We start from the raw sequence: 51,318 nt of genomic DNA, 5'->3' as shown, positions 1-51,318 counted from the left end.
CAACATTCTGCATACATGTTATGTATATTGATTGTGCATGCATTGTAAGCCTCCTTGAACAGTCTTATTTAGAATGGAACAACAGGGGCTCACATATAGCACAGTTAGCCACAATCCAAGAGTGAAGGATGTTTGCTGGCTGCTTCTAGAAAACACAGAAGCAGCTTCATGGTGACATTGCACTCCACCAGAGTTAGGCTCCATGCAATGTCACACAGCATCCTTTGCAAGGAGCCACTATCTCGTGTTTTTCAAAAGCCCAGACACAGTGATGATTCTAACACAGCCAGTGAGCATGCATCCCTCTGCACTGGATGCGAGTCAGAACATTTTAAAAGAATTTTAAACTGGGTGTTCACTTTTTACCTACAATGTGGTGCAGCCATATTTGCTCTTCTCCAAAAACACATTAAGCGTTAGAGTAATCCTTATGAATATTTAAAAAAAACAAAGATACAAGGAACATGTATCTTTATTTATTTATTTATCTCCCCCGCCCCCCCAGCCCCACCTTTGTAAAGCGCTTTGGGAAATTTTGTTGAAATGCAGTATATAAATATTGGTTTTAGTAGTGATCTCAGTATTATAGAAAAAGAGATTTTGTTTGGAACAGTGGCAGAGTGAGGTTTAAAGGGACTCAGAAGTGAATATTGGTTCTCCCGCCCTTTTATTTTTTTATTTGCAGTGCCATAATCACAGCCTAATCTTTCCTTTGGGGGAACTTGGAGGACTAAGGACTTCCTTTTGGGGGAGCACTACCTGTCACTGCCCACTAGCCATCAACCCACCATGCCTGCCTGCTAGCTCACCCCACACCCAGCACCAGTAAGGGGCTGCCATGTATGGGGTAAGAGCAGGGAAGAGGGGGAGCTGCTGCCCACAGGGCTGTGAGGGACATGAATCATGGAACTTAACTTCCGAGTCAATGTGTCCAGAACTGGGATGTAGGTCTTCTCCCTCCCTGCCCCTGCGCAGGTGTGCTCCCATCAGATTCTCTCCTCTAGCAATATTAGTCTGATCTGTTTCAGCCAGATCCACAGCAAAATCTCATCGATTTCCTTGGAACAGCCTTCCGTCCTGAGGAGATCTGTAGCTGCGGAGCCTGAACTTTGGGAAAGCAGAGCTTTCCTTCGTGCGGTGCCTCACCACCTGCAGCCTACCTCCTTCAATCCCCAGGCAAAATATCTCCCTTCTCTCTAGCCAGGCGGCTGCCCGCGCCTCCTCACACTGCTCCACTCTCGTCGTTGGCGGCAGCGGTAGCGAGGTTCAGGATCTCTGGGAACCACGGCCTGCGGGGCCAATGAGGGGCCACCAGAATCACCCTGGCCCCCAGGAGCCGAATGCGCCTGAGAAGTCTGGCCAGAAGCGGAACTGGTGGGAAGGCGTAGAGGAGGGTCCCTGGCCATGGAGCCGTCATGGCATCTGTCAGTTCCGCCTGTGGGCTCTGGAACCGGCTGAAGAACCGCGGAAGCTGGGTGTTGCAGGGAGTGGCAAACAAGTCGACTTGAGGGGCTCCCAGTCTTCTGGACAGGAATGAGAAGGCTCTGCGGCTCAGGGCCCATTCGGCTGGGTGGATGTCCTGTCGGCTCAGCCAGTCCGCTTGTATGTTCAGTTCTCCCTTCAGGTGGTTGACCTGGAAGGGGAGGAGAAACCACTGGAGGCAACGGAGATGTAACCCTGCCCAGGGGACAGAGTCGATGGAGGAAACCAGTAGACCCAATAACCGAGCCAGCTGAAGGACACGAGGCCTGCTGGTCGCCAGGGTCTTCGATGTCATGGACCAAATCTCGAGTCCACGTTCCTCTGGAAGAAAGAATCGGCCCCTTTGGGTGTCCAGGACTACTCCTAAGTGCTGGAGACAGAACGTAGGAGACAGGTGGCTCTTGGCGTGGTTAACCTGGAGTGGAGGGTCTTGCCTTTAGCTAACAAGCACTATGCATTGTGCCCCCAGCCAGGAGACTTGATATATTCGGCGGCACCGGGCAGGGAGTCTAGAGAGGGGTTGCGCGCGCAGCCAGGCAGCCCCTACCAGCAAACAGGCACGCACAGCCAGGAACTCATTCTCTGCCGCTCCTCTGCATGCACTCCGACCCAGAGGCGTAACTAGGGAAAACGGCACCCAGGGCAAGCACTGAAATGGCGCCCCCCTGCCCCCCAACATACTACATTATACTTGGGTTTTTCCTCACAAGCGCCCACCACCGCCGCCAAGCCAGGCCACTGACTGGCCGCCAGGCCCCAGCAAAGCAATGGGGGGGGGCGCGGGCAGCGCGGAAGGGACCGCTCGTGGGGGAGGGGGCACCGACGCGCTCCCTTGACTGCTGCAGCGCTGCTGCACTGAGCAGGAAACATATGTATTAACAAAAAAATTTAAAAAAAATTAAAAAAAAAATTTTTGTCATGGTGGCGCCCCCCACATGACCAGAAAAGATGACGCCCGGGGCACGTCCCCCCCGCCCCCCCTATAGTTACGCCTCTGCTCCGACCGGCCCCCCTCCAACTGCTGGGCCTGGTAATTTGTACCGGCTTCTCCCCCTCCTTTCGTCAGCCCTGAGGGCAGGCTGAGGCACATGCTCCCGGCACCTGCCTGACACCCACCCTCTTGTCTGCGGCTTGCTATGGCCAGGAGGGAAGGCGGGGGAATGGAGGGACCATGGGGTTGGGATTGTTCTGTCCACAGATGCAATAAGTCAGACCAGCAACTGACGGGAGAATCTTTAGTGATTTTATTTCAGCTCTTTCTGCTTCAGACTACACAACACAACAACGCTGGTCGCAGCCAGCTCTACAGTTATACTCTGCAGAGCCAGCCCCCCAACCAGTACAAAACGACGGGCTCTGCAATGATTGGTTCGTGATTTAACTTTATGCAACAAACAACATTTAAAATCTCGCGATACTTAACTGCTTGGACATAACATCCCTTCCCCCTTAGAAGGCGAAGTAATCTTTCCAATGTCCCGGGGGCCTGCGCTCTCTTTTGGACTGTCAGGGCGTGTTGACAGCCCCTTCTGTCCTAAGCTCTGTTGCTGGGACTGCCATAGGTACCCTATTGGCGGCCTCTGCAGACTCGGGTTGCTCCTCACTTATTTCCTCTTGTTGGTGTGTTTCAGCTGGCGTCATCACCTGTTCGCTTCCACCCCCCGACTCACTGTCCTGCCCGTTCTCCTGTCCCAAGTTACCCCCGGGCACCCGATGCCGCAATTGCTCGGCATGACGCCTCCAGACTTGCCCCAATTCTGTTTGCACTCTATAAGATACAGGGCCTGGTCCAGGCTGGACCAGGGGCATAGTTCCTGCAGTGGACCGGCTGGCCCACTAAAAAACTCTTAGGTGATGCCACGCCAATGTTTGTACCTCTATCCTCCCATCGTCCTGGGTCTAATTTGTCCAATAAGGTGACTGGTCGTCTCCGCATCAGCACTTCTGCAGGTGACTGACCCGATGCCAATGGCATAACCCTGTAAGTTAGGAGGAACTGGCACAGATGCAGCTCTAAGTTCCCTGCTCCCATGCGCCTGAGCTCTTCCTTTGTAGTCCTTACTAATCTTTCTACCTGCCCATTTGTCACCGGATGGAACTGGGCCGAAGTCACGTGCCTGACTGCATTCCTCCTTAAAAAATCCTGGAACTCTGCTTACATGAACGTAGAAGCATTGTCAGTGACTAACACATCTGGCAACCCAAAAGTGCTGAACAGTTGCCATAATTTTCTTATGGTGCCGGTAGAGGTCGTACCAACGACTGGAATGACTTCTAGCCATTTCGAATATGCATCAACAGCCAGCAAAAACATCGAACCTTTGAATGGACCTGCAAAATCTACATGGATCCTGGACCAAGGTCCCCTTGCAGTGTCCCACTCCCTGAGCGGCAGCTGGGGCTCTTCTGGCCTCAACACTTTGCATTCTGCACAACGCCCTATCCATTTTCCTACATCTAGATCCAACCTGGGCCACCAGAAATAGCTTCGTGCCAATGCCTTGGATTTCACAATTCCCGGATGGCTGATGTGTAAAACCCGTAAGACTTTATGCCTTAACCCTTCCGGTATCACAACTCGCTGGCCCCACAGCAAACAGCCATGCTCTAAAGAGAGCTTGTCCTTTTTTTGATGGAATACCCTGAACTCGTCTGCTGGTGGTTTAGCCGGCCAACCCTGCTGTACCCATTTTTGCACCCTGGCCAACATCGGGTCCCTGCCCGTTTCTCGGGCTATATCTACCGCCGTGACAGGAGGGCCAGGTAATGCCTCTATCATCAGAACTTGGTGGCCTGGCTCGTCCAGTACCTCAGAGGGCATGGGGGATCTGGATAATGCATCCGCATGGCTGATAGCTGCCCCAGGACGATGTATTAAATTGAAATCGTATGCTTGCAAGAACATCGCCCAACGCAACATGCGGGGTGACAGGATCTGAGGGGTCTGTTTCCCTTGAACGAAAATGCCCAGGAGGTGTTTGTGGTCTGACACAATTGTAAATTTCCGCCCATAAATAAAATCATGGAACTTCCTTGTGCCTGCAATGATGGCCAAAGCTTCCCGGTCTATCTGTGCATAATTCCTTTCAGTCTGAGTCAGTGACCTGGAATAAAATGCAATTGGCGCCTCTTTCCCATTACCCATATCGTGGCACAACACAGCCCCAACACCTACTGGGGATGCATCACATACTAACAATACGGGCTTCCTAGGGTCGAAATGAGTCAGAACAGCTTCTGATGTCAAGAGACCTTTTACCCTTTTGAATGCCTCCTCCTGGCGGGGGCCCCAATTCCACACAGTTTGTTTCTTAAGCAAGTGATGCAGCGGTTCAGCCCACTCCGCTTTCTGAGGTAAGAATGAATGATAAAAATTAAGCAAACCTAAGAACGCCTGCAGTTCTGTTTTAGATGTGGGGCGGGGGGCCTCCCGGATAGCCCTGACCTTAGACTCTGATGGTCTAATTCCCTCAGACGTGACCCTAAAACCCAGGAACTCTACCTCCGTGGTATACAAAACACATTTCTCTTTTTTAACTCGTAACCCCGCTTCCTGAAATCTTTGCAAAACCTCCCCCAGTTTTTTAGCCAGCTCCCTTTTGTTTTCTGCTGCAATGAGAACATCATCAAAATATGGCAACACCCCATCCAGTCCTTTCAACAGGCGCTCAACTAACGCTTGAAAAATCCCGGGTGCAGCATTTACCCCAAATTGCAAACGATTAACCCAAAAAGCTCCTTTATGGGTTACTATGGCCTGGCAAAACGCCGCTTCAGGAATAACTGGCAATTGCTGATAAGCCTGAGCTAGGTCTAACTTAGCAAAACATTTGCCCCCGTGCAAGGAGGCCAACAAATGACTTACGACTGGGACCGGGTATGCATTTGCACGAATCGCCTTGTTGATAGTGCATTTGTAGTCCGCACAAATTCGAACGTCCCCGTTCACCTTTAGCACCGTCACTATCGGTGTTTCCCATGGGGCGGAGTCGATTGGTTCCAAGACCCCTTGGGCGACCAATTTGTCCAGCTCCGCCTCTATCCTGTCCTTTAGAGCGAACGGAACTCGCTGAGGCTTCAGTCTGATGGGCTGCACCCCTGGGTCTAAGTCGAACGCAATGGGTTGTCCCGTGAAGGTTCCTAATCCTGGCTGGAACACCACCTTGTATTTCTCGCAGACATCTTGGATAGGGTCAAGCTCGACGGCATGGATTCCTGTAAAAGAAATTCCCAGCGGCTCAAACCACTGGACCCCAAACAAATTATTTCTGCCCTGCTTAACCACTTAACCACTAAGGCAGCTGAGCGGACAACCCCTTGAATTTTACATGAAACGTGCCGATTCCCAACACCGGAATATGGCGCCCTTGCACGTCCCGTAAGGACACCTTAAGCGCACGTAGGTGGGGACGGGCGGCAGGCGGAATCTTCTGGAAATCCTTCTGTGACACGATCGAGTAAGATGTTCCCGAATCGATCTCCATCGAGATAGACGTTCCTTGAATTGAAACAGCCACACAAATCTCTCTGTAGCCGCCTGCACTCTGGAAACCAACCGGCGAGCCAATGTTACCTTGGAAACGGACTGGTCTCTCCCCTGGCGGCGCCTATCCCCTCGGCCCCCTTCAGCTCTCTGCCTGCAAACTTTCGCTATGTACCCGTTTGCCACAGCCGTGGCACTCAGCGTTCTTAAACGGGCATTTAGCACGCACGTGGTGGTTGTGACACCCTTCACACGGGGCGATGGGACCCTTAGGGCCCCTGCTATCCTTCCGCTGCACCTTCCCTACGTCGTCCTCAGCTTCGCTGGAATCGGTGGCTGAATCTGGGCTTCCTTGTTTTTGTACAGCGGAGCCCCCAGCGCTCGCCTCGGCAGCCCTCTGCCGAAAAACCTTGACCCCCCAAATCCGCAGCTTCGGATGCAAGGGCCTCCTTCAGGACCTCCGCAAACGACAGGCTTTCCTGTTTCAAGAGCCGTCTCTGTGCCGCCTCATCCGCCAAACCCAGGAGCAGACGGTCCCGGAGGATTTTCTCCAGGGCAGACCATTTACACGGAACGGCAGAGGTGCACGGAACCGGATTGCCTGGTTCGGCTTGAATCTGGACCAGCCTGGGCCCGGGACGGTCCAGCTGTTGAGCCGGCTCAGGGGGCATACTTGTAAAGGGGAACTTTGAAAGGTGCCTCTTTGCCCAGTAAGCAGGGGACTAAGCAAAGAGATCTTCCATACAGAGTGGCTGACATGGCTCAAAAGGGACGAAAGTTTGGGGCGGTATACAAACTTAATAGATAGATAAAATCAAGCTGGCTCACACGTGCCTAGTCTGAATGTCAGCCGCTGTCTATGGAAGGCCTCTTTTGCCCAGTCCCCTGCTTACTGGGCAAAGAGGCACCTTCCTACGTTCCTGTGTGTGCCTAGGAGGGCGGGGGGAGGGGGGGCTGAGAGCATCTGCACCAGGAGCTTTGAAAACAACTGGCCCTCCTCAAACTCAGCACAGCATCTCTCTAGTGGCTGTGGCTGGTGTCTCTCTTTAGAAAACCTTTTATGAGCCCTTTGGGGACTAGGAACCATTTTTTTCTTATTCTTTCTCTCTGTAAACCGCTTCAAAAATATTTTTGTTGAAAAGCAAAACATCAGCAACTATAATAAAGGGTGTAATAAAAACTTGTTTGAGTCTAGCATTCTTGGTCCCCTCCCCCACCCCCACGAGGTACTAATTATGCCCTTTAAAGAATAAAGATGAATTTTCTCAATAAGGAGGCCGCATTTAATCTTTTCACACGCAGATAACTGCACACCAGCAGATATCAAGTCACTGACAGAAGAATAAAACGCAAGCAGCAATGGCAGCTGCATGACCCATTTAGGATCTCCATGATAATGCAAGATTAGAGGAAGTTTCTTTGCGACATGAGGTTGTTCAGGACTTAATAGAAGGAACAGATCTGCCTCCATTGCAGTACAGGAAGGGGTTGTTGTTGTTGTTGTTTTTAAATCCTTGCAGCTCCATAAACAGATCATCCCTATTTTTCTGTCTATTTCAACCACTTTTAGGAGCTGCTCACCCTAGCTCTGGAAATGTTTGTTTAGACCAGAAACACGTCACTTAATCATCAGAGACATTTACCTATTTAAACCAACACTTCGGGAGCATAGGTGAGCTCCTAAAAGGATCTGCAATCTTGCACAAAAGTGCACCAACCAACCACACTTCACAGCAGCCCTGTAGCAGCCGAGGGATATTTGGAGTGCCCGTGTTAGGCTACTCTGGATGTCAGTGACCATTAGGATTTGGGTGCAGTTTCTGTCAGACTGGCCTTGCACAACGCTGGAGGCTATCAGAGGTCACTGAGACTGTCCTGTAGGGGCAGATAATACTGGCGTGCCTCTGTTGAGAAAGTGTGCTTAGTAGTACAGCACTGATGACAGGGGGGCTTTGTAATGAGACTGGATATGGGCCCACCTGATAAGGTTATTTTAAGGACTACAGTATGGAGAGAACGACTCAACACCCAGGCACAACATGATGATGTTATATGGTGACCAAAGGATGTGGCCCTAGCTCACGGGTAGAGCATCTGCTTTGCACTCCAAAGGTCCCAAGTTCAGTCCCTGGGGCTGGGAAAGATGCCTGCTTGAAACCTCCAAGAAGCCATCAGTGCATGCGTGTCTGATTGTGACGCTCCTGCATTCTCACAAGCCTGGATCAATGCTCCCTAACCCTCTGAATGCATCCCTATGGCAGGCAGCAAGGTTTGCATGGAAATAGCAGAGGGGAAGCTATCTCAGCTGATTCCAATGGGAGTTTACACACTGAGTTGACTTGTGTGCAAATGGTGATGGAATGAGGGCTTATGGTGTGGTGGGGGAAAACTGAGTAGAATCCAAATCATCTCAGTGCATTCCAATATGTCAGTCTGGTTTGATTGTGAGGTGTGTTGCTTTGAGTGCAGAATCACAACCCATGCCAATTTCCAATATGTCAGTCTGGTTTGATTATGAGGTGTGTTGCTTTGAGTGTAGAATCACAACCCACGCCAATATCTGTTACCATTCTGAAGGGCAGTAATACCTTTTCATTTGACCATTTTGCCACAGTCCCTACACCACAGAGTCAGCATACACCCTGGAAGGAGCCAATGCATTTCAATGCCTGTTCTTCTCTAGCACTACTTTTAATACATCCTTACTCAAGTCAAGACAAGTTTATTTACAGCCAAAGACCAGAAATCAAAATGTTTGCACAAATAAGAACCAACAGTGCTTATAGTAGTTTGGTATAATGTCTCAGCATAACAAATAAACCCCAAGTTACATGAGCTGGTCTACTATCTGATGCCTAACTTTCCTAGCTACCACACAGAACTTTGTGACATTGTTCCCCTGTCCCCACCCCCCTCCAGCCCCAGTCAGAGACTGTAATAAAGTTGACACTAATAATATGAATCGTTGATACTTACCTGAAAGGACATTCTCCTCTGAAGTTTGGGTTGTATCCGCAAACCAGGATGGGTTGACTTGATCTCCTGTTCCTAGACAGGGCCAATAACACAGCTTTCATGTGACCAGGAGGGAGGAGCAATTCCCTCAACCTCAGTTTTGTGTCCTATCTCGCTCCAGCAGGTGCTAAAAGTTTTTCGTCCATGCTTCTTTGGCGCTTATTTCATGAATTTCACATATTGAGCTTGTTTTCCCCACACCTTCCCTGTTGGTGAACCAGGAAGACAGAATAGCAAGCTCCCGACCAGGTTTGCCCGACATCCTCCGCTGCGGTGCTTAGCAGTCTTTCGATTATGCCCACTCGTGCAAGAGAGGTTTCTCCCTCCCTTTCAGAGGATTCCAGGTCTGCCAGCCCAAGTGGGTAGAGGCGACCCCAACCACACCATTCGCTTGGTTGATGAAAGCTGCCAAGACGAAGCTCGCGGCGGCAAAGAAGGCCCTGTCAAGGAGCAGGAGGTCAAGTCAACCCATCTTGGTTTGTGGATACAACCCTCTTCTGAGGGAGAATTGTTTTAGAATCTGAAGAGTACTGTTTATTAAAAAGACAGATCTCAACCCACGCCAAAATCTCTATGCTCCTAAAATGGAGAAAAAAGTGTCCCAGAGCCTGAACCTGGGTAGGACACTGTATGCATGTTGCAACTGCAGAGTTTTTATGTAACTCTATCGCCACTCCTGGGCTGCCTCAGGGTGAGAGAGTCAAACGGCCTTCTCCAGACACATAAAAGAAGGGCAGGAGAGTCTCTCCAGGGAATGAGGCTTCTGAGAAGGTAGAGCAGGGTTGCCGAGTCAGCGTCAAAAAAAGACAATCGCCCCCCAGCACAGTTCAGAGACACTCGGATCTTCTTGGGCTCTTCACTCAGAGACAGAGTAAGAACATTATCTGGAATATTGGCCCTGTACTCACCACTCCACTTCCCAATATCCCAGATCCCTTCCTCAGGACTACATTCGAGACCACCTTTTCTCTTCATGGACTTTCTGGCAACTCCCAAGGACCATGCTTCCTCACTTCCCACACTGACTTCCCAGCAATGTCTTCCTGCTGTGAATCCCTCGCATCCCAGCACAAATTCCCATTCATCAAACCGCTCAGGATTGTCAGGCAGATCTTGATCTTTGTTTCCACCTCTCACACTTTTTTTATTCCCAGACAGGATGAGAGCAGGATGAGCCGTGTCTGGATCCAGAGTGATGTTTGCTGTTGGGGTTTGTGTTGTGTGCAGAGGAGGAAAGAGAGAAGAAACAGAATCAGCTGGTGGAGCTATTTCACATCCAGATATTGTTAGCTGCTTTTATATATGCTTTTGATGAGGTGGAATAATATTAAATTACTTATTTTTACAATCCCCACCATAAATATATTTCGGGCCTATAAGCACATCACAGGGAAGACTTGCCTTGCAAGGTCAACGGGACTGTCGTGTCCCTCATTCTAGGGCCCATCTGTCCTGTGGAAGGGGCCATGGGCAAGATCCACTCAGTGACCCCTCCTCATTCTTGCCACTGCTGCTGTTCCTGCCTGCCCACTCACCTCTTCTGCTCAGCCTCACTGGCAGCATCCCCTAGAGGGAGAGCACAGGGCAAGCGGAGGATTCTGCTCACTTTCTAGAAGCCAGCAGGTGAACAGGCAGCAACAGACCAGCAGGGCTGGGAGACTCCTGCGATTGGCACTGGGCCCCCTAATGGGACGTGGGCCTCAGCAGATGCTGACCCTGCTCCCTCCCCATTTGCAATGCTCTGCTGCTCCTTCCAGACTTTCCATACATTTCAGCAGACCTGAGACTTCAGGAGAAGCTGGAAGCAGGAGAGTTAAAAGAACATTCCCTCCTCATCATTACAACCCACGTTTCAGTCCTTTACGGGAAAAGATCTACATCTTGCTTCAGTTGCCCTTCAGGACAGCTCAAAAAGGCAAAGATAACCATAAAAGCATGTGTGTCTTCTTCTTCTCCATAGCAGATTCCTGTTCTCAGAAGGTGGCGTGTGGAACAAATGCATAATTAGCCAAGCACATTTTGAGGCATAGGGAGTTCATCGGATTATGTGCCAAATTTAGTAATAAACCACCAATCTCCTTCAACCTGCACACACTGACTGCCATCACTGTGGAGTGCTAACTTCCGCAGTGTCTTTTCTTGTTGAGTTGCCACCAGTCAGAGTAGGCCATACTTTGGTGGAGCAACTTATATTGAAACTGACTGGCAGCATCTAATGAGCAGGACTGGCAGTTGCCACAGTGACTGTCAGTACAAAACCTCCTTGGGAAATATTACTTGTGAATGGATTGGCAGAAAGTTATCAAAATCTTCATGGTAGCAGTCCACAGTGATAGAATTGCAGTTTCAAGTTTTCCAGATTAGTGAATCGTTTGCATTCTCAAAAACTTATCAAATTCTACTAACAAAAGACTTTAACAGTCTAACATGTTGTTTTAAGGCTTTTGTGTGTTCACTCAAGCTCCAAAATGCAAGGCGTTAGCGAATGTTACCTTAACAGTCTTTGTTATTTAGGGGAAATGGATATGACGGAATATCCTATTTTCTGGTTTGTTCCAGTTTCATCACTATCCTGTTTTTGGATGCCTGTCAAAGGCAGAAGAGTGGACCGAGGTCCCAGATTTGTCCATTTACTGGAGTAGACACATGGAGTCTATGCTACGGAAGCTACCATTGCATGTGACAAATATCCCACTGGCAATCAATACCATCCACTCAGAATGATAGTGTTGGGAGGTACACAGAAGATCATCTAGTCCAACCCACTGATGCTGATCAGTGCAGGACAGCCACAGGTAAAGCATTTTAAGGCATCTTTCATTTTAGATTATTAAGGGAGAAAATGAACAGGATGCAGATTAATGCTGCATTAGTGCCTGTGTGAGACACTGTCCATGTAGGAAGCATGACACTGCACACGTTGCACCCTCAACATTTGAAGCAGCAACACAACGGCACTGTTTTCCTATACAGTCGAATCTTCCTTCTGGTCTTGTGGGAGTGAGGTTCACAAAGAAGGTGGCAAATGTTGTAGCCTTACCTCAAGAGATCGGGTTACAGGCCATATAGAAATGTGTTAAATAAATAAATAAGAAAGGTGATCTAGCTCCCTAATCATTTTGGCTGTCCTCTTCTGCCCCTTCCCCAGTTCTATAATATCCTTTTTGAGATATGGTGACCAGAACTGCACACATTATTCAAAGTGTGGCCTCACCATAGGTTTCTATAAAAGTATTATAATATTAGCAATATTATCAATCACTTTTCCAATGATCCCTAGCATGGAACTTGCCTTTTTCACAGCTGCTGTACCCTCAGTTGATACTTTCATTGTGCTATCTACTACAACCCCAAGATTCTTCCCCTGGTTAATCACCAACAGCTCAGACCCCCTCAGTGTCTGTCTAGTTTGTACACTGATAGTGCCAGAGCCCCCAGCACAGAACCGATGAACTCTTATGACACCAAAGTAGACCATTTCCTGACAAGTCCCTGTTCTTCCTGGGGATTTTTTGCTTACCTTCCTGCAGTTGAAACGCAGATAGAGTGTCTGCGGGAAAGAAACGAAGAGACCAGTCATCACACACCATTGTTCTTTTAGCAAGTTTTGTAACTTAAAAAACAAAAAACTAGTTTATATCCTGCCACATCTATTTGTGTCTTATCTCAAATGGAAGATTAAGAGCTAATGCAGGTGTTACACTCCCCTTGTGGAGCAGCCTCCTCCCCATTCCCCCTGCTGATGGTTTTTTTAATAAGTCATTCTAGGTGTAGGTGACATGTTGAATTTCCTGCATCCTGCCCAGGGGATCTGAGGAGAAGCTTTGTGTCTGGCCTCAAATCCAGCAGGATGCCTGCAGGCAGACGCGGTGCGAAAGGGTAAGGCTGCAATCTTATGCAGGCTTACATGCAAGCAATCCCACTGAAATGTATTGGACTTACTTATGTGTATGTCAAGGACTGAAGTCTAAGGGCCCCGTTCCAGCAAAGGGTAGCCGAGATGAAGCTCCCTAAAGACTATTAATCTAAACCTAAATTAGCAACAAGAAACTTCGACTAATTTTTATGGGATTTCCTCACAACTAGCTTAAGTTGCCTTGGGGCTAGAATCAATTCAGAGCCATAAATGTCAATGGGTATCTTTCATAAGAAGGGGAAAGGGGAATATATTTGCTTGGGGCCCAACCTTACTATTTGCATTCTGGAATTAGGTAAAGAAAGGAACAAATCCATTTCTGGATTCCACACACGTATTCAACTGTATTTGTCAGTAGCCCTATTCAGAAATTAATTTAAAGACATTACACATCAGTAGAGTGTCTTGCTTCAAATTGGGCCGTAGGTTCCCCCTGGCCCCGTCACTCACGACCCGTAGCTGGCCGCTCACAGTTACAGCAGTGTTCATCTGAAGAGGCAAGAGACGCTTCCGTGATGGCAGACACATCCGTGATCAGGAGGCTATACATTAGGGTCTGAATAGGGCTAATTGAAATTCCCACCCCTCTTATAAGTCAGTTGTGACAGTCCTGATCAGATCATAATCTAGGCCCAATTTGGACACAATCAAGAAAGAGGAGCTCTTCACACTGGACGGGCCAGTTCTGATACATCAATGTGTTTCCACTAAGGGAGGATGCCTTTGAAGAATCTAGCTGAAGAATCAGTTACCCCCAACTTTTTTTTGTCCGGGGGTGGGGGATGTGCATGCATGTATGTGTTTATTCTTTGTAAATCAATGCGTCCATATTAAACAGTACAGAACCTGAAGCACCAATGGCTATAAATGACTAGTGTTCTTTGGGTGTGTGTTTTTTTAAAAGAATTGTTTCAAAAAATATAGATAATCAAATTCTGAGCTCAGAGCCCTTTTCATGGTGAACTAAAGTTATTTTCTCTTCTGGAACAAAAGGCCCCCATTTTCCTGGCCCTTCTAACAGTAGAAGTAGTTTGGAGTCATTCACATTCACATCTCCACCAATGTAATCTCCATTTAAAATCTCTTTACCTTTGAACTGTTTCATGACACCCTCCAGGAAGGGATTTATATCGCACAAGTCCCAAATCCTCCACTTCAGTACAGGAGGAAAAGCTGTGGGATTCTTAAACGTCTTTCTCTCCTTACATCTGTGGAGAAAGACAACACAATTCATCAATTGTCTCCAGGACCAATCCTCTCTCCAACTGATTTGTGTGTAGGGGAGGAGAAGACTGTCCAGTATGGCATACTAGAGCACTTCTGAAGCTTTTCAGGCATACTGTACCTTTAATTGGAAGCTTCCTTCCTGTGGCTTCTGGCCCTGGAATTGCTTCCTGATCAGTGAAGATGGAGCACTTTCAATTTTCCCTCATTACTGCTTTACTTTTTAAAAAGTTGTACAGATATTACCCAGACCCTTCCCGGAAATAGGACAGGAAATGAGTGGGATCTACTTACCTCTGCAAGGTGCCTTTGACATTCTAGAAGAAAAGAGAGAATGAAGAAAGAGGTTTTCCAGTGATTTATAGCTGCTTCATTACAATTACAGTTATGGGGCATTCCAATGGCAAACTGCCCTTCCCGGCTTTCCCCCCTGATGTTCAACCTTTCAATGCATGAAAAAGAGTCTTTAAAAAGTCATGCTTTTAAACAGTCCTGAAAACATCAGTGTGGGGGGAAGTGCCTGAGTTAGGAGCAGTCATGGGGAAATCAAGAGTGATCTGGAGATACAGCTACCTGCCTGGAGTTGACTTTGGGAGGGTCTCCGCTCCAGCAGGCATTTCCCTCAGTCTCACATCAGGGCACACCTCCACAGTCAGCCCTGTTCCCCGTGGCGTGCAGTCCACTTCCAACCATCTAGTTACCTTGCTGCTGTTTTCTCTCTCATGTTTGCCTTTCTCCACACTCTACATACAGATTTTACACTAAACTACTGCTAAAAAATACAAATAGACAATGAGGAGGTTACGTTACTCCCAATATTACTTTTTTAAAAAAACAGCCCCAGTGGGCACCAAAAAAATGCACCAAGATGTCCAGATCTATTAGGTGATCAGTGAATGAATGCTTAAACACACCCAAGGTGATGACTGGCAAGCAGAAGCTGTCAATCAAGAAGAATTTGAATGTGAGCACCTCCTCTGTGGCGAATTCTTAAGGGATGGGGCTTTAGAATGGAGCGAAAAGCAGGTTGATCACCTGCCACTTTTGATTCTTTGGTGGCTCAGCATCATTCACAGCATTGGGCTCTATGCCCATGCAGTAGCCACCACAGAAGGCTTTAGCAATAGCAACAGCAATAGCACTTACATTTATATACCGCTCTATAGCAGGAGCTCTCTAAGCGGTTTACAATGATTTAGCATATTGCCCCCCAACATTCTGGAAAGAAAGCACCCCTGGCCACCGCCTCAACCTGAGATACCAGGCAGAGGTGTGGTATGGATCAAGAAGTACTCCAAGAATGCATACCTGTTACATTTGGGGAAGGGTGACCCCATTTAGAACAGGGAGATCAAAATCATTTCTGGAGTTCTGACCCCGCACAATAAGTTCCTCCATCTTATCTGGATTCAGTTTCAGTTTATTCTCCCTGATCCAGCCCATTACTGCTTCCAGGCAAGAATTTAGGGAGGTTATGCCATCTCCTGATTAAACTAATATGGAGAAGTAGATCTGGGTGTCATCAGCATACTGGCAACACTCCGCACCAAATCCCCTGATGATCTCTCCCAGTGGTTTCCATGTAGATGTTAAAAAGCATTGGAGAAAATATGGAGCCCTGAAGGACGCCACAAATAAGCTCAGATTTTGAAGAGCAACAGTCTCCAAGCAACACCATCTGGAATCTGTCTGAGAGGTAGGAGCGGAACCACTGTAAAACAGTGCCACCCAATCCCAGCTCCCTCAGGCGGTTCAGGATACCTTGGTCAATACTATCAATATTTATGCATTTAAATGCTTTTTAATGTCTCCTTAGACCTTTTAACGTATTGTTATGCATTATACTTTACACTGTGTAATCACCCCACTTTATTTTATGCCGGTCTATGACTGTAATAAAGATGATTGATTTATTTTTAAAAAATTAAAAATCCAGGGTCAAAAATCGAGGCAGGGTCAAAAGTTCATCGATTCTATGAAGCAATTTCAGTTAGGAACATAGGAAACTGCCATATACTGAGTCAGACCATTGGTGCATCTAGCTATATATTATCTACATAGACTGGCAGTGGCTTCTCCAGGGTTGCAGGCAGGAATCTCTCTCAGCTCTTTCTTGGAGATGCCAGGGTGGGAACTTGGAACCTAGATGCTCTTCCAGAGTGGCTTCAACCCCTAAGGGGAATATCTTACAGTACTCACACATGTAGTCTCCCATTCATATGCAACTAGGGCAGACACTGCTTAGCTAAGGAGACAAGTCATGCTTGCTACCACAAGACCAGCTCTCCTCTCATCATCAGTTAAGGATGATGCAATGTGCTGGTTGGATTTTAGAGGGAAAGGGAATTTTAATTGTATCAATTATATTTTGGAAAATGGAGTGAACTTTGAGTTGTACTAGTTGGATTGTTTTAAAAACTGTTGGGGCAAAAATGCAAATAGAGAGAGAGAGAGTTTGAGAAAGTTAGTCAGTTGAAGGAAAATTGTAGCTTCTATTTTCTCCACCCCATGCCTATACACCTTACCAAAGTTTGTTTTTGCAACAGAAGGTTGAAAGATTGTGAGGCAGACTCAGCCTCTAGAGCACAAAAGTCTACTTGGTGGCACCATTTAAACGGGTAATTGTCAGGAAGATCCGTGTCTTGTGTTAGCAGCAGAGTGGATCCTCCACAGAAGGTACTGAAGAAACTGCAATGCTAAATTCCTTTTCACAAACCAAAGAAATTAAATATTTAAAAAACCAGCCAATTTAAGACCACAAGTCTCTCATTTTTGCTCAAGCTTCACAAAGCCAGAAAATTGGAACCCAAGGCTGATGCCTTAACAAACATGTCATGTGATCTGTACGGATGTGCAAACTGCCCGTGACACACCCACATGGGTAATGTGGGGCATCTACACTGGTGCCAAACACTCCATTCTCCCCATCTTGAGTTGGGCCACAGAGACCAAGGGAAAGTGTGGGTGCCTAGAGGGTGGGTGCCTAGCTTTCTTTCTACAAGAAAGCTCAATTTGTGACACTCTCTAATCACATATTCTGTTTAGCCCATTTCCTGTTGTCCTGAAGAGCACGTGGAAATACTTACATGGAACTGCAAGTTATCCTTTCATAAACCCAGTCCCCCGTCCCCCACCGCAGCACCATGCTTCACAGACTTGATTCCCACTCCATATCAGCCATCTTGCCCTGCAGAGCATTCTGCAGCAGGGATCATGTCTGAAAAATGACAGGAGGATAAGATGGAGACGGGTGGAATGCAACAGTCTGGCAAGAACATTGGCTGGATTCTCAAATAGAGGGAATGGAGGATGGAAAAGCCAACTTTTGAAATCGAACAAATACATAATAAATAACTTAAAACAGAACATGGGTGTGGAAGCAACCCTTTTTTCAGAGCAGTGGGCATAAAGGTTAACATGCCATCCTGTTTCCCTTGGATGCTTCTGTACATAACAGACCTCCTGATCAGCACTGTAAACTGGGCCCCTTCCTTTCTGGTAGAGATGAATGAGCTACACAGAGGTTTGCAACCAACTGTCCTCTGTGGAAGAGCCTCCGCTGTTCCTGCCAGTGTCTTACCTGCAGGAGCTGACTTGCTGACTGCTGACATTTCTCCTCTATCTCCTGCATAATGTTCTCAAGGGAGCAGAGCTCTTCTGAGAGCTTGGCCATGTGCTCATCCTTCTTCTTCCCAATCTCCTCTTCCACTGCTTCCATCTGGGCCAGCAGAACCTTCTCTTGTTCTTCCAGGAACCGGTGTAGTTGTCTGAACTCAGCCACTGACTTCTGCTTCTCTGCTTCTGTTAGAGTCTGCAAATGGGAAGAAGAGAAAAGCAGCCCAGTGCTTTGTCATTCCAACAAAGCACAGTCAGAGAAGAAGGGCTGTCTCGTGGCTTTTGATCCTTTCTGAATTTTGTCCACTTATTGGTTCTAGTTCAGTTTATAGTAAGTAAGAATGATACTTACAAGCAAGTCTTGGCTTTCCTTTTCTGTGTCCACTTTATATGATAGAATTTTCTCTCTCTCCTTCCTCAACATTTCCAGAAAGCTATAGATTTGATCCTGAAGGGGAAAAGGAGAACCAGTTTGATTGCTTTTGGTAGAACTGGGTTTCCCCCCTTTTCTGTGTTTGTTTTCACTATTTTCTTCCTGCTGTGCTGTACATTTAGACTCCTTTCTTTTAATGTAACATTAGGAATATAGGAAGCTGCCATATACTGAGTCAGACCATTGGTCTAACTAGCTCAGTATTGTCTTCACAGACTGGCAGCGGCTTCTCTAAGGTTGCAGGCAGGAATCTCTCTCAACCCTATCTTGGAGATGGTGCCAGGGAGGGAACTTGGAACTTCTGCTCTTCCCACACCGGCTCCATCCCCTGAGGAGAATATCTTTCAGTGCTCATACTTCTAGTCTCCCATTCATATGCAACCAGCGGAGACCCTGCTTACCTGCATACATATAATGTATATTGAATGTGCATGCATTGTAAGACATCTTGAGCATTTTTATTTAGAATGGAACAACAGGGGCTCACATATAGCACAGTTAGCCACACATCCAAGAGTGAGGGATGTTTGCTGGCTGCTTCTAGCAAACACAGAAGCAGCTTCATGTTAGGCTTGAAGTTAGGCTCCATGCAATGTCACACAGCAGCCTTTGCAAGGAGCAACTATCTTGTGTTTTTCAAAAGCCCAGAGACAGTGAACTTGCATCCCTCTGCACTGGATGCGAGTCAGAACATTTTAAAGAATTTTTAACTGGGTGTTCACTTTTTACCTACAATATGGTGTAACCATATTTTCTCTTCTCCAAAAACACATCCAGCGGTAGAATAATCCTTATGAAGAAAAGAACAAAAATACAGGGAATGTGTATCTTTATTTATTTATTTATCTCTCTTTGTAAGATGCTTTGGGTAATTTTGTTGAAAAGTGGTATATAAATATTGGTTGTAGTAGCAGTGATCTCAGTGTATACAAAAAGAAATTTTGTTTGGAACAGTGGCAGAATGAGGTCTAAAGGGACTCAGAAGTGAATACTGGTTCCCCCAGCCCTTTTTTCCAGTGCCATAATCACTGCATAACCTTTTCTTTGGGGGAACTTGAAGGACTAAGGACTTCCTTTTGGGGGGGTGCCGCCTGCCACTGCCTACTAGCCATCAACCCACCATGCCTGCCTGCTTGCTTACTCCCCCCCACCCAGCACCAGTAAGGGGCTGCAATGTGTGGGGTAAGAGCGGCGAGCAGGAGAAGCTGCTGCTCACAGGGCTGTCCCTAAGGGGACATGGGGCTGGGGGCAAATTAGCATGTGCGCCGGGGCCTCATGGTTGTGGGGGAGGGTGTGCATATTACTCACCTGAGGCCTGCCTGCACATCTCCTCCCAGCTGCAGAGAGAAAGCATGCAGACGCAAGTGGTGGTGGGACAGCCATTTTGGAGACAGGGAGAAAGCGCATGAAGCGACAGATGGTTACAGGGACGAGTCTTCTCCCAAGGGCTGGCTGAAGGGTCGGGGAGCCCCAGGTAAAGCCCACCTCCCGCCCCACATGCTCCCGTTGCCTGTCCGCCCAGGCACCCTCCTGGCTACAGCAAGCAGAGGGTCAGTGCAGGGCAGACAATGGGAAGCACGTGCCTGCTCACCTGTCCAAAACCTATACCAACAGCAATGAAGGAAGGTGGGCAATGGGGAACACTCACCCGCTCCTGCCGCCATTGCCTCCACTCTCAGCGAAAGTAGCGGGTGGAGGCAGGGCAGGATGGGACTCAGGAAATTTCGCTACCCTCCTCCGGGAAGAGAGAGCACCCAGAGTTCCTCCAAGTCCTGGGCCCAGTCCGTAATCGCCTCCTCCGCGTGCCAGTCGCCTGCTCAAGGGAGAAAGCGCACACAGTGGCAGACGGAGGGAGGAGCAGAGTGTGTGTCCAGCCTGCACAGGAGCAGGTGCACTGCTGCTAGGCTGCAGTGTGTGTGTGTGTGGGGGGGTGTCCTTGGGGCAGGCAGGTATGCATGCAGGGGCCCAGGGAAGAGCAGTGCTGCCGCAGTCCCCCCCCCACCCACCCACCCACACACACCAAAGAATGGGCCTGGCTGCCTGCATCTGCCCTGGTCAGGTCGACAAGGGCCAATGACACACTGAACATGCAGCCCTACAGCAGTTCAACTGCATCCCTGGTTCTGAAGTTTTTCAGGGAAATGTTGAAGATACAGCTCCAGCAGCATCAACTCTTTACACCTTCTACCCCTCTGGCCACTTGGGGCATTAGGAACAGAGGTAGCAAGCAAGGGTCTTCCTCTGGGTTTCTCCACTCTTGGTCTCCCTTTCTCTGCTCTGCCTTCTTCTTCTTCTTCTGACTGGTGGACTGATATTCTCAAGCCTCCCCTTCTGCCTACCTGCCTGCTGCAGTTTGAATTCTCCTCCTCCTCCTCTTGCAGGATGAAGACATACAGCTCAGGGACACAGGCTTTCTATCCAAGTATGGAACTTTCGCAATAGACCTTTGCAAGCTTTTGGACCTTAAATGTCTGTCTCAAGGTACTCAAGATGGGCTTGTTCTTCTCGCACACGCTTGCCCTACTATAATTGGGGTCACAGAAATCCCTTCCCTACACCATAAATCAGATGGTTTATAAGAGTCTCATACATTGCTGTATACACAATATGTTGTTCTGCTATCCTTTTCATCCTTTTGAAAAGTGTATTGACACTTTTTGATATTAGTTTCCTTATCACTTCTGATGTACTTAGTAGTCAGTCCACAGCTCCTAATATTGCTTGAAATAAGGCCTGAGGCTTCATTTTTAAGTGTTCCTAAAAATGGTATGTTTAAATATATTACAACTAGTTTCATGTTATCAATATCTCAAATTATTTCCCCCCCATTTTATTACGTGTGCCCAAATCATGTTTACTGGATGTCCACCAGCTGGGACTGGTTGTCCATTTGGACACACAACTACTATTTGAAGAAACTCCCCAACTCCTGCCACGTGGTTCGAGGCTCGAGGCCTTTCTACAACAGCAACGGCCTGCCAGGACTTCCCCTTTTCCACCCCCACAGTCAGCTGCATCCTCGTTCATCCTGCCCCGGCCGGCACCTCCAAAATACACACGCCGGTTATTCTTCCTCAAGCTGCAAAAGAGCAAAGCCCCACCTTGTACTCCTGGGCAGCCTCCTCCACAGGAACCACATCATGGGCTCGGTGCTCCTTGGATCGGTCGCAGACCACGCAGATGGGGGCTTGGTCGTCCTTGCAGAAGAGCTTCAGGGGCTCCTGGTGCCTCTCGCAGCCTCTCCCCGCTCCTGCTTCCCGCCTCACCTGCCCACTGAACTCTTGGGTTATGGCAACAAAATTGGCCAGTTGCCTGTTTGGCCTGAAGTCGCTGGGCTGGAAGCTCTCTCGGCACTGAGGGCAGGCAGCAGCCTCTGCAGAGGAGTTCTGCCAGCACTGAGCAATGCAGTCCCGGCAGAAGTTGTGCCCACAAACTAAAATGACTGGATCGCGGAAGAACTCCAAGCAGACGGAGCAAGTGGCTTCATGTTTGAACTTCTTCCTGAGACGGGGAGCGGCCATGGCTGAATCTCCACAGGCTAAGCCGCTCTTTCCTCTCTCCATCTTCCTTCCTGCCTGGCGCGAAGTTCAAACTAATAACCACCACTACCAGACTAGTAGTTCCCTGCTTCCCTCTCACCCAGGCGGGGCTTCCTTGCAGACACAACGGGGCGTTCCTCTCCCGCCAAGTGCTGATAAGCACCTAATCAAGTTAATTGCTAGAATCAAAGCAGCCCCTCAGAATCTTCTGGGTAGTAGGGTTCAAAAGCAAATGATCTGAAGATGCAGTGGTGAACTGAAGAAAGCGCTGTTGTGGGCAGCTAGTGCTCCTGCTGCTATTTAATCTTTAATCCCATATATCTGGATCCTAGTACGATGTACTCCCATGGAGGAAAAATGCACTCTGCACATGACTAGAAATATCCTGTATTCTTACTTCCAGAGCTGAAGTGCAAAGCTATTCCTATGGGCATTTGAAAACTAAATTGACTTCTATGCAATAAATAAATAAATATATAAAATAGAATTAGAGGTTGGTGTTGGGAGAACTTTAGCAGAATCCTAATAATCTCAACCCATTCCAGTGTGTTAACCTGGCTGATTGTGAGGTGTGCTGGTGTGCGTGCTAAATCACAGTGCATTTCAATTTAGATTGTGGGCCATTTTGAATGAAACTTCTTTTTGTCTGGCACTTGTACACGCAGGCTGCTTCTTGATGCAGCAATCATGAAATAATCATAAAATCAACTAGACTGCCTGGAAGACCAATCATCTGTGCTTCCTAGTGCATCCCTAACCACAAAACCCATGGTGGCTGGAGATTATGGGAATTGTAGTCCAACAAAATCTGGGGACCCAAAGTTGAAAACCCCTGCTCTGGTGCCACTGAAAACTGTTGTGGCCTTGGGAAAGTCTTCTCATCCAATTTTTATTTATTTATTTATTTAACATTTCTATCCCGCTCTTCCTCCAAGGAGCCCAGAGCGGTGTACTACATATTTTAGTTTCTCCTCACAACAACCCTGTGAAGTAGGTTAGGCTGAGACTGGCCCAGCTACTATCATGGCTGAATGGGGATTTGAACTCGGGTCTCCCCGGTCCTAATCCAGCACTCTAACCACTACACCATGCTGGCTCGGTTACCGATTGGTACGATTGGTTACCTCAGTGGAGCAACATCATCTTGAAGGTGGTTGCTGGACAGTCCCCCTCGCATCATGATCCTTACCGGACTTCTAAAAGGGGTTCCTGTTGCTGGAGAGGAAGGCACATAAGGCCCAAAGCTCAGCATGGTCAAGAAACTGACAAAATAGATGGGCTCTGTGTGTGTTTCTGTGGTTCCAGCCCTTCCATCTCTCCAGCATATAAATGGCTACTAGTCTTTAATGGCTATAGACTATCTCCAGGCTCAGAGGCAGCAGGATACCTCTGGATTCCAGTTGCAGGGAAGCAACACCAGGAGAGAGGACACACCTTAATTACAGGCTGTGAAATCAGGATGCTGGACTAGATAGGCCTTGGGGCCCGATGCAGCAGGGTTGTTCTAATGCAGTGGTGGCCAAAACTGGCCCTCTGAACTACAACTCCCATCACCCCTGGCTAGGGGTGATGGGAGTTGTAATTCAACAACAGCTGGAGGGCCAACTGGATCACCAATCCACACATGAACCTGTCCCCTTATCCCATGACTGCTAGGTTGACTCAAGAGCCTTTGGTGGGGAACTTTATCAAAAGCTTTTGTAAGTCCTATATAATGTCAGCCAGATCACCTTTATGCACCGGCCTGTTGACACTCAAAGAATTCCAAAAGTTTAGTGAGGCAAGATTTGCCGTTGCAGAAGCCATGCTTGGTTTCCTAGAGCAAGGCCTATATGCTGAACAATTTTGTCCTTAAGTATGCTTTCCATCACTTTACCCAGCACAGAAGTTAAGATAACCGGCTTGTAACTTCCCGGATCCCCCTGGATCCTCTGGCCTGTAACCCTGCTTCCTCCTAGTGGCTGGCCGGCCCACTGCCTCCTCCAGCCGGCCCACTTCCTCCCGCCCACCGCCTTGCTTCTTCCCCTGCCTCTGGTATTCCTCTGGGCCAGAGGAGTGGGGGGGCCGGCCAGCTGCCAGGAGGAACTGCGGTGGCAGGCCGGAGGAAGCAGCCAGCCAGCAAGAAGAGTCGGTCGCCGGCAGAATGTGGCAGGCTGAGGCGGCCAGCGAGAGGGTGGGCCGCTAGAGGGGGTGGGGAGTTACATTCGCTACTTTCCGGTCCAGAACCTGATTGTAGGTACAAGTTACATATTTTTGCTAGTTGATCAGCAATCACATTTTTAGTTTTTCAAGACAGCTTAGGGCACCCTTTCTCATCAGTTTAGGTCTATATATCCACCAATATGATAGGACAGCAGAATGGCATACATGGTGTTACCCCAGGTTAGTTTGCCTCAACCATTATCTCTCACCCGCCAGCGCTTATTTTCAGCTGGCCTCCCACCCTCCACCGGCCGCCTCAGCCCACCACCTCCTGTCAGCAGCCACCTTTTCTCACCGGCTAGCGGGCCAGCCGCTTCCTCCAGCCTGCAGCCGCGCTTCCTCCTGGTGGCCGAGTGGCCTGCCTCCTCCGGCCCACTGCTCTTCCTCCCAGCAACCGTTCCGGCCAGACGCCTGCTTGGCACTTTCCAGATTAAACCCAACAAAAGTGCCACTACGGATCTGCTAAGTGTACTTCCGTACTTCCTATGCTGTGACACCACAGTCCCTGTGCAGACAGCAAGGTGACAGTCACATGCCTTATTTTGGATTTTATCTTTGCATTATATAGTGCTACAACGCGAGTCCATTTGCAGAAAAATAGCTGTATTTTCCTACTGTAGGAGTTTGAGATTCTTTGGGATAGTTTTCAATACGATCTTGCCAAGCCAAAGCATTTTTCCCTGTTGTAGTGCGTAATCCGGAAAGCGCTTGTGCCTTCCTCTCTCTGCATTCAGATACTGAGCGGAAGAGGAACATAAGAGAGGGAACTCCAGGAGAACCAATTAGGCTGCTGCTCCTACTGTCAGGGCTGGCAGCAGAAAGGAAATCAAAGAAGTTGTTAAGGTTGAATGCAAAAAGATGGGGTGGTCCTGCCCCCAAAGGAGCTTGTTCATGATTTGGGGGTTCTTTTGGACTCTCACCTCCTGCTTGAACAGCAGGTGGGGGCTGCGGCCAGAAGTGCTTTTGCCCAGTTTAATCTGGTTCGCCAATTATGCTCTTACCTTGATGAGCAGGCACTCATGACAGTGACTCATGCCCTTGTTATCTCCGGCTTAGATTATTGTAACGTGGAGCCAGGAGCGGAGCCACCATTGGGCAAAAGGGTTCAAAGAACCCAGGCCGCCAATGGGAAAAGGCCGCTGAGAGAGCCCCAGCCCGTGGCTCTGCGCTTGTAACGTGCTTTACCTAGCGTTACCTTTGAAGACAATCGGGACGCTACAACGGGTTCAGAATGCAGCGGCTCGCCTACTCATGAGTGCCAGAAAATATGACAGGGTAACAGCTCTCCTGCAGTCGCTGCACTGGTTACCTATTCACGTTCGAATTCAATTTAAAGTCCTGGTTCTTACCTTCAAAGCCTTGCAGGTCTTGACACCTGTTTACCTACAGTTACATCCTGTCCTGTTAGATCATCTCAGATGGCCCTTTTGTTGGTTCCTAATTTTCAAGAGGTTCGGAGTTCTTGGATCTGTGAAAGGCCTTTTCAGTTGTTTCCCCACTTCTTTGGAACTCTCTTCCCCTACAGATTCATCTAGCCCCTTCCTTACTGATCTTCAAATTCCTATTGAAGACATTTCTTTTTTGCCAGGCTTTTGCCCTGTAGTTTACTTTATATGTTTTCCGTTAACTACTTTAGTTTTTAATTTAGAATGCAATCTTTAATGCTGCCTTATTTACATATTTTGTACACCACCCGGAGTCTTTGGAGTGGGTGGTAAATTAAATGTTTCTAATAAATAAATAACAACAGCAATGAATGCACCATTAAGAGACCTAAAAGGCCAAATTGAAGACAGATCACCCTGGAGATAATCTATCTATGTGGTCTCTAAAAGTCAACACCGACTTGACGGCATTTAATCAATCAATCAACCAACCAACCAACCAGGAGTCCTCCAGATGTTGCTGAGCTACAACTCCCACCATCCCAAGCTACAGAGTTGGGGGTGATCAGAGTTGTATTTCAGCAACATCTGGAAAACCCCAGGTTGGGAACCACTGCTCTATTTCACTTTGAAATTGCCTGGGGAGAAAAGAAAAGCAGCTGCATGGTTGACCCAACTGCTAGCCAATCAGCACTATGTGTAGCCCTGCTCTGAAAAGGTGGAGAGGTTGCTTCATGATTGATGGTATTGATGATGATTGATGTTATACAGTTTGAGGAGGAGGAGGAAGGTAGATGAGGTACATCTTAAATAAATAAAAACATACCATTACTTTTGTCATAATCATAAAATTGATACAAAATTTCATAAAATTGAGATGTAAAAGGTCAAACCATTTAAAAAATAATAATTTATGTATACATCACTGAAAGATGCGTTTAACCCAGAGACAGACCTTTTATCTTAAAAATGAAAATGAATGGGCCTCAATTGTTTTTAGACTCCCTCAAGCACCTCTTATGATTACAAGTTTTATTACGATGTATTTATACAGCACTATCTATGTGCAAGACACTTTACATAAAGAAAATGAGCCCCTGCCCGAGCGGCTTACATTCTAAAGTTTGTTGGGTACTTTATTCACTTTTGTTTGCTTGTCTGCCCCATTTCTTTTCCTCACAGCTGTGAAATAGGGAGGAGGGAAAGGTAGCTTCACAATTGCCGCAAGGGCCAACTAATCAATGCTTTGAGCAGCCCTGCTCTGAGAAGGTGCAGAAGTTGCTTCATGATCGATGCAAGGGCCAACCAATCATCACTCTGCAAATGCAGCTTCTCCTCAAACAGAAAATAATGGTCCCCCACCCCTGCCTGATCCTGGACAGAAGGCTGTATGCATTGCAACTGGGGGGAGTTTATGAACATCTGTCTCCATCTTTTGACTCTCTTAAGGGGAGAGTTTGAGGTGGGCTTTTTTCCTCACCCATATTAAGGGGTGAAGGATCTCTCCAGCGAATGAAGCTCCTGAGAACACGTAGAGCAGTGCTGTGGTATCAGCATCAAAAAAGGACACTCTCCCCCCAGCATAGTTTAGAGAAACTCGGATCCTCTTGGGCTCCCAATGGAGGGAAAGAGGGATTAAATAAGGGCGGTTGGTGGCTCTGTACCTACCTGCCCACTTCCCCACAGCCCAAATCCCTTCCCTTGGACTAAAGATTATCTTTCTCTTTCTCCTCACAGACTGTCTGGCAACCCCCACAGCCCATTGCTCCTCACTTCCCACACTGACTTCCCAGAAATGTCTGCCTGCTGTGAACCCCTCACATCCCAGCACAAGACAACGTTTGTTGAATCTCTCAGGATTATTGGGCAGATCTTGCCATTCGTCTCCCCGCATCACACATTTATGATCCTCAGACATGATGAGTTTTGGATGAGCTGTGTCTGGATCCAGAGTGACATTTGCTGTTAGGAATGAAGAAAGAAGCAGGATCAGCTGGGAGACTGACTCATACCCCGAGCCTAGACACAAATCATAGAACTGCAATCTCAAATGATTAATGATTTCACGTGCTATATTTAGGATAGTCCTCTCCTTCTTTCAGGATTTCTGTGTTCTAACATAAAGTTTGCTTGAAGAGGGGGAGAGAGAGAGCTGGTATTCTTCTGGATCGGTTGGAAGGAAGTAGACTTATTTGGGGGAAAGCTGTAGCTCAGTGGAAGAGCATCTGCTTTGCACACAGAAGGTCCCAGGTTCAACCTCTAGCACCAGGTTGGGTAAGGAAATATCCATCTGAAACTCTGGATACTGTTGGCAGTCAACTTCGGGCTTCTCAACTTGGGCCCTCTTGTAGATGTTGGCCTACAACTCCTATAATCCCTGGCTACTGGCCACTGTGGCTGGGAATTATGGGAGCTGTAGTCCAAAAACTGTTGGGAGGCCTAAATTGAGCAGGCCTGGATGGACCAATGGTCTGACTAAGTCCGGTCGTACAGAATGGAACTTACTTCTAAGCAAACATACTTAGGATCTCACAGAAAAGTGCCAATAGCAGTCTACTTTCTCTATGGGAGCACAATACTGTGAAACTGCAACGGAGGCTGAAGGACCTTCTGGTATCATGATATGAAACAGTCTCAAGTCACAGCATTTAGAAACTTACTAGGGTAGGTGGATATCAGAGCATTTATTAACTTACCGTGAAGGTTTCTTCTGGTTGCTGGAATCAAGGACATCTCTTTGGGTTATCCCCCTCACGTGTTCCAAGGCAGCACAGTTTTGATTAGCTAACAAGAAGAAATACACGTCTACTGGAGCCGGAGGGGGCTAACTCCACCCCAGTTCTTTCAGCCAAGTTGTGAAAGTGTCACGACAAATTTGTCATGTTAACAGGAAAAGTCAACACAAACAGCCTCCTAATAAAACGGTAATAAGGAATAAAAATTGAATGATCTCCTTGAACATTGAGTGATATAACAGAATGCACACATCGTATCTTGATGTATAGTATAGAGAGAGAGGTTGTAGCAGTCTCTAGTCACAAGAAAAAATTACATACTGCCGATAAGGTGGTCTCCCGGAAACAGAGAACGACATCAAGCCGGGTGGGCCGAGATGTCCTTGACTCCAGCAACCAGAAGAAGCCTTAATGGTAAGTGAACCAATGCTCCGTTCTCAGTTGCTGGGGTCAAGGACATCTCTTTGGGACATACCACATTGTGAGTCCACCAGGGAGGGAACATTTATTATTATTATTAATTCGATTTCTATACCGCCCTTCCAAAAATGGCTCAGGGCGGTTTACACCGAGAAATAATAAATAAATAAGATGGCTCCCTGTCCCCAAAGGGCTCACATTCTAAAAAGAAACACAAGATAGACACCAGCAACAGTCACTGGAGGTACTGTGCTGGGGGTGGATAGGGCCAGTTACTCTCCCCCTGCTAAATAAAAAGAATCACCATGGTAAAAGGTGCCTCTTTGCCCATTTAGCAGGGTTTACACAGAGAAACAACAAACAAATAAGATGGAACCCTGTCCCCAAAGGGCTCACAATCTAAAAAGAAACTTAAGATAGACACCAGCAACAGTCACTGGAGGTACTGTGCTGGGGGTGGAGAGGGCCAGTTACTCTCCCCTTGCTAAATAAAGAAAATCACCACGTTAAAAGGTGCCTCTTTGCCAAGTTAGCAGGGGTCAATAGACATCCTTGTCTATTCCCGGGAAAGCACCTGCTGCAGCACTCTTCTTCCGAAGGGTGCTTGTGCTGATCCATACGTGTCCATTTTGTAGTGTTTGGTAAACATTGAAGGTTGCTTGCACGCTGCTGCCCTGCAGATTTCTTGCACCAGAGCATTTGTGGAAAAAGCCGCTGAGGTTGCTGCTGATCTTGGAATGTGCATAAAGGCTCAGAGGATGGAGATGTGTCTCGTAGGCCAACTCAATACAGGCCTTGATCCATCTTGCAATTGTCGACATAGTAACTGCTCTTCCCATGGATCCAGGAAGGAAGGAAACAAACAGTGTATCCATGGTTCTAAAAGACGCTGATCTCTTTATATCTCAATGGGGCACATCCAACATCTGGCACCTCTTTTCTGTTGGATGCACTGGATGTGGGCAAAATGAAGGTAGGGAAATATCTTGTAAGATAAAAAGAAGAAGCCACTTTGGTACGTATAAAGCGATCTGGTATAAGGCGTACTGAATCTTGTTGGAATATGCAATAAGACCTATGAATTGATAAGGCCTGCAATTCCGACACCCTTCTGGCAGATGTAATTGCTATCAGAAATGCCAATTTGAACGGCAAAATTCTTATCGGGATGGATTTTACGGGCTCAAAGGGTGTAGACTGCAATGCCCTTAGGACTGTATATAAATTCCAAGTAGGGAATCAGTGAATCGTTGGCGGGGGGCGGGGGAGACACCAGGGTGGCCCCTCTGAGGAATCTTTTCAGATGAGAATGTGCGTGTATAGACTTCTCCGAGATTCCTGAGATGAGGTCTATTAGTGATGCTGATTGCCTCTTGAGTGTGTTAGGCCTTAGGCCCCTTTCCAATCCTTCTTGAAGGAACTGCAGCAGATGTTGTATCAATGCTCCACCCTGTGGAACTGAATTGCATGCCGCCCATCTCAAGAACGCTCTTCACGTACATGGGTAGATTTGGTTTGTTGATGACCTACGAGATGCCAGTATAGCATTCAACATGTTATCTGAATACCCCTACTTGCCTCTCAGTCTCCATGCAGCAAGCTGCTACCAGCCCAGGTTTGGATGTTGCACTGGTCCCTGGACTAATAAGTCTGTTATCACTGGCAGGAAAAATGATTCCGTTGTTGATAGATGTAACAACTCTGCGAACCATGGCCTCCTGGGCCAAAATGGTGCCACTAGAATTACACTCGCCTGTAGGAGGCATATCTTTTTTAGCACCTGTGCTAGCAGAGGAGTTAGTGGGAAGGCGTAAAAGGAGCCCCTTTGGCCACTGTGCTGATAATGGCCTTTGAAAGCTCAAAATGCTTTGTAGAATAGTTAGAGCAGGGGTGGTGGAACCTGCTGGAGGGAGGGGCATCCAGCTCTATCTTGTACCCCTTGTATTCAGCTGAGTACCCACCTGTCCGTTATTGAGGCCTCCCATGCATGGAAAACCTCTGACAGGCAAACCCCCTGTCTTGGGAGTCCTGAGTCATTGCTGCCGTTTTGTTTGCTTGGTTTGAGCAAAGGGCTGCCTGTTATTTCCGAAGCTCCTGGAGGGGAAGTGTTGTCAATTCCGTGATCCCTGTTGTGCTCTGAATTCTCTATGCCAGCCCCTGAAAGGGGGCCGGAAACTCCGAAAGGGCTGAAAAGGTTTTTTGAAATCCAGCCTGTCAAGCTTGTGTGGAGCCGATAGCATTGTTTCTCTTTTATCCTTTGATTTGACTAAAACATCTTTCAGAGCGGAATCACCAAAGAGCTTTGTACTGTCATATGGTACAGCAGTCAAATTATTTCTAGAAGGAGCATGCACCTGCCAGCTTTTAAGCCACAGGCGCCTCCTGCCTACTACGGAAGCTCTAGAAGATCACCTAATGGAGTCCAAGGTAGCATCTGCCACAGAAGCTTGAGCTTTTTGGATTTTTACCAACGGCCGTCTCATTTTTATCGGCTCAGTTGGGGGATTACTAAGCAAATCATCTACCCATAGTAGAGATGCCCTCGCAACAATGGAGGCTGCTGTTGAGGATCAGGTAGCAAGGGAGGAATTATCCTGTACCCTTCTCAATGCAAACTCTGCCTTCTTGTCTGACAGATCCTTAAGAGTAACTTCCCCATCCCTGGGCAGCAACAAACCCAACATTAACTGCACAATTGGTGCATCTGTATTAGGCATTTTAAAATAACTCTGATGGTTCCTGCTGGAATGAGTAATATTATTTATTTATTTATTTATTTATTTATTTATTTATGTTTGCAGTTTGCAATAGCCATTAGCTTCCTATTGGTTGCTGGGAGAAGCCATTCCTGCTTAATTGCCTCTGTGAAAACTTCAGGCATTGGTAATAGCATATCTTTTGGTTTTGCCTTGGGGAAAAATGAGTTCCCCTTTAGAAGGAGTAGCTTCTGAAATTGCCTTTGATTGTAATCCAATAGTAGTTAGCACTCTAGTCATGAGGGGATTGAAATCCTCAGACTCAAAAAGGCATTGTGAAACATTACCCTGGTATGGACCTTCCCTGCCTGACCATTTGTTCCTCCTTATCTGGGGTTATGTCAGGTTCCTGATTTCCAACATCCAGCCCCTCAGTCTCCCCCAGTCAGGGCCAGCGTCTAAGTCAATTAAAGAGGTTGGAGTTGCCTTACGCTTATCAGTTCGCAGAGGTCTCGGATTGTGACTATCTGGCTCCCCAGAGTCAGGCCCTGACATAGCTGAAGAATGTCAATCATTACCCTTAGAGCTTGTCTTTAAGGATTTTCTTTCATTATAGCATTCACCTTTAAAGTGTTTTCTCTTTTTCTTAGCCTTTTTTTGGGCAGGACTGGCTGAATCAGAGCCTCAAATGTAGAATAGACCCTTTTGCGTTTTCCTGATTCTTTGTTCTTTTTTACTGGCTTAATCTATTGAATGATTTCCACTATTGCATTTTTAAGCCACGCCTGCCACTCAGGGGGGACTGATCTCAATGAACTGGGACATGGCTCTGAGGGACCCAGGCGGGGGTTACTCTGCCCAGTGAAAGGTCTCACCAGTCTCTCAGTCTGATCCTGGCTTGGGATGGAGACGCGAACTGCTGCAGTGGTGTTTGGGACCTTCCCCAAGGTTTTGTGTGCGATTTCCATCTACTTGAGCCATTATGGAGCCTTTTGTTGCTGCTGCAACAAAAATAATACGGTTAATATTATAATGCCCTTATACAAAACTATGGTGTAGCCGCACCTGGAGTACTGCATACAATTCTGGTAACTACATCTAAAAAAAGACATTGTAGAACTGGAAAAGGTGCAGAAGAGGGCAACCAAGATGATCAGGGGCCTAGAGCACCTTTCTTATGAGGCAAGGCTACAACACCTGGGGCTATTTAGTTTAGAAAAAAGACTATCATGTGGGGAGACATGATAGAGGTCTATAAAATCACACATGGTGTGGAGAAAGTGGACAGAGAGAAATTCTTCTCCCTCTCACATAACACTAGAACCAGGGGTCATCCCATGAAATTGATTGCCGGGAAATTTAGGATCAGCAAACAGAGGTACTTTTTCACACAACACATATGCAACTTGTGGAATTCTCTGTCACAAGATGTGGTGACAGCCAGCAACCTGGATGGCTTTAAGAGGGGTTTGAAGAACTTCATGGTCTATCAATGGCTACTAGTTGGAGGGCTATAGGCCACCTCCAGCCTCAAGGCAGGATGCCCCTGAGTAACAGTTGCAGGGGAGTAACAGCAGGATAGAGGGCATGCCCTCAACTCCTGCCTCGGCTTCCAGTGGCAGCTTTTGGGGTGCACTATATGAAATAGGATGCTGTACTAGATGGGTGTTGGGCCTGATCCAGCAGGGCTGTTCTTATCTTATTTTCCAAAGTTCTCCAAGCCCTCAATTCTGCCAAAGTGGGAGGAGGGGCTGCCAGGGGGAAAGTAACTGTATGTCTTAGAATGGAGGAGAGTTTTGAGGATGCTCCTTCAGGTTGTGCATTCCCCTTCCTTTTGCCACTCCCTGAGGCTCGCTGTGCCATTCTACTGAGAGTCTGGTGGCCTGCAGGTGGGGGACTTGCTTCACTGGCATTTAGCCCGGGCAGCTTTAAAGTGGCCGCTGCCAATGCTTGAGGTGGTGGAAATCTGGGCACTCTGGATATCCCAGGAAAAACAGTCTGGTCCTTACCCCTGGGCACCAGCAACATCATGCACTGTACTGCGGGCTCTAACACCACGGAAAGGTAGGGCGGAAAAGCACAGTCAGGAAAAGCGGTTGAAATCAGAAAAAAGGGAGTGCTTTTTTAAAGATATCAATAAGGTCAGATAAAGGAATGCCAACGGGATGCCAGTGTGGTGTAGTGGTTAGAGTGCTGGACTAGGACCGGGGAGACCCGAGTTCAAATCCCCATTCAGCCATGATACTAGCTGGATGACTCTGGGCCTGTCACTTCTCTCTCAGCCTAACCTACTTCACAGGGTTGTTGTGAGTAGAAACCTAAGTATGTAGTACACCGCTCTGGGCTCCTTGGAGGAAGAGCGGGGTATAAAATGTAAAATAATAATAAATAAAACTGTGAGGAAAAAGTAAACTGGACAAAGCAGAAAAATCTATGAGAATACAGAGAGAAGTTACAGACTGCCTGGAACAAGGCAGGATAGAAAGAACTGGGGTGAGGTTAGCCCCCTCCAGCTCCAGTAGGCCTGTGTTTCTTCTTGTTAGCTAATCAAAACTGTCCTGCCTTGGAGCACATGAGGGAGACAACCCAAAGAGATGTCCTTGACCCCAGCAACTGAGAAGAAGATTTTTCAAAGCAGAAGAAAAAAGTGTAATTTGGGCAAAAACAGATCAAATAATCTTATGACTAGAAAATTGCTCACACAGGCGTATAGACAAGGCATGTGTAGAAAAATCTCACTCTCTCTCTGGCAGGAAACTGACTGGCAATAGATTCAGAAAAAAGACAAGAGAATCCTTTTCAACCTAAACAGTTTACAGAATTCACTGCCACATGATTTTGTACGATTACAAACTTAAAGGGTTTCAAGGAAGACCTGACCCATTCAAGGAGGATTTTTGTCAATAGCAGTTAGCTATAACAAATGGCTAAACAAGAGGCAGTCTACCTCCACTGAACTTTACAAGCAAAGAAGTCTATAATTGTAGTAGTAGTAGTAGTGGTAGTGGTGAGGAGGAGGGCCATTGTCTCCAGGCCCTGCCTCTTGGCTTCCCAGAGGCATCACTTGGAGACTGTTTGACCAGATGGGCCTTGTATCTGATGCAACAGGGAAGTTCTTAAATAATGGTTTGTGAGTTGCACTGGGAGTAGAAATACTGAAGAGCAAGGCATAAATAAGTCTACAAATAAGTCTTACAAATAAGTAAAACAAGAGGAATATAGATAGGCATGGGACCGCTCAGGGGCATAACGAGGCTGGAGTGGGCCCAGAGACAAAATTTTAAAATGGGCCCCTCGCTGATACACACACACTCACTTCACATGTGACTTGCCTCTGGGGGGCCCCTCGAGGCGTGGGGGCCCTTGCCTAATGGTAGTTACGTCCCTGGGACCACTCCTTCACTCAACAGCTCTCTTCAGATGCTCAAAAAGAAAGAGAAGGACATGGCTTGCATATATAGTAGATTTCAGAGACCATGCCCAGAAGCCTCATCCTGGTGCTTCTGACACTCTGAAAGTCCCCTCCCTGCGCTGTCCACCCTTACAGCATTTGTCTGGAGGCGGCAAATGTTGCAAGCATGATGGATATTTGTTTCCATGATCGGAAGGGTGAGGCGCCCCGTCTTCCAATCACAGAAACAAATCTCCATGATGCTTACAACATTTGCCTCCTCAAACAAATGCTATAAGGGTGGAGTGTGGCATAGCTTTTGAGCACATCAGCATCAGGGTGGGGCTCCTGGGCATACTCTTGGGATGCCACACACAAGTACAAATGTCTGAAGAGGGCTCCAGCTCAGCCCTGATTGTTCCAGAGCCCCCAGGGCAGAACCGGCTCACTCCTATGTAAACGAAGACAACTTTCTGACAAGTCCCTCTCCCAGCTGCGACTTACCTTCCTTCAGCTGAAATCCAGATGACAGTGTGTCTGAGGAAGGAAACAGAAACCAAACATCACGCCACTGTATATATTACTAATGTTGTAACAAAAATAAAGTCTGTTAGTGTCACCTGCTTTTCCTTAATTCATATGTAAGATTCAGTAATACTGAAGTAAGTCTGAGAGTTTGTGGGATGGGGCCCTCCCAACTCTAATTTGTCCTCATATATTCAGATTTTATTTCTCCTAATGGGAATGTTTTTAACAGTCCAAATCTGATCTGCTTCAAGATTTAGCAAGCCAAGAGAAAATGTATATATTTGGCAAGTGGATACTTAGGATTATTGCCTAAGAAGTTTATAGCTTGGTTCTAAATGTGGTGCTTCAGAAATTAAATCTTCTTGAATGGGACTGACCGCATGGGATGCATGCTAAAGCCTAGGCCCAAAAATAAATTAAACACGATTTCCCTACTGGAACTCAAGTTCCCTGTTTTCCTAGCCCTTCTAACATTAGAAGTGACCGAGAGCCTTTTACAGTCACTTCTGAACCAATACGGTCTACATACAAGATCCTCACAGCTGTTCTTCTTTACCTTTGAACTGCTTCATGACACGCTGCAGGAAGGGATTTATATCACAGAAGTCCCAGATCCTCCACTTCAGTGCAGGAGAAAAAGCCATGGGATTCTCAAATATTTCTTTCTCCTTGCACCTGAAGAGGGGGGGAAACAAAATAAAACACCATCCATCCGTCCATGCAGGCCGGAGTGAAAGGAAGGACCAGGGAGAAGGTTGGAAGGAACATGGTCAAGGAAAACATTATACCCCAGGGGCGTATCTAGGGTAGGGCAGGTGGGGCACGTGCCCCGGGCGCAACTTGAAGGGGGCACCTTTTTAAAAAATTAATTTTAAGAGATGGCTGCTGAAAACAAAATGGCCACCGTGCATGCTCAAATGGCCTCTGTAAGGCTCTAGGTCATGCCAGGCTTTGCAGAGGCCATTTGAGCATGTGCGGTGGCCATTTTGTTTTCAGTGGCCATTTTTGGTTTTTTTAAATGGCCCCCGCACATGCTCAAATGGTCCCTGTGAGGCCCTAGAGGCCAGTGGGGGGGGGGGGAGAGGGAACCTTTGCAGACCCCCCAGCATGGACTTTCGGAAGCCCTCTAAAGGGGCTACAGGTTAAAAAATAAACAAATAATGTAATATAAGTCACTGTACACATATTCAGTTTGGCACTATGTACAGAGAATCAGGGCTTGTGAATACTGAGCTGAAGCTTATGAGCTAGGATTGTATTCATTTGCTTCTTGTGATAAGTGAGTTAAATGCGATGTCTTAATAATATGGCTATTAATGGTGAGTTTGTCTTTGAATAAGTGTGAAATCCTTAGTATTAAGGCCCACTGGGAGTTTCTTGCTCTCTTTCTCTCATTTTAACTGTCTTTCTGAAAGACTAGAATATATTCCAAGCAGTGACACAGTTTACTCTGCATATCCTTTAATTATTTTCAGAGTATCTGGGGAAAGTCAAATTCTCCATTTATTTTTAAAACTTATGTAATAGTGATGCTACAATGCATAGTAGAGAATTAGACAGGCACTTCTGTTTAGTTTCCCAAGTACATCTCCACATAGTATTTGTGTATTTCATGAGCCCCAGCATACAGAAATTCGTAGTTTTCCAGCATGTTTTGGTCTGGCTACGTCCACTGCTAAATAGTTTTTGAAATATTAAAAGATTAATGAGCTTGACTTGTATTTTTCAGCTGATATTATGATAAAGTTATCTGAAAGATGGGTGTCAGATGTTTGGACAGGTGGCGCAATTTTAGTGCTTGCCCTAGGCGCTATTTTCGCTAGATATGCCTCTGGTTGGGGGTGAACTGGGCCAGTTGCTTTCCTCCTGCTAATATGAGTTATCACTTATTTATAACATCACCTTTCTTGGGGTAAAACTACCTTTTATTTTTATTTATTCATTCAATTTATATACTACCCGTCTTAAAGTGGCTCTGGGCAGTTTACATTAAAAAAATCAAACACACATAATAAAACAAATTTTTTAAAAAACCATTTAAACCAGATTAAAATTAAAACTATATCATTAAAAGCCAGGCTAAAAAGATGGATCTTTAAGGCCCAAATGTATATAAAGAAAATACATTTAATCCTTACTGTATTTTATTATTAATGTAATTGTACTTTATTGAGAGCAAACCTTTTAAAATTACCTTTTTAAAAATTGTAATGGTCTGAATCAAAGGAGAAATAAAATTTTAAAAGAAAGTGAAGGCAGAACTCCGGCTGTTTACAAGTAATGGGAAAAGGCACTGCACTGCAGAGATGTGCAAATAAAGGGAAACGAGGATTTGGTGGGCACTAACATCCATGACATCAACTCTCTCATGGACCATTCCTCTTGCCAGGAGATTGGACCCAAAAAAGTTTACTAAAATTAAAGTACAACTGAAATACCAGTGTTTCTGAAGCTTTTCAGAAAAACTAAGCCTTAAACTGGAATCTTCCTCATTGTAGTTTATGTCCCTGCAATTGATTCCTGCTCAGTAGTTACAGTACAGAACATGTATTGTTCCCCTCCTTACTGTTTTTCCTTTCAAGTTCTTCACGTAATGTCCACACCCTTCCCAGAATCATGAAGGAACGTAAATTGGGATCTGCTTACCTCTTAAAAGTGCTTCTTAAATCCTAGGAGAGAGAGAGAGGAGGAAACTTAATGGATAGGCTCACACCATCGTCAAGTCAGTAAGTTCCAAATGGTAAGTTTCTGGCAAGCACATACTCCCAACAGGCATGTTTTGCTCTATTCCAGTTCCTATGCAGTGTTATGAAGATCCTTCCAACTTCTGCCTGCCTTTTTAACCAAGGTTTGAGGCTGGGTGGACAAAGTTGGGAGATTCTCAGTAACTCATGGAAACTTGATTTGTGCAGGTTCAAGACACACCTGTCAGAAGCATTTGCCCATCATGGGCCTTGGGCTACCAACTTGAAGGCAATCATGTAACCCGCCCAGTGTCTACTGTCGTATGGAGAAATTCCTTGAGAATGACATGGAGAGGGAAAGTAAAGTGAATCAATTTTAGTACAGTTCAGGGCAACCAAGTTACAAATTTCAACAGCTGAAGCAAATATAGTGACCAAAACAAGCCCTGCTCCTCTAAAAACTATACAAGACCTTGCACACAATCATTTTTGGCTTATGAGGCGCCTAACTCAGGTTAGAGCAGTGGTGGGTTCAACGACCAGAGCCACTGTCTGTTTGCACATGATCGTGGCAACAGTGAGCACGGAAGTTTGCCAGAGGAGCAGGGAAACCTTCCCACAAGCTCTGTGCTGCCAGGAGGAGAACCTCTTTAAAAAAAAAAAAAAATAGATAGGTAGGTAGATAACATCACAACCATGCTCCAATTGGCCACAAGGGGGAAGGGGTGGGGCAAGCTGCATTTAAGCACAGAATCATAGAGGGGACTATGCAGAGCAGCACATTCTCTGTTCATGGCCCCGGCAGCCACAGTTCTCTCTGGAAAACATGGCGGGCAGTTGCTGATACTCAAAAACTGAGTGGGAAGCAGCCATTCTCCTTCAACACCATATACAAACCCAGGTTCTGGGCCCCCTGTTGTGCACTAACGTGGGTTAAGACCAGGGTTTACCAGTTTTGGCAAGCCTGGGTTTGTGGGTTGTGCCCTGGTTCACACGATCTGCTAACCCAAGCTTGCCTGCACTAACCCGAGTTAGTGTGGCTGTGTGAAGAGACTTACAATATAATGTTTATTATTTAACCCAGGTTCCAGTGGTCCAGAAAAACCCATGGGCAGGTTTTTACTCATGTGGAAGTGCAGTCCATTCTCTCTTAAATCCTGCCCCCTCCCCACCTCTATGAGGCAAAACAAGGCAATTGCCTCAGGCAGCAATTTGGGGGGCTATTTTGGGGACAGCAGCAGGGGTGTTGGGAGCTCATGGGAGCCAGGGACAGGTTCCTGCTGGTGCCCCTTGCCCCATTTATGGGTGGATGCGCACTTTGCTTGTGTGGCCAGAATGCTTGTCAGGCACAGGGGGTGTAGCCCGAATGGGGAAGAGGAGTCAATTGGTCCCCCTCCCCAGGGCCAGTTTAAGCCTACACAGATACTGCAATTGCAGGGGGGGTGTACTATTGGGGGCCCACCTCAGGGTAGGATTAAGAGCTTTGCAGTTCTCAGTGAGCCCTTTGGAATCCATTGTTTACATTACAATGTCCATGTTAAGCCAATTGCCTCCTGCTGGAACCTGCTACTTGAGTGGGAGCAGTAACAACAAATTAAATAAATGGAAAGTGGAGGAGGTTCCTGATTGTGCTCCCACACATCTCAGTGCTGGACAACTTTTAAAATAATTTTTTTGCAGCTGTTTGTTGATCCGAGAGCCAAGTTTAGTACATAGAGGTAGAGATAGAAAATGATTTCAGTAAACCAAGGAAAGGATGAGAGGGAAATGAGACCTGTAATGTGTTTGTGCGAGTGAGCTGAATTCAGCAATTGGGTTGAGCAAGGGAAGAGAGACCTGTGTTAGCTTTATGGGAGGGAGCATGTGTGAGACACACACACACAAAAAGATCGGTCTGCTCACTGGTTTGGAATGATCTGAGAACTGAGGACCTGTGATGTGAGCGAGAAAGACAGACAATAAGTGAACAGCAAAACTGAGAGAGAAGGGAGTGGAACAGTCATTTTAAAATCTTTTCATCTAACCATCTTCCATAAGAACTGGGAGTCCCGATTTATCCCCCACCCCATGCCTTCTCAGCTTATGTTCGGTAGAATATGCTTTCTTACAGTTATGAACTATGATTCTGAGTGGTTTCTTCAGAAGCCAGCTCTGCTAACATCCTGGTGCTTGTTTCCTGCTGAAAAGGAGTTTATCAAATTTTCCAGTGTTGTGATTTTGGGGGGGAAATGTGAAAGAGCTCCTGCTGGGCGCTTTCCAGCCTAGCTGCTCAACAGCAGCAACATGCCTCCATTCAGGCAAGTCGCATTTGAAACGTAAACAGCAGGGGAAGCAGTCTCGCAGAAGACCCCCGAAAAACAGCAACCTTTTTACGACATCCTAGCTCTATATTGCAGTGATTAAATTCGAAACAAGGCATTGGAAATGTGAATGGCACCCCGCTGTCCACGTAGGGACTGCGGTGTCACAACGCAGGAAGTGTGGAAGCACACTTTGAGATACAATGTGATCCTGTTGCAGGGTCTAATCTGGAAAGCACCCTGCTTTCCTCCCTAAAGAGGCTTATATTCCAATACAGAAACTCTGTTCAGACATTACACATGGTGTTGATACACCTGTATCTGCTTTTGTGTGAATAATTATAAACGAGTTTAGTTCATTTTAAAAGTGAGCCTTGTACAGGCCCCTTCAAAGCCACAGGACAGGAAATATTGCTGTCATGTGTTGAACATAATGTCTGAACTGTACAGACCTGTAGAAACATACAGTGGGTATTGAACATGACATGCGAATAGGATTTTGTTATGAGAGAGGTGTATTTGTCCACGTGGCAGAGTGGACAGATTTAAAGAGTTTCCTTCTCTAATTTCTGTCTTGTGTGCGAGAGGTGTTGTTACAATGTTGTAAATTATTACAATGCAAAAAGGCATCTTAAGATGCAACACAACATAGTAGTTTTTGCAGTATGATAGAGAGCAAGCAATTATGTCCCTATTTTCAGCAATGAAATGCTGGAGGGTATTGAACACAGGAAGCTCTCTTTCCATGTACTGGCAAATTTGTATTGGTGATTTCCATCTACTAACAACAACAAAAGGCTATTGAAGTAGGCACAAACTGGCAGAAGCCCAGCACTGTTAAGAGCAGTATCACTTTTCCTGGATCGCACCATTTCAAGCTAGGGCAGGGCTGCCTATTTGAAAGTTCTGCCTCCACCCCCACAAATTCTCCCCCTGCCCCAATACAAGTCATTAGAAAAGCTTCTCCCTGCACACAGAAAGAGAGGATGTCACAATGCTGTGTTGAACGCTTCTCCCTGACATGCTACTTTTCTGTTTGCAGGGATATTCTTATACGAGGAAACATTTAAATAGTGTGGTCCGGGAAAAGGCTTGCCACTTAATTCTCCTGTACAGAGTCAATGTGGTCATCCCCTTCTTTTCCTCAGGCAGCAAAGTGTCTTGAGCCACCCACGCTGCTCCTTAAAATGTGGGGTCTATAAATAGATACAGAATTCAGCACAGAATAGTGGGGAACAATTTCTTCTCATAATCTGGACACTATGCTGTTAATGCCGCCTAAGACTGCATTTGGTTTTTTAGCAGCTGCATCACACTACTGGCTCATATTCGGCTAAAACACTAAGACACCTAGGAGTGGCTGTTGGGATGGGCATGGCTATGGAGTATGGCTGTCAGGTAGTGTTTCTTCTAATTTTCTTGATCTGTGTGCAGAATGAGTGGTAGTAAAAAGGCCTTGTGTGTGCACATGCATTCAGAATGGGACCTTCCCAACTCAAGGTAAAAGGGATCTAAAATTAGCTGAACAGACATTAAAAAAAAAGTGTACACACACACTCCAGCACACGTGCACACCTTAGAAGGAATATTGCTGTCAGGGTGAGCACTGCTATGGGGGCTGCTTGCTGTCCTGGGGATGGGACGAGCTGTAGAAAGAGCCCCCCCTCCAATTTTGGTGGTGCCACCAAAAAAGAAGGACCCTACAAACGTCATTTTGCCCCAAAATGCCGTCAGCTGGTCCTGCCTTCCCAAATCCCTGGCAGCATCGCCAAGATAGAGACATTCCTGCCTGCAACCTTGGAGAAGCTGCTGCCAGTCTGTGTAGATAATACTGAGAGAGATGGACCAGTGGTCTGACTCGGTATATGGCAGCTTCTTATGTTCCTATGTTCAATGCTGTTTGAGTGGATCCTATTTTGTTTACTAATTCTAATGTGCTCTATGCCTTTGCTTTCTTCTTATTTATAGGGATGTGCAAGGACTGGTTCGGAGGCCATTCTACTGGCCTCCGGTCTGGACACGGGGCGGTTCGATTCAGAAGGGTTAGGGTGGGTGGTTCCATTAAGGGCGGGGGGGGGGCTTTACTTACCCCTCCTGCGTTTTCCCAACTCAGGCGCTGTATTTAGTGTAGAAATCCGGTGGCAGGATACCTCCTTGCTGCCCACTTCAATCTCCACTTGGCTCCTCTGTAGTTAACAATCGAGCGGCAGGATACTTCCCTGCCATCCCCTTCAATTCCCACTTGGCCGCCCCCTTCAATCCCGCTCTTAAAGCCTTCTTAAAGCCTTTTGCAGCCCAGCAGGGAAAGGGGCGGCAGGGAGGTATCCTGCCGCCCATTTCTAATGAGCAAGCGGAGCAGGATTGAAGGGGGCGGCAGGGAGGTATCCTGCCACCCGATTGTTAACCACAGAGGAGCCAAGTGGAGACCGCAGCTCCGCGGTTCCGTGCACACCCCTACTTATTTATTGTTTTTCCACACACAAAGATCCTCATGCAGTTTACAGATCACAAGGAATGAGAAATTGGTTCCTTGACCCAAAATGGCTCACAATTCTATTTGGTGGGGGGCAAGAGAGAGTGGAGAATCCTAGATTGTTCACTTCATTCCGAGTTGGTATTCCTTCCTGCTTCCCCCAGCCCCCCATCTTTGCTTTGCTATCATATACCTTTCTATGGGGTGGAATTATAAGATGTAGTCCAGGAAAATGTTTGCCAGTTGGGGGAAAGGCCTTTACATTGTTTTTCACCTCTTGCAGCAAAGTGACTTGAGCTTCAGAGATTCAAGTCCTACCCGACATCTACCATCTTGGCCTGCAGAGCACTCTGCAGCAGATGTCCTATCCAAAAGATGATCAGAAAACAAGTTGGTAAGAACAATGGCTGGATTCTCCATAAACACTGAATGATTGAAGGGCGGAAACGCCAGCTTAAAGAGGTAGTGTGGAAACAACCCTCTAGTTCAGAATAGTTAGCACAAAAGTTAATATGCCATCCAGTTTGGATACTTCTGTACATAACAAGCCTCATTATTAACATCATATATCGGGGGGGGGCTTCATTTCTTGTAGAGATGGAGGAGCACCTAAGTTTGGAACCAGTGGGGCCCTGTTGAGGACCCTGGGCTGTTTCTGTTTCTTCTGGTGTCTTACCAGTAGGAGTTCACTTGCTGACTGCTGACATTTCTCCTCTATCTCCTGGATAACACTGTCAAGGGAGGAGAGCTCCTCTGAGAGTTTGGCCACATGCTCATCGCTTTTATTCACAATCTCCTTCACCACCTCTTCCATCTGGGCCAGCAGAAGTGTCTCTTGTTCTTCCAGAAACTGATGTAGTTGTCTGAACTCAGCCACTGCCTTCTGCTTCTCTGCTTCTGTTCGAATCTACAAATAGGAAGTGTGGGGCGGGATGGGGGAGAAACAGCCCAATGTTTTGAATACTGAATTTTTGTAGATAATGAGAATTCTATAATAAGAAAGTTCTGGACATTTCAAGAGATTGACATCAACAGGAATCAAAGAAAGAATTTTGTAAAGAATTCCAGAGGCCCACCCTTAGCCTTTCAGGAATATTTTAATAGGAAATCAGGGCATCCCAAAATGCACAGTTTGAGAAGTGCTGTTTCATGACGTTTTATCCTCTCTGCATTTTGACATCAGCTTTTTCCACTTACTGATTTAAATACTTCCTTAGTCCATAATACTTACAAGCAGATCTTGGCTTTTCTTTTCAGTGTCTGCTTTACATGCCAGAATTCTCTCTTTCCCCTTCTTCAGAATCTCCAGAAAGATACAGATCTGACCCTAAAGAGAAAACAAAAAGGGCCAGTTTGGTTCCTTTTTGGTCTGGGTTTCTTTTTTCTCTTAGTCTCCTGTTCTCTACACACACACACACACACACACACTTCTGTTCTAAACTTTTGCACTTTTTTGTTGTGGTGTAATTGCTTTTGTTATTGTAAGACACACTGAGTAGTCAATATACAGTGGGAAGCTAGAGTAAAGAGGTGTTGAGTAAACAAGTAAATATCAAAGCAGAGAGGTAGTTTTCTTTTTTAAAAAATGGAACTGGGCAAACATTTGCTTATAGAGGGGGGGGAATTATGCCAATATTTTTTCAAAGTTCTAGTATGCAAATTTTCCTAATGCCCTAAACAGATGCAATTCAATTTGACCTATTTGATTTAAAAACCCACTAGATCCCCTGTATCTGCTCCCCCCCCCAAAATTTTTTTTTGAGGAGGGACCAATAAAAACACTTAATGTGGTTTAAATATTAACTAGAAACAAATTCAGAGCCTTAGGATTAAATTAAGTTATTTTTATTGGAATAGTAATAAACCAGCATTAACTCATATATGCTTCCCAGGAATAACTTCCTGAGAAGAATTACAACTTTGAGACTGCCAGACTTGCCCAATATTGCATTGGCATCCATTCCTTGGTGCCAATACATTTTATGGATGATAGACATCGGGCTAGCATTGCACACATGCAGCAGGTCAAGTTCCAGACTACTGCTGTGCCGATGCTTGAACAGGGGAAGGGACAATTTTGATCTCCCCCTCCCTGTGGAGCCCACTACACATCAAAATATGTTCCTCAGGGTCACACAATCTTCAGGGACCTCTTTTGGTGATGCACTTTCTGGAGAAAAGGGGAAAACAGCAAGACTTGCCCCTGCCCTTGTTATGGACCAGTACACAACTTTAGACTTAAAGGTACCAGCCCAGAAGTATGTGGAATATAGGCCTGTGTCTGATTTCATTTTATATTAAGAGTTCAATTAAATGCCTGAACTTGAGGGGAATCTCATGACTGCCTGGTAAATGATTTGTAGAGGCAGGAGTAATCTAGCATTGTTTATCAGTGTTTGTGGAAACTCACTGAGATACAATGGGTCAGGCTTAATTACCAGTCTCACACTGCTGAAATTAACCTGTTGTCCAGTAACAGGATGCTTCTGCCTTAAGTCAAATGTGTTAATTAACTTGGCTCACACATGTACCCCTTTTGATGTTACTTTATAATTACACACTAGATAGAGGTACACAAGAAATAATGTAATTGCTGTCTCACACAAAATAGAACTTATTCTCTCACTAACTCCTGACTTTTAACACCTTTTGGGAAGGGATCCATTTGCAACTCAGAGATGCAGATTTGCTTTGGGCAATGTCCCCTCCTCAAGATAGCAGCTAACAGAAGATGAGATTGAGATCTCTCTGGACTGACCAAATATCCTGAGCTAATTTTGGTAATTAAAAGACAATATTTAGAGGATAGCAGAAATAAATGCCTTTTTGTGATCCAGAAGACTCAAATGAACATCAAAGGATGGAACCACTATAAGAAGGAGTCTCTGGACATGGCAGATTAGCTATCTTGTGCCTACAGCAAGATTTGCTCACAGCAATGCCAGAGTTTGCTGCCCAAGCCGCAGGGCTAGAGGCAGGAACTCTGTCCATGGACAGGAACTGTCTGTGACTTCTACTGCGCAGTGAGAAGTCAAGACTTTCCCCCAGCCATGGTGCTCTGACTCTCAGCTGTGATTTGAGCACTGCAACAACTCCTGTCTCCAGCCCGAGGCCTCCTTCAGCTGAAAGATCCTGCGCTCTCAAGTCTCTGATCCTGGTAAATATGCTGCTCCTACAAGCCTGGAATCCCCTCATCCCACCATACCAGCCCTTAGCCTGCCTTCCTCCCCCCCCCCTTTTTCTGTCTGTATCTGAATTGTATTAGGCTCTAGGAAGATTTAATTGCACACACATATGTTAGTTAGGCACATTACACTACACCTTGAATCAGAAACATGTTTTTTTTTTAATGTGGATTATTTTATCCTGATGAGCAACTTTTTATAATAAAGCCCATTGAACTTTCTGAGTGTGTCTCTCTCTATCTCTGTTTGCGCACCCAGATCCTACATGGTCACCATCTCCAAGAACCAATTCAGTTTGTGTATGATGTGACTTTGCCTCTTTCCCTCTGAGCATGTACAGAGTGCAAAACCAGGTATGGTTCACAACACCCTCCTCAAATGACAGTGCAGCAGTAGTCGTCTGGAATTCACACTGCTGCACACATGCAGTACTAGTAAAAATTTATGTACTTTCCTATATAAACCACTCTGAGAGCTTGGGTTGAAGAGCAGTATGTGTATTATATATATTCATAGTAGTAGTCTGGATGTCAGCCAGTTTTGGTTTTTTTTAGAAATTGGAAGTTTTCCACAGAAGGATTATGTATAGTAAAACTTTCCATTTTGGAAAAATTTCTATCCACATCTCTACAAAATTGCAACTGAGAAACAGATAAGTTAGAAAATATCTTGATTCCTGACTTGGCTTCCACTTTTTTAGCCAGGGAGTGATCTCCCAAATACCTTTGAGTCAATATCCCTCTAAAGGAAATGTCATACGGTAGGTCACCACCAGAGCCTGTATGGTGTGTGTGTGTGTGTGTGTGTGTGTGTGTGTGTGTACACACACTTGAAACACACACTCCAAGATGGGGAAAGGAAGGCATCCCCTGCCATAGCATCCATCCAAACCCTACTTTAGGTGAATAGCTTGTGGAGGTTTGTTATACATTAGAGCAGGCAAACCCTTTTCCTGCCATGATTTCAGTTCTAGAAGACTCCTCCCAGCTCTCCTGTTTAAGGCCAGACCCAGTTTAGTTCCCCTTCTCCATGCATGCAGTCCACTGGCCCATTAATCCGGCCTCTCAAAATCCACTCTGGTTATTCTTCAAGCCACAAAACAGCAAATCCCTACCTTGTACTCCTGGGCAGCCTCCTGCACAGGAATCACATTGTGAGCTCGGTGCTCCTTAGAACAGTCACACACCATACAGATTGGGGCTTCATCATCCTTGCAGAAGAGCTTCAGGGGCTCCTGGTGCCTCTTGCAGAGTCTCCACCCACCGATTTCCTGCTCCGCCTGCCCACTCAGCTCTTTAGCTATTGCAACCATATTGGCAAGTTGCCTGTTGGGTCTCAAGTCCCTTTGCTGAACGCTCTCTCTGCACTGAGGACAGACAGCATTTGTGGAGGACTCCCCCCAGCACTTGACAATGCAGGCTTCACAGAAATTGTGCCCACAGTCTATAAGTACTGGGTCAGTGAAGAAGTCTAGGCAAATGGAGCAAGTTGCTTCAGTCTTAAGCTTCTTACGGGGGCTGGGAGCAGCCATGGCTCAAATGCCACAGTACAAGACCGTGGCTTTCCTCTCTACTGTCCTTCCTAGGCAGTTCTTAGCTGCAGGCAGAACTGGGCATTCCTTCTCCTCCTTGTGCTGAAGAGGATCAGGCATCAGTGCTGGTCCTGGAGACAAAAAGGCAAAAGAGAAATGAAGTGATTGCCCTCTGCCCAGAAAGGGACCAGTAGCATCTCTCAAAACCATCTTGGCTTCAGAACAAGATGCATGGAGGCGGAGCTTGGACTCTGAAGATGCAGTAGAAGACTTCAGAATGAGAAGCCTGTTGTGGGCAGCAAGTGCCAGCATGGACTGGCATTCCTCATCCATGCCCTTCTAAAAGCCCAAATATACGGAAGCTAGCAGTGGGAACTCAGATGAAAAAGATGGACTCTGCACACGCCTAGGAATACTCTGGCTCACATACCGACTAGTGCTGCATGCTTTTAACACCAGTACACACAGCACTAGTCCTGATGCTTCTAGAGTACAGTCATTCTTGCACAGGAGTAGCAAGCCTGGCAAGCGACTTCCTGGTTCTGAATGTAGCTGCTTAATCAAAAGAGTCTAGGAGAACTCTGGCACTTCTGGATCAAACAGACATTCCCTTCTGCCTCCCTCTCCTTTTATGGGTACATATATTCTCTCTCCACTGAGGTAGCAGATTTTTATTTTATTTTATTTTATTTTTACATTTTATATCCCGCTCTTAGTAGATTTTGCCCTCACTTGTAAGTAGATCTACTACCAAGAAAGAATGCAAGATTTACTTCTGAGTAAAGTTGCAGATCTATATACAAGGGTGTGGTCTACTCATGGGGGTTTCCACTGAAGTGCAAAATTTTAAACAAACCTTTTCCTATAGCTCTCCACAAAGCAGTTTACTAACACTTACTGGTGCCCATCTCTTACTTCCCTTGCTATCTAGAGAGCAGTGGATTTTGAAAGCAGTATACGGAGGGCATAGCCACTGAGCATATACAAAGTATGTGTATATATGTTAGAGTTTCATGAGCACAGCTGGTGTGCTGGGTGGGGTGTTGGTGGGTGCTTCATTGGAGCTTCCTAGCCCCTGGTCCTTGGTCCCTCCCATACACATTTCCTCAGGAGTAAGTCCTAGATAAGTCAACAATGGTTTTTTCCTCATTGTTGGCAAAGAGGCACCTTTTTAACGTGGTGATTCTCTTTATTTAGCAGGGGGAGAGTAACTGGCCCTGTCCACCCCCAGCACAGTACCTCCAGTGACTGTTGCTGGTGTCTATCTTATGTTTCTTTTTAGATTGTGAGCCCTTTGGGGACAGGGATCCATCTTATTGATTTATTATTTCTCTGTGTAAACTGCCCTGAGCCATTTTTGGAAGGGTGGTATAGAAATCGATTGATTGAATGAATGAATGAATGAAGTTCTATGCTTTGCTAAGGGGCTTGGTTTTTTCCTTGGGTCAAGGGAAAAAACACCAGACATTTTTGCCTAGGAGCAGGGGCGGATTAAGCTTTTTGCAGCCCATAGGCTTCAAAAAGGCTTCAAAAAGCCTTCTGCCACCCTTTTACCTTAAACAAAAAATGTTTGCCTCTTTTTTGAATAAGGTAAAAGAGGGGGGACATTCTCCTCACCCACTCCACCCTTGCTGCAGCACCCGCTATCCACAGAGAGGGGCAGCAAAATTTGTAAAGGTAATAGTGTGCCATCGAGTTGGTGTCGACTCCTGGCAACCACAGAGCCCTGTGGTTTTCTTGGGTAGAATACAGGAGGGGTTTACCATTGTCTCCTTCCACTCGGTGTGAGATGATGCCTTTCAGCATCTTCCTATATCGCTGCTGCCCGATATAGTTGTTTCCCATAGTGTGGGAAACATACCACCAGCAGGGATTTAAACTGGCAACCTCATGCTTGCCAGGCAAGTCATTTCCCACTGTGCCATTAGGTGGCTTGGAAAAGAGGAGAGGCAAACATTTTGAGGAGGGGCTCAAATTTTGCCTCCGTAGGCAAATGCCTACTTTGTCTCTCCATTAATCCACCACTGTCTAGGAGCTCTGCTGAGCCTGTGCATTCACTCAGAAGTAAGTCCCAGTGAAGTCAGTGGGCTTACTTCTCAATAACTCCTTCCTAACTTGGCTCAGTTGTGCACTTGCTCCAAGTACCTTCAGAATAAACCTCTAAATTTATCTGGAATAGTCTCCAAATTCTCAGAGTTACAATCTGACTGGAAGAACGGCCTACCCTGTACTTAACTCTCCTGACTCAAATTGCTCCCCTGAAACTACCAGGTGTCTTGGGGTTGAGGGTAAAATGTACAGTTACATGGACAGGTAGAACAGTAAAGTTTAGTTGAGGAGTGACAAGATGAGGAAACACAAGAAACACCCTCACCCACCGCTTTAAACTGCAAATGCCTCCCAATATACCAACTCCCCTACCAAGATTCAGGAAACTTACCTCCTACAGCATCATCATTTACAATCCTATTTCCTGGTCCTCAGGCAACCACTTTTATCTTCTCTAAAAGCACCTGGGGAAGTGGTTGCTAAGCAACAGAGCTCCACACTGAGCATGCTCAGGGAAAGACCCAGAGAAATTCCTTTGGCTAAAAAGGGGCAATTAATTATCACTTTAAGCATTTAACACTGCTACTAGAACAATAGTAGTAGATATTCCCCTTGATCGAAAACAAAAATCAATTCCCCAAAATATAAGAGTATAAACAATGACATTAAACAGAAAGTTCGCCCCAGTGAATTCCCAGAGGAGTTCTTACTTTTCTGCCTGAAAATTGGCATGGATCATCCTCAAACCCAGCTCTCCTACATTGCAAAGCTCCAAAATGAGTGTGTTGAGCCTTTTTCAGTCTATAAGCCATAGCCATAGTAGTTACTACCCACCCAGATTTCCGTTTATAATACAAACAAACAAATAAAGTTCTTCAAGCTCCTTTCCAGCTTGAACATTTTATGATTCTGTGACAGTCATACCATCTGTGGAGGAAAAAGGCCTAAACCTCTTCTTTTTGAAAATAAGACTTTGTATTGCAAATTTCTTTGCTATTCATTATATTAGGAAAGTTGTGCAGGATCAAAAGAGCTAAGAAATCACTGGCAGAGAGTTGTAACTCCCTGGAGAGCTGAACACACTCACCAGCAAAAAGATCTAGTCTGGGCTGAACTTCAGAACTCTGAAGAACAGGACCTGAGGCTGAACAAGGGAAAAGTCAGGGGTGCTGAAGCTGAAGTGCTTGCAAAGGACTCCTAAGTCAGGGCACAGTGAGGTCAGTTGGATGTATTTTGCCAACATTTTGTTGTTTACTCTTTATGGTCTTTTGGTTGTTGGGTTTTTTTGCATTAAACTTGTTAAGCAGCTATTGATTTAAAGTGAACTAATTGCAAAGTTAAACTATTTGTTTATCTTTAAAGAAAAATTGTAGCTTGTTTTCTCCACCCCATGCTTAGGGCCCTTACCACCACCGTTCCCTCTAAGGCGTGCAGCTGCGCGCACACACACTCCCCAAGCTTCTGTGGCTGCTTCTCCCCCCAGCTGCCTTTCCTCATTGCCTCTTCCCACCCACACCCTCCGCCTCTCCCCGCCTGCTGCTCAATCCACATGGCGGCGGCAGTAAATGAAACTTGGAGGGAGTGGATTCCCTCCTTCACAAGAGCCTGAGTGGCAAACTGGGAAGGTCTTACCTAGAGCCTACACCTACACCTCTCTCCCCACACTGCTCAGGCTCTTGTGAAGGAGGGAATCGTCTCTCTCCGAGTCCCATTCACTGCTGCTGATTCCATATGACAGCGGCAGTAAACAGACTCGCAGGGAGACGATTCCCTTCTTCACAAGAGCCCAAGTGGCGGGCAGACCCTCCAGCTTCTTACCTGCGGCAAATAAAGAATGAACTCCAGGAAGCAATTTCAGAAACTTGTCCTTACCATGGTTCTCTTTTCTTTTAGGCCCCAAAAAGATTAATATGGAAATGTTTAGGTAGGAAGGCCTGCTGTGTGTGTGTGTGTGTGTCTGTCTGTCTGTCTATCTATCTACGGGGGGATTTTATTTTATTCATTCATTCATTTATTGGCTTCCTACATTTTA

General features: G+C 46.3%; 2 protein-coding genes across 2 annotated transcripts; both read right to left on the bottom strand.

The window, feature by feature from the left end:
• Window positions 1-2,721: 2,721 nt before the first annotated feature.
• Window positions 2,722-8,495, bottom strand: LOC128344299 (uncharacterized protein K02A2.6-like). Its single transcript, XM_053294165.1, has one exon. The coding sequence runs from the start codon at window positions 4,625-4,627 to the stop codon at window positions 3,638-3,640; it is 990 nt and encodes a 329-aa protein (XP_053150140.1). The 5' UTR covers window positions 4,628-8,495; the 3' UTR covers window positions 2,722-3,637.
• Window positions 8,496-8,671: 176 nt separating this feature from the next.
• Window positions 8,672-49,781, bottom strand: LOC128343942 (uncharacterized). Its single transcript, XM_053293378.1, has 17 exons — window positions 49,678-49,781; window positions 46,821-47,368; window positions 43,753-43,848; window positions 43,198-43,428; window positions 37,711-37,733; window positions 35,621-35,739; window positions 35,041-35,073; window positions 26,742-27,256; window positions 23,682-23,888; window positions 21,270-21,755; window positions 18,902-18,958; window positions 18,088-18,183; window positions 17,701-17,931; window positions 14,415-14,437; window positions 13,986-14,104; window positions 12,501-12,530; window positions 8,672-10,182 (listed from the first exon to the last, which is right to left on the bottom strand). The coding sequence occupies exons 2-17, from the start codon at window positions 47,235-47,237 to the stop codon at window positions 9,635-9,637; spliced, it is 3,231 nt and encodes a 1,076-aa protein (XP_053149353.1). The 5' UTR covers window positions 47,238-47,368; window positions 49,678-49,781; the 3' UTR covers window positions 8,672-9,634.
• Between the last annotated feature and the right edge of the window lie 1,537 nt (window positions 49,782-51,318).

The sequence above is a fragment of the Hemicordylus capensis genome, chromosome 2 (assembly GCF_027244095.1).
Source record: "Hemicordylus capensis ecotype Gifberg chromosome 2, rHemCap1.1.pri, whole genome shotgun sequence".
Lineage (NCBI taxonomy): Eukaryota > Metazoa > Chordata > Lepidosauria > Squamata > Cordylidae > Hemicordylus > Hemicordylus capensis.
The sequence above is the reverse complement of the archived record's forward strand: the minus strand, read 5'-3'. Positions and strand labels throughout refer to the sequence as shown.

Excerpts from the sequence above, each read along its gene's own strand:
- LOC128344299 (XM_053294165.1), bottom strand. The coding sequence starts at position 4,627 with ATGGGTAATGGGAAAGAGGCGCCAATTGCATTTTATTCCAGGTCACTG.
- LOC128343942 (XM_053293378.1), bottom strand. The coding sequence starts at position 47,237 with ATGGCTGCTCCCAGCCCCCGTAAGAAGCTTAAGACTGAAGCAACTTGC. Across the intron at positions 18,959-21,269 it reads AGGCTGCCCAGGAGTACAAG|GATTATTCTACCGCTGGATG; the intron begins GTGGGGCTTTGC and ends TTTCTTCATAAG. Across the intron at positions 17,932-18,087 it reads AGGAAAGCCAAGACTTGCTT|ACTCTAACAGAAGCAGAGAA; the intron begins GTAAGTATCATT and ends TCCCATTTGCAG.